Genomic DNA, 72089 nt, shown 5'->3' on the forward strand with positions numbered 1-72089 from the left:
AATCCCGAAGCAATTTCTGTGTTTCATCAACACTCTGATAGGCCACACATTATAGAATGCCCCATGATGTGCATTGGAAACTACTATTGGTCTTCCAGGGAACGATCAAAGCGTAGAGTGTTAGAGACATTACTCCCATGGAGGAAAGTGCGCATGGTGACTGTTGTATTCAATCCCGAGGCAATTTCTGTGTTTCATCAACACTTTGAAGGTCCAAGATTACAGAATGCCTCAATATGTGCATCGGAAACTACTACTGGTCTTCCAGGGAACGATCAAAGCGTGGACTGTTTGAGACATTACTCCCATGGAGGAAAGTGGGCATGGTGTCTGTTGTATTCTATCCCGATGCATTTTCTGTGTTTCATCAACACCTTGGAGGTCCACAGATTACAGAATGCCTCCAGATGTGCATCGAAAACTACTACTGGTCTTCCAGGGAACGATGAATGCGTAAACTGCTTGAGACATTACTCCCATTGAGGAAAGTGCGCATGGTGACTCTTGTATTCAATCCCGATGCAATTTCTGTGTTTCATCAACACTCTGATAGTCCACAGATTACAGAATGACACCAGATGTTCACCGGAAACTACTACTGGTCTTCCAGGGAACGATCAATGCGTAAACTGTTTGACACATTACTCCCATGGAGGAAAGTGCGCATGGTGACTGTTGTATTCCATCCCGATGCAATTTCTGTGTTTCATCAACACTCTGGTAGGCCACACATTATAGAATGCCCCCAGATGTGCATCGGAAACTACTACTGGTCGTCCAGGGAACAATCAAAGCGTAAACAGAGACATTACTCCCATAGAGGAAAGTGCGCATGGTGTCTGTTGTATTCAATCCCGATGCAATTTCTGTGTTTCATCAACACTCTGATAGTCCACAGATTACAGAATGCCCCCAGATGTGCATCGAAAGCTACTACTGGTCTTCCAGGGAACGATCAATGCGTGAACTGTTTGACACATTACTCCCATGGAGGAAAGTGTGCATGGTGACTGTTGTATTCAACCCCCGATGTAATTTCTGTGTTTCATCAACACTCTGATAGTCCACAGATTACAGAATGACACCAGATGTGCATCGAAAACTACTACTGGTCTTCCAGGGAACGATCAGAGCGTAGAGTGTTTGAGACATTACTCCCATGGAGGAAAGTGCGCATTGTGATTGTTGTATTCAATCCCGATGCAATTTCTGTGTTTCATCAACACTTTGAAGGTCCACAGATTACAGAATGCCTCCAGATCAGCATCAGAAACTACTACTGGTCTTCCAGGGAACGATCAAAGCGTGGACTGTTTGAGACACTACTCCCGTGGAGGAAAGTGGGCATGGTGTCTGTTGTATTCAATCCCGATGCAACTTCTGTGTTTCATCAACACCTTGGAGGTCCACATATTACAGAATGCCTCCAGATGTGCATCGAAAAATACTACTGGTCTTCCAGGGAACGATGAATGCGTAAACTGTTTGAGACATTACTACCATTGAGGAAAGTGCGCAAGGTGACTCTTGTATTCAATCCCGATGCAATTTCTGTGTTTCATCAACACTCTGATAGTCCACAGATTACAGAATGACACCAGATGTGCATCGGAAACTACTACTGATCGTCCAGGGAACGATCAAAGCGTAGACTGTTTGAGACATTACTCCCATGGAGGAAAGTGCGCATGGTGACTGTTGTATTCAATCCCGATGCAATGTCTGTGTCTCATCAACACTCTGATAGTCCACAGATTACAGAGTGCCCCCAGATGTGCACCGGAAACTACTAGTGGTCCTCCAAGGAAAGATCAATGCGTAAACTGTTTGAGACATTACTCCCATGGAGGAATGTGCGCATGGTGACTGTTGTATTCAATCCCGAGGCAATTTCTGTGTGTCATCAACACTTTGAAGGTTCGACAGATTACAGAATGCCTCCAGATCAGCATCGGAAACTACTACTGGTCTTCCAGGGAACGATCAAAGCGTAAACAGAGACATTACTCCCATAGAGGAAAGTGCGCATGGTGTCTGTTGTATTCAATCCCGATCCAATTTCTGTGTTTCATCAACACTCTGATAGTCCACAGATTACAGAATGCCCCCAGATGTGCACCGGAAACTACTACTGGTCTTCCAGGGAACGATCAATGGGTAAACTGTTTGACACATTACTCCCATGGAGGAAAGTGTTCATGATGACTGTTGTATTCAATCCCGAAGCAATTTCTGTGTTTCATCAACACTCTGATAGGCCACACATTATAGAATGCCCCATGATGTGCATTGGAAACTACTATTGGTCTTCCAGGGAACGATCAAAGCGTAAACTGTTAGAGGCATTACTCCCATGGAGGAAAGTGCGCATGGTGCCTGTTGTATTCGATCCCGATGCAATTTCTGTGTTTCCTCAACACTCTGATCGTCCACAGATTACAGAATGACACCAGATGTGCATCGCAAACTACTACTGGTCTTCCAGGGAACGATCAAAGCGTAGACTGTTTGAGACATTACTCCCATGGAGGAAAGTGCGCATGGTGCCTGTTGTATTCAATCCCGATGCAATTTCTGTGTTTCATCAACACTGTGATAGTCCATAGATTACAGAATGCCCCCAGATGTGCACCGGAAACTACTACTGGTCTTCACGAGAACGATCGATGCGTAAACTGTTTGACACATTACTCCCATTGAGGAAAGTGCGCATGGTGACTGTTGTATTCAATCCTGATGTAATTTCTGTTTTTCATCAACACTCTGATAGGCCACACATTATAGAATGCCCCTTGGTGTGCATTGGAAACTACTATTGGTCTTCCAGGGAACGATCAAAGCGTAAACTGTTTGAGGCATTACTCCCATGGAGGAAAGTGCGCATGGTTCCTGTTGTATTCATTCCCGATGCAATTTCTGTGGTTCATCAACACTCTGATAGTCCACAGATTACAGAATGACACCAAATGTGCATCGGAAACTACTACTGGTCTTTCAGGGAACGATCAAAGCGTAAACAGAGACATTACTCCCATAGAGGAAAGTGCGCATGGTGTCTGTTGTATTCAATCCCGATGCAATTTCTGTGTTTCATCAACACTTTGAAGGTCCACAGATTACAGAATGCCTCCAGATGTGCATCGGAAACTACTACTGGTCTTCCAGGGAACGATCAAAGCGTAAACTGTTAGAGACATTACTCCCATAGAGGAAAGTGCGCATGGTGTCTGTTGTATTCAATCCCGATGCAATTTCTGTGTTTCATCAACACTCTGATAGTCCACAGATTACAGAATGCCCCCAGTTGTGCACCGGAAACTACTACTGGTCTTCCAGGGAACGATCAATGCGTAAACTGTTTGACACATTACTCCCGTGGAGGAAAGTGCGCATGGTGACAGTTGTATTCAATCCCAATGCAATTTCTGTGTTTCATCAACACTCAGATGGTCCACAGATTACAGAATGCCTCCAGATGTGCATCGGAAACTACTATTGGTCTTCCAGGGAACGATCAAAGCGTAGAGTGTTAGAGACATTACTCCCATGGAGGAAAGTTCGCATGGTGACTGTTGTATTCAATCCCGAGGCAATTTCTGTGTTTCATCAACACTTTGAAGGTCCAAGATTACAGAATGCCTCAATATGTGCATCGGAAACTACTACTGGTCTTCCAGGGAACGATCAAAGCGTGGACTGTTTGAGACACTACTCCCGTGGAGGAAAGTGGGCATGGTGTCTGTTGTATTCAATCCCGATGCAACTTCTGTGTTTCATCAACACCTTGGAGGTCCACATATTACAGAATGCCTCCAGATGTGCATCGAAAAATACTACTGGTCTTCCAGGGAACGATGAATGCGTAAACTGTTTGAGACATTACTACCATTGAGGAAAGTGCGCAAGGTGACTCTTGTATTCAATCCCGATGCAATTTCTGTGTTTCATCAACACTCTGATAGTCCACAGATTACAGAATGACACCAGATGTGCATCGGAAACTACTACTGATCGTCCAGGGAACGATCAAAGCGTAGACTGTTTGAGACATTACTCCCATGGAGGAAAGTGCGCATGGTGACTGTTGTATTCAATCCCGATGCAATGTCTGTGTCTCATCAACACTCTGATAGTCCACAGATTACAGAGTGCCCCCAGATGTGCACCGGAAACTACTAGTGGTCCTCCAAGGAAAGATCAATGCGTAAACTGTTTGAGACATTACTCCCATGGAGGAATGTGCGCATGGTGACTGTTGTATTCAATCCCGAGGCAATTTCTGTGTGTCATCAACACTTTGAAGGTTCGACAGATTACAGAATGCCTCCAGATCAGCATCGGAAACTACTACTGGTCTTCCAGGGAACGATCAAAGCGTAAACAGAGACATTACTCCCATAGAGGAAAGTGCGCATGGTGTCTGTTGTATTCAATCCCGATCCAATTTCTGTGTTTCATCAACACTCTGATAGTCCACAGATTACAGAATGCCCCCAGATGTGCACCGGAAACTACTACTGGTCTTCCAGGGAACGATCAATGGGTAAACTGTTTGACACATTACTCCCATGGAGGAAAGTGTTCATGATGACTGTTGTATTCAATCCCGAAGCAATTTCTGTGTTTCATCAACACTCTGATAGGCCACACATTATAGAATGCCCCATGATGTGCATTGGAAACTACTATTGGTCTTCCAGGGAACGATCAAAGCGTAAACTGTTAGAGGCATTACTCCCATGGAGGAAAGTGCGCATGGTGCCTGTTGTATTCGATCCCGATGCAATTTCTGTGTTTCCTCAACACTCTGATCGTCCACAGATTACAGAATGACACCAGATGTGCATCGCAAACTACTACTGGTCTTCCAGGGAACGATCAAAGCGTAGACTGTTTGAGACATTACTCCCATGGAGGAAAGTGCGCATGGTGCCTGTTGTATTCAATCCCGATGCAATTTCTGTGTTTCATCAACACTGTGATAGTCCATAGATTACAGAATGCCCCCAGATGTGCACCGGAAACTACTACTGGTCTTCACGAGAACGATCGATGCGTAAACTGTTTGACACATTACTCCCATTGAGGAAAGTGCGCATGGTGACTGTTGTATTCAATCCTGATGTAATTTCTGTTTTTCATCAACACTCTGATAGGCCACACATTATAGAATGCCCCTTGGTGTGCATTGGAAACTACTATTGGTCTTCCAGGGAACGATCAAAGCGTAAACTGTTTGAGGCATTACTCCCATGGAGGAAAGTGCGCATGGTTCCTGTTGTATTCATTCCCGATGCAATTTCTGTGGTTCATCAACACTCTGATAGTCCACAGATTACAGAATGACACCAAATGTGCATCGGAAACTACTACTGGTCTTTCAGGGAACGATCAAAGCGTAAACAGAGACATTACTCCCATAGAGGAAAGTGCGCATGGTGTCTGTTGTATTCAATCCCGATGCAATTTCTGTGTTTCATCAACACTTTGAAGGTCCACAGATTACAGAATGCCTCCAGATGTGCATCGGAAACTACTACTGGTCTTCCAGGGAACGATCAAAGCGTAAACTGTTAGAGACATTACTCCCATAGAGGAAAGTGCGCATGGTGTCTGTTGTATTCAATCCCGATGCAATTTCTGTGTTTCATCAACACTCTGATAGTCCACAGATTACAGAATGCCCCCAGTTGTGCACCGGAAACTACTACTGGTCTTCCAGGGAACGATCAATGCGTAAACTGTTTGACACATTACTCCCATGGAGGAAAGTGCGCATGGTGACAGTTGTATTCAATCCCAATGCAATTTCTGTGTTTCATCAACACTCTGGTAGGCCACACATTATAGAATGCCCCCAGATGTGCATCGGAAACTACTACTGGTCTTTCAGGGAACGATCAAAGCGTAAACAGAGACATTACTCCCATGGTGGAAAGTGCACATGGTGACTGTTGTATTCAATCCCGATGCAATTTCTGTGTTTCATCAACACTCCGATAGTCCACAGATTACAGAATGAAGCCAGATGTGCACCGGAAACTACTACTGGTCTTCCAGGGAACGATCAATGCGTAAACTGTTTGAGACATTACTCGCATGGCGGAAAGTGCGCATGGTGACTGTTGTATTCAATCCCGATGCAATTTCTGTGTTCCATCAGCACTCTGATAGACCACTGATTACAGAATGACACCAAATGTGCATCGGAAACTACTACTTGTCTTCCAGGGAACGATCAAAGCGTAGAGTGTTTGAGACATTACTCCCATGGATAAAGATCGCATGGTGACTGTTGTATTCAATCCCAATGCAATTTCTGTGTTTCATCAACACTCTGATAGGCCACACAATATAGAATGCCCCCTGATGTGCATTGGAAACTTCTATTGGTCTTCCAGGGAACGATCAAAGCGTAAACTGTTAGAGGCATTACTCCCATGGAGGAATGTGCGCATGGTGACTGTTGTATTCAATCCCGATGCAATTTCTGTGTTTCATCAACACTTTGAAGGACCACAGATTACAGAATGCCTCCAGATGTGCATCGGAAGCTACTACTGGTCGTCCAGGGAACAATCAAAGCCTAGACTGTTTGAGACATTACTGGCATGGAGGAAAGTGCGCATGGTGACTGTTGTATTCAATCCCGAGGCAATTTCTATGTTTCATCAACACTTTGAAGGTCCACAGATTACAGAATGCCTCCAGATGTGCATCGGAAACTACTATTGGCCTTGCAAGGCACGATCAAATCGTAGACTGTTTGAGACATTACTCCCATGGAGGAAAGTGCGCATGGTGTCTGTTGTATTCAATCTAGATGCAATTTCTGTGTTTCATCAACACACTGATAGTCCACACATTGCAGAATGCCCCCAGATGTGCATCGGAAACTACTACTGCTCTTGCAAGGAACGATCAAAGCGTAAACTGTTTGAGACCTTACTCCCATGGAGGAAAGTGAGCATGGTGTCTGTTGTATTCAATCCCGATGCAACTTCTGTGTTTCATCAACACTCTGATTGTCCATAGATTACAGAATGCCCCCAGATGTGCACCGGAAACTACTACTGGTCTTCCAGGGAACGATCAATGCGTAAACTGTTTGACACATTATTCCAATGGAGGAAATTGCGCATCGTGACTGTTGTATTGAATCCCGATGCAATTTCTGTGTTTCATCAACACTTTGAAGGTCCACAGATTACAGAATGAATCCAGATCTGCATCGGAAACTACTACTGGTGTTCCAGGGAACGATCAAATCTTTGACTGTTTGAGCCATTACTCCCATGGAGGAAAGTGCGCATGGTGACTGTTGTATTCAATCCCGATGCAATTTCTGTGTTTCATCAACACTCGGATAGGCCACACATTATAGGATGCACCCAGATGTGCATCGGAAACTACTACTGGTCTTCCAGGGAATGATCAAAGAGTAGACTGTTTGAGACATTACACCCATGGAGGAAAGTGCGCATGTTGACTGTTGTATTCAATTCCGATGAAAAATTTGTTTTTCATCAACACTCAGACAGTCCACAGATAACAGAATGCCTCCAGATGTTCATCGGAAACTACTATTGGTCTTCCAGGGAACGATCAAAACGTAGACTGTTAGAGACATTACTCTCATGGAGGAAAGTGCGCATGGAGACTGTTGTATTCAATCCCGAAGCAATTTCTGTGTTTGAACAACGCTCGGATAGTCTAGAGATTACAGAATGCCTCCAGATGTGCATCGGAAACTACTACTGGTCTTCCAGGGAACGATCAAAGCGTTGACTGTTTGAGACATTACTCTCCAGGAGGGAAGTGCGCATGGTGACTGTTGTATTCAATCCCGAAGCAATTTCTGTGTTTCATCAACACTCTGATAGGCCACACATTATAGAATGCCCCCAGATGTGCATCGGAAACTACTACTGGTCTTTCAGGGAACGATCAATGCGTAAACTGTTTGAGACATTACTCCCATGGAGGAAAGTGCGCATGGTGACTGTTGTATTCAATCCCGATGCAATTTCTGTGTTTCATCAACACTCTGATAGTCCACAGATTACAGAATGACACCAGATGTGCATCGGAAACTACTACTGGTCTTCCAGGGAACGATCAAAGCGTAGACTGTTTGAGACATTAGTCCCATGGATTAAAGTGCGCATGGTGACTGTTGTATTGAATCCCGATGCAATTTCTGCGTTTCATCAACACTTTGAAGGTCCACAGATTAGAGAATGCCTCCAGATGTGCAGCGAAAACTACTACTGGTCCTCCAGGAAATGATCAAATCTTAGACTCGTTGAGACATTACTCCCATTGAGGAAAGTGCGCATGGTGACTGTTGTATTCAATCCCAATGCAATTTCTGTGTTTCATCAACACTCTGATAGTCCACAGATTTCCGAATGCCACCAGATGTGCATCGGAACCTACTACAGTTTTTCCGGGAACGATCAAAGTGTAAACTATTTGAGACATTACTCCCACAGAGGAAAGTGCGCATGGTGTCTGTTGTATTCAATCCCGATGCAATTTCTGTGTTTCATGAAAACTCTGATAGTCCAAACATTACAGAATGCCCCAAGATGTGCATCGGAAACTACTACTGGTCTTCCAGGAAACGATCAAAGCGTAGACTGTTTGAGACATTACTCCCATGGAGGAAAGTGCGCATGGTGACTGTTGTATTCAATCCCGAAGCAATTTCTGTGTTTCATCAACACTTTGAAGGTCAGCAGATTACAGGTTGCCTCCAGATCTGCATCGGAAACTACTACTTGTCTTGCAGGGAACGATCAAAGCGTAGACTGTTTGAGACATTACTCCCATGGAGGAAAGTGTACATGGTGATTGTTGTATTCAATCCCGATGCAATTTCTGTGTTTCATCAACACTCAGACAGTCCACAGATTACAGAATGCCTCCAGATGTTCATCGGAAACTACTATTGGTCTTCCAGGGAACGATCAAAACGTAGAGTGTTAGAGACATTACTCCCATGGAGGAAAGTGCGCATGGAGACTGTTGTATACAATCCCGATGCAATTTCTGTGTTTGAACAACGCTCGGATAGTCTACAGATTACAGAGTGCCTCCCGATGTGCATCGGAAACTACTACTGATCTTCCAGGGAACGATCAAAGCGCTGACTGTTTGAGACATTACTAACCTGGAGGAAAGTGCGCATGGTGACTGTTGTATTTAATCCCGACGCAATTTCTGTGTTTCATCAACACTCTGATAGGCCACACATTATAGAATGACCCCAGATGTGCATCGGAAACTACTACTGGTCTTCCAGGGAACGATCAAAGAGTAAACTGTTAGAGACATTACTCCCATAGAGGAAAGTGCGCATGGTGTCTGTTGTATTCAATCCCGATGCAATATCTGTGTTTCATCAAAACTCTGATAGTCCACACATTACAGAATGCCCCAAGATGTTCATCGGAAACTACTATTGGTCTTCCCGGGAACGATCAAAGCGTAAACTGTTTGAGACATTACTCCCATGGCGGAAAGTGCACATCGTGACTGTTGTATTCAATCTCGAAGCAATTTCTGTGTTTCATCAACACTCTGATAGGCCACACATTATAGAATGCCCCCAGATGTGCATCGGAAACTACTACTGGTCTTCCAGGGAACGATCAATGCGTAAACTGTTTGAGACATAACTCCCATGGAGGAAAGTGTGCATGGTGACTGTTGTATTCAATCCCGATGCAATATCTGTGATTCATCATCACTCTGATAGTCCACAGATTACAGAATGACACCAGATGTGCATCGGAAACTACTACTGGTCTTCCAGGGAACGATCAAAGCGTAGACTGTTTGAGACATTAGTCCCATGGATTAAAGTGCGCATGGTGACTGTTGTATTGAATCCCGATGCAATTTCTGCGTTTCATCAACACTTTGAAGGTCCACAGATTAGAGAATGCCTCCAGATGTGCATCGAAAACTACTACTGGTCCTCCAGGAAACGATCTAATCTTAGACTGTTGGAGACATTACTCCCATTGAGGGAAGTGCGCATGGTGACTTTTGTATTCAATCCCAATGCAATTTCTGTGTTTCATCAACACTCTGATAGTCCACAGATTACAGAATGCCACCAGATGTGCATCGGAAACTACTACAGTTTTTCCTGGGAACGATCAAAGCGTAAACTATTTGAGACATTACTCCCATAGACGAAAGTGCGCATGGTGTCTGTTGTATTCAATCCCGATGCAATTTCTGTGTTTCATCAAAACTCTGATAGTCCACACATTACAGAATGCCCCAAGATGTGCATCGGAAACAACTACTTGTCTTCCAGGAAACGATCAAAGCGTAGACTGTTTGAGACATTACTCCCATGGAGGAAAGTGCGCATGGTGACTGTTGTATTCAATCCCGAGGCAATTTCTGAGTTTCATCAACACTTTGAAGGTCCACAGATTACAGAATACCTCCAGATGTGAATCGGAAACAACTACTGGTCTTCCAGGGAATGATCAAAGAGTAGACTGTTTGAGACATTACACCCATGGAGGAAAGTGCGCATGTTGACTGTTGTATTCAATTCCGATGAAAAATCTGTGTTTCATCAACACTCAGACAGTCCACAGATAACAAAATGCCTCCAGATGTTCATCGGAAACTACTATTGGTCTTCCAGGGAACGATCAAAACGTAGACTGTTAGAGACATTACTCCCATGGAGGAAAGTGCGCATGGAGACTGTTGTATTCAATCCCGAAGCAATTTCTGTGTTTGAACAACGCTCGGATAGTCTAGAGATTACAGAATGCCTCCAGATGTGCATCGGAAACTACTACTGGTCTTCCAGGGAACGATCAAAGCGTTGACTGTTTGAGACATTACTCTCCAGGAGGGAAGTGCGCATGGTGACTGTTGTATTCAATCCCGATGCAATTTCTGAGTTTCATCAACACTCTGATAGGCCACACATTATAGAATGCCCCCAGATGTGCATCGGAAACTACTACTGGTCTTCCAGGGAACAATCAAAGCGTAAACTGTTAGAGACATTACTCCCATAGAGTAAATGCGCATGGTGTCTGTTGTATTCAATCTCGATGCAATATCTGTGTTTCATCAAAACTCTGATAGTCCACACATTACAGAATGCCCCAAGATGTGCATCGGGAACTACTATTGGTCTTCCAGGGAACGATCAAAGCGTAAACTGTTTGAGACATTACTCCCATGGAGGAATGTGCACATGGTGACTGTTTTATTCAATCCCGAAGCAATTTCTGTGTTTCATCGACACTCTGATAGGCCACACATTATAGAATGCCCCCAGATGTGCATCGGAAACTACTACTGGTCTTTCAGGGAACGATCAATGCGTAAACTGTTTGAGACATTACTCCCATGGAGGAAAGTGCACATGGTGACTGTTTTATTCAATCCCGAAGCAATTTCTGTGTTTCATCGACACTCTGATAGGCCACACATTATAGAATGCCCCCAGATGTGCATCGGAAACTACTACTGGTCTTCCAGGGAACGATCAAAGCGTAGACTGTTTGAGACATTAGTCCCATGGATTAAAGTGCGCATGGTGACTGTTGTATTGAATCCCGATGCAATTTCTGCGTTTCATCAACACTTTGAAGGTCCACAGATTAGAGAATGCCTCCAGATGTGCAGCGAAAACTACTACTGGTCCTCCAGGAAATGATCAAATCTTAGACTCTTTGAGACATTACTCCCATTGAGGAAAGTGCGCATGGTGACTGTTGTATTCAATCCCAATGCAATTTCTGTGTTTCATCAACACTCTGATAGTCCACAGATTACAGAATGCCACCAGATGTGCATCGGAAACTACTACAATTTTTCCGGGAACGATCAAAGTGTAAACTATTTGAGACATTACTCCCATAGAGGAAAGTGCGCATGGTGTCTGTTGTATTCAATCCCGATGCAATTTCTGTGTTTCATCAAAACTCTGATAGTCCAAACATTACAGAATGCCCCAAGATGTGCATCGGAAACTACTACTGGTCTTCCAGGAAACGATCAAAGCGTAGACTGTTTGAGACATTACTCCCATGGAGGAAAGTGCGCATGGTGACTGTTGTATTCAATCCCGAGGCAATTTCTGTGTTTCATCAACACTTTGAAGGTCCACAGATTACAGAATACCTCCAGATGTGAATCGGAAACAACAACTGGTCTTCCAGGGAATGATCAAAGAGTAGACTGTTTGAGACATTACACCCATGGAGGAAAGTGCGCATGTTGACTGTTGTATTCAATTCCGATGAAAAATCTGTGTTTCATCAACACTCAGACAGTCCACAGGTAACAAAATGCCTCCAGATGTTCATCGGAAACTACTATTGGTCTTCCAGGGAACGATCAAAACGTAGAGTGTTAGAGACATTACTCCCATGGAGGAAAGTGCGCATGGAGGCTGTTGTACACAATCCCGATGCAATTTCTGTGTTTGAACAACGCTCGGATAGTCTACAGATTACAGAGTGCCTCCCGATGTGCATCGGAAACTACTACTGATCTTCCAGGGAACGATCAAAGCGCTGACTGTTTGAGACATTACTAACCTGGAGGAAAGTGCGCATGGTGACTGTTGTATTTAATCCCGACGCAATTTCTGTGTTTCATCAACACTCTGATAGGCCACACATTATAGAATGACCCCAGATGTGCATCGGAAACTACTACTGGTCTTCCAGGGAACGATCAAACAGTAAACTGTTAGAGACATTACTCCCATAGAGGAAAGTGCGCATGGTGTCTGTTGTATTCAATCCCGATGCAATATCTGTGTTTCATCAAAACTCTGATAGTCCACACATTACAGAATGCCCCAAGATGTTCATCGGAAACTACTATTGGTCTTCCCGGGAACGATCAAAGCGTAAACTGTTAGAGACATTACTCCCATAGAGGAAAGTGCGCATGGTGTCTGTTGTATTCAATCCCGATGTAATTTCTGTGTTTCATCAACACTCTGATAGTCCACAGATTACAGAATGACACCAGATGTGCATCGAAAACTACTACTGGTCTGCCAGGGAACGATCAAAGCGTAGAGTGTTTGAGACATTACTCCCATGGAGGAAAGTGTACATGGTGATTATTGTATTCAATCCCGATGCAATTTCTGTGTTTCATCAACACTTTGAAGGTCCACAGATTACAGAATGCTTCCAGATGCGCATCGAAAACTACTACTGGCCTTTCAGGTAACGATGAATGCGTAAACTTTTTGAGACATTACTCCCATGGAGGAAAGTGCACATTGTGACTGTTGTATTCAATCCCGAAGCAATTTCTATGTTTCATCAACACTCTGATAGGCCACACATTATAGAATGCCTCCAGATGTTCATTGGTAACTACTACTGGTCTTTCAGGAAACGATCAAAGCGTAGACTGGTTGATACATTACTCCCATGAAGGAAAGTGCGAATGGTGACTGTTGTATTCAATCCCGATGTAATTTCTGTGTTTCATCAACACTCTGATAGTCCACAGATTACAGAATGACACCAGATGTGCATCGAAAACTACTACTGGTCTTCCAGGGAACGATCAATGCGTAGAGTGTTTGAGACATTAATCCCATGGAGGAAAGTGCACATGGTGATTGTTGTCTTCAATCCCGATGCAATTTCTGTGTTTCATCAACACTATGAAGGTCCACAGAATACAATATGCCTTCAGATGTGCATCAAAAACTACTACTGGCCATCCAGGTAACGATGAATGCGTAAACTGTTTGAGACATTACTCCCATGGAGGAAAGTGCGCATGGTGACTCTTGTATTGAATCCCGATGCAATTTCTGTCTTTCATCAACACTCTGATAGTCCACAGATTACAGAATGACACCAGATGTGCATCGGAAACTACTACTGATCTTCCAGGGAACGATCAAAGCGTAGACTGTTTGAGACATTACTCCTATGGAGGAAAGTGCGCATGGTGACTGTTGTATTCAATCCCGATGCAATATCTGTGTTTCATCAACACTCTGATAGTCCACAAAATACAGAATGCACCCAGATGTGCTTCGGAAACTACTACTGGTCTTCCAGGGACCGATCAAATCGTAGACTGTTTCAGACATTACTTCCATATAGGAGAGTGCGCATGGTGACTGTTGTATTCAATACCGATGCAATTTCTGTGTTTCATCAGAACTTTTAAGGTCCACAGAATACAGAATGCCTCCAGATGTTAATCGGAAACTACTACTGGTCTTCCAGGAAACGATCAAAACGTAGACTGTTTGAGACATTACTCCCATGGAGGAAAGTGCGCATGGTGACTGTTGTATTCAATCCCGATGGAATTTCGGTTTTTCATCAACACTTTGAAGGTCCACAGATTACAGAATGCCTCCAGATGTGCATCGGAAACTACTACTGGTCTTCCAGGAAACGATCAAATCGTAGACTGTTTCAGACATTACTTCCATATAGGAGAGTGCGCATGGTGACTGTTGTATTCAATACCGATGCAATTTCTGTGTTTCATCAGAACTTTTAAGGTCCACAGAATACAGAATGCCTCCAGATGTTAATCGGAAACTACTACTGGTCTTCCAGGAAACGATCAAATCGTAGACTGTTTCAGACATTACTTCCATATAGGAGAGTGCGCATGGTGACTGTTGTATTCAATACCGATGCAATTTCTGTGTTTCATCAGAACTTTTAAGGTCCACAGAATACAGAATGCCTCCAGATGTTAATCGGAAACTACTACTGGTCTTCCAGGAAACGATCAAAACGTAGACTGTTTGAGACTTTACTCCCATGGGGGAAAGTGAGCATGTTGACTGTCGTATTCAATTCCGACGCAAAATCTGTGTTTCATCAACACTCAGACAGTCCACAGATTACAGAATGCCTCCAGATGTTCATCGGAAACTACTATTGGTCTTCCAGGGAACGATCAAAACGTAGAGTGATAGAGACATTACTCCCATGGAGGAAAGTGCGCATGGAGACTGTTGTATTCAAAACCGATGCAATTTCTGTGTTTGAACAACGCTCGGATAGTCCACAGATTACAGAATGCCACCAGATGTGCATCGGAAACTACTACTGTTCTTCCAGGGAACGATCAAATCGTAGACTGTTTGAGATATTACTCCCATGGAGGAAAGTGCGCATGGTGACTGTTGTGTTCAATCCCGATGCAATTTCTGTGTTTCATCAAAACTTTTAAGGTCCACAGAATACAGAATGCCTCCAGATGTTCATCGGAAACTACTACTGGTCTTCCAGGAAACGATCAAAGAGTAGACTGTTTGAGATATTACTCCCATGAAGGAAAGTGCGCATGGTGACTGTTGTATTCAATCCCGATGCAATTTCTGTGTTTCATCAAAACTTTGAAGGACCACAGAATACAGAATGCCTCCAGATGTTCATCGGAAACTACTACTGGTCTTCCAGGAAACGATCAAAGAGTAGACTGTTTGAAACATTACTCCCATGGGGGAAAGTGAGCATGTTGACTGTTGTATTCAATTCCGATGCAAAATCTGTGTTTCAAATACACTCAGACAGTCCACAGATTACAGAATGCCTCCAGATGTGCATCGGAAACTGTTATTTTTCTTCCAGGAAACGATCAAAGCGTAGACTGTTTGAGACATTACTCCAATGGAGGAAAGTGCGCATGGTGAATGTTTTATTCAATCCCGAGGCAATTTCTTTGTTTCATCAACACTTTGAAGGTCCACAGAATACGGAATGCCTCCAGATGTTCATCGGTAACTACTACTGGTCTTCCAGGAAACGATCAAAGCGTAGAGTGTTTGATACATTACTCCCATGGAGGAAAGTGCGAATGGTGACTGTTGTATTCAATCCCGAGGCAATTTCTGTGTTTCATGAACACTTTGAAGGTCCACAGATCACAGAATGCCTCCAGATGTGCATCGGAAACTGTTATTGGTCTTCCAGGAAACGATCAAAGCGTAGACTGTTTAAGACATTACTCCCATGGAGGAAAGTGCGCATGGTGAATGTTTTATTCAATCCCGATGCAATTTCTGTGTTTCATCTACACTCCGATAGTCCACAGCTTACAGAATGCCCCCAGACGTGCACAGGTAACTACTACAGGTCTTCCAGGGAACGATCAATGCGTAAACTGTTTGAGACATTACCCCCATTGAGGAAAGTGCGCATTGTGACTGTTGTATTCAATCCTTATTGCAATTTCGGTGTTTCATCAACACTTTGAAGGTCCACAGATTACAGAATGCCTCCAGATGTGCATCGGAATCTACTACTGGTCTTCCAGGAAACGATCAAATCGTAGACTGTTTCAGACATTACTTCCATATTGGATCGAGCGCATGGTGACTGTTGTATTCAATCCCGATGCAATTTCTGTGTTTCAACAACACTCTGATAGTCCACAGATTACAGAATGCCTCCAGATGTGCATCGGAAACTACTAATGGTCTTCCAGGGAACGATCAAAGCGTAAACTGTTCGAGACATTACTCCCATGGAGGAAAGTGCACATGGTGACTGTTGTATTCAATCCCGAAGCAATTTCTATGTTTCATCAACACTCTGATAGGCCACACATTATAGGATGCCCCCAGATGTGCATCGGACACTACTACTGGTCTTCAAGGGAACGATCAATGCGTAAACTGTTTGAGACATTACTCCCATGGAGGAAAGTGCGCATGGTGACTGTTGTACTCAATACCGATGCAATTTCTGTGTTTCATCAACACTCTGATAGTAGACAGATTACAGAATGACACCAGATGTGCATCGGAAACTACTACTGGTCATGCAGGGAAAGATCATAGCGTAGACTGTTTGAGACATTACTCCCATGGAAGAAAGTTCGCATGGTGACTGTTGTATTCAATCCCGATGCAATTTCTGTGTTTCATCAACACTCTGATAGTCCACAGATTACAGAATGCCCCCAGATGTGCACCGGAAACTACTACTGGTCTTCCAGGGAACGATCAATGCGTAAAATGTTTGAGACATTACTCCCATTGAGGAAAGTGCGCATGGTGACTGTTGTATTCAATCCCAATGCAATTTCTGTGTTTCATCAATACTCCGATAGTCCACAGATTACAGAATGCCACCAGATGTGCATCGGAAACTACTACTGTTCTTCCAGGGAACGATCAAATCGTAGACTGTTTGAGATATTACTCCCATGGAGGAAAGTGCGCATGGTGACTGTTGTATTCAATCCCGTTGCAATTTCTGTGTTTCATCTAAACTTTTAAGGTCCACAGAATACAGAATGCCTCCAGATGTTCATCGGAAACTACTACTGGTCTTCCAGGAAACGATCAAAGCCTAGACTGTTTGATACATTACTCCCATGGAGGAAAGTGCGAATGGTGATTGTTGTATTCAATCCCGAGGCAATTGCTGTGTTTCATCAACACTTTGAAGGTCCACAGATTACAGAATGCCTCCAGATGTGCATCGGAAACTACTACTGGTCTTCCAGGAAACGATCGAATCGTAGACTGTTTCAGACATTACTTCCATATAGGATAGTGCGCATGGTGACTGTTGTATTCAATCCCAATGCAATTTATGTGTTTCAACAACACTCTGATAGACCACAGATTACAGAATGCCTCCAGATGTGCATCGGAAACTACTAATGGTCTTCCAGGTAATGATAAAAGCGTAAACTGTTTGAGACATTACTCCCATGGAGGAAAGTGCACATGGTGACTGTTGTATTCAATCCCGAAGCAATTTCTATGTTTCATCAACACTCTGATAGGCCACACATTATAGAATGCCCCCAGATGTGCATCGGACACTACTACTGGTCTTCAAGGGAACGATCAATGCGTAAACTGTTTGAGACATTACTCCCATGGATGAAAGTGCGCATGGTGACTGTTGTACTCAATCCCGATGCAATTTCTGTGTTTCATCAACACTCTGATAGTAGACAGATTACAGAATGACACCAGATGTGCATCGGAAACTACTACTGGTCATGCAGGGAAAGATCATAGCGTAGACTGTTTGAGACATTACTCCCATGGAGGAAAGTTCGCATGGTGACTGTTGTATTCAATCCCAATGCAATTTCTGTGTTTCATCAACACTCTGATGGTCCACAGATTACAGAATGCCCCCAGACGTGCACCGGAAACTACTACTGGTCTTCCAGGGAACGATCAATGCGTAAAATGTTTGAGACATTACTCCCATTGAGGAAATTATCTTCCAGGGAACGATCAAAGCGTAGACTGTTTGAGACATTACTCCCATGGAGGAAAGTACGCATGGTGACTGTCGTATTCAATCCCGATGCAATATCTGTGTTTCATCAACACTTTGAAGGTCCACAGATTACAGAATACCTCCAGATGTGCATCGGAAACTACTACATGTCTTCCAGGGTACGATCAAAGAGTAGACTGTTTGAGACATTACTCCCATGGAGGAAGGTGCGCATGTTGACCGTTGTATTCAATTCCGATGCAAAATCTGTGTTTCATCAACACTCAGACAGTCCACAGAATACAGAATGCCTCCAGATGTTCATCGGAAACTACTATTGGTCTTCCAGGGAACGATCAAAATGTAGAGTGTTAGAGACATTACTCCCATGGAGGAAAGTGCGCATGGAGACTGTTGTATTCAATCCCGATGCAATTTCTGTGTTTCATCAACACTCTGATAGTCCACAGATTACAGAATGCCCCCAGATGTGCACCAGAAACTACTACTGGTCTTCCATGGAACGATCAGTGCGTAAACTGTTTGACACATTACTCCCATGGAGTAAAGTGCGCATGGTGACTGTTGTATTCAATCCCGATGCAATATCTGTGTTTCATCAACACTCTGATAGTCCACACAATACAGAATGCACCCAGATGTGCTTCGGAAACTACCTTTAACCTTCCAGGGAACGATAAAAGCGTAGACTGTTTGAGACATTACTCCCATGGAAGAAAGTGCACATGGTGACTGTTGTATTCAATCCCGAGGCAATTTCTGTGTTTCATCAACACTTTTAAGATCCACAGATTACAGAATGCCCCCAGATGTGCATCGGAAACTACTACTGGCCTTGCAAGGCACGATCAAATCGTAGACTGTTTGAGCCATTACTCCCATGGAGGAAAGTGCGTATGGTGTCTGTTGTATTCAATCCCGATGCAATTTCTGTGTTTCATCAACACTCTGATAGTCCACACATTGCAGAATGCCCCCAGATGTGCATCGGAAACTACTACTGACCTTGCAAGGAACGATCAATGCGTATACTGTTTGAGACATTACTCCCATGGGGCAAAGTGCCCATGGTGACTGTTGTATTCAATCCCGATGCAATTTCTGTGCTTCATCAACACTCTGATAGTCCACAGATTACAGAGTGACACCAGATGTGCATCGGAAATTACTACTGGTCTTCCAGGGAACGATCAAAGCGAGGACTGTTTGAGACATTTCTCGCATGGAGGAAAGTGCGCATGGTGACTGTCGTATTCAATCCCGATGCAATTTCCGTGTTTCATCAAAACTTTGAAGATCCACAGATTACAGAGTGACACCAGATGTGCATCGGAAATTACTACTGGTCTTCCAGGGAACGATCAAAGCGAGGACTGTTTGAGACATTTCTCGCATGGAGGAAAGTGCGCATGGTGACTGTCGTATTCAATCCCGATGCAATTTCCGTGTTTCATCAAAACTTTGAAGATCCACAGATTACAGAATGCCTCCAGATGTGCATCGGAAACTTTTACTGGTCTTCCAGGAAACGATCAAATGTTGACTGTTTGAGATATTACTTCCATGGAGGAAAGTGCGCATGGTGTCTCTTGTATTCAATCCCGATGCAATTTCTGTGTTTCATCAACACTCTGATAGTCCACAGATTACAGAATGACACCAGATGTGCATCGGAAACTACTACTGGTCTAACAGGAAACGATCAAAGCGTAGACTTTTTGATACATTACTCCCATAGAGGAAAGTGCGAATGGTGACTGTTGTATTCAATCCCGAGATAATTTCTGTGTTTCATCAACACTTTGAAGGTCCACAGATTTCAGAATGCCTCAAGATCTGCATCGGAAACTGTGTTTCATCAACACTCTGATAGTCCACACAATACAGAATGCACCCAGATGTGCTTCGGAAACTACTACTGGTCTTCCAGGGAACGATCAAAGCGTAGACTGTTTGAGACATTACTCCCATGGAGGAAAGTGCGCATGGTGACTGTTGTATTCAATCCCGATTGAATTTCGGTTTCTCATCAACACTTTGAAGGTCCACAGATTACAGAATGCCTCCAGATGTGCATCGGAAACTACTACTGGTCTTCCAGGAAACGATCAAATCGTAGACTGTTTCAGACATTACTTCCATATAGGAAAGTGCGCATGGTGACTGTTGTATTCAATACCGATGCAATTCCTGTGTTTCATCAGAACTTTTAAGGTCCACAGAATACAGAATGCCTCCTGATGTTCATCGGAAACTACTACTGGTCTTCCAGGAAACGATCAAAACGTAGACTGTTTGAGACATTACTCCCATGGGGGAAAGTGAGCATGTTGACTGTTGTATTCAATTCCGACGCAAAATCTGTGTTTCATCAACACTCAGACAGTCCACAGATTACAGAATGCCTCCAGATGTTCATCGGAAACTACTATTGGTCTTCCAGGGAACGATCAAAACGTAGAGTGATAGAGATATTACTCCCATGGAGGAAAGTGCGCATGGAGACTGTTGTATTCAATACCGATGCAATTTCTGTGTTTGAACAACGCTCGGATAGTCCACAGATTACAGAATGCCACCAGAAGTGCATCGGAAACTATTACTGTTCTTCCAGGGAACGATCAAATCGTAGACTGTTTGAGAAATTACTCCCATGGAGGAAAGTGCGCATGGTGACTGTTGTGTTCAATCCCGATGCAATTTCTGTGTTTCATCAAAACTTTTAAGGTCCACAGAATACAGAATGCCTCCAGATGTTCATCGGAAACTACTACTGGTCTTCCAGGAAACGATCAAAGAGTAGACTGTTTGAGACATTACTCCCATGGGGGAAAGTGAGCATGTTGACTGTTGGTTTCAATTCCGATGCAAAATCTGTGATTCATCAACACTCAGACAGTCCACAGATTACAGAATGCCTCCAGATGTGCATCGGAAACTGTTATTTTTCTTCCAGGAAACGATCAAAGCGTAGACTGTTTGAGACATTACTCCAATGGAGGAAAGTGCGCATGGTGAATGTTTTATTCAATCCCGAGGCAATTTCTTTGTTTCATCAACACTTTGAAGGTCCACAGAATACAGAATGCCTCCAGATGTTCATCGGTAACTACTACTGGTCTTCCAGGAAACGATCAAAGCGTAGACTGTTTGATACATTACTCCCATGGAGGAAAGTGCGAATGGTGACTGTTGTATTCAATCCCGAGGCAATTTCTGTGTTTCATGAACACTTTGAAGGTCCACAGATCACAGAATGCCTCCAGATGTGCATCGGAAACTGTTATTGGTCTTCCAGGAAACGATCAAAGCGTAGACTGTTTAAGACATTACTCCCATGGAGGAAAGTGCGCATGGTGAATGTTTTATTCAATCCCGATGCAATTTCTGTGTTTCATCAACACTCCGATAGTCCACAGATTACAGAATGCCCCCAGACGTGCACAGGAAACTACTACAGGTCTTCCAGGGAACGATCAATGCGTAAACTGTTTGAGACATTACCCCCATTGAGGAAAGTGCGCATGGTGACTGTTGTATTCAATCCTTATTGCAATTTCGGTGTTTCATCAACACTTTGAAGGTCCACAGATTACAGAATGCCTCCAGATGTGCATCGGAATCTACTACTGGTCTTCCAGGAAACGATCAAATCGTAGACTGTTTCAGACATTACTTCCATATAGGATCGAGCGCATGGTGACTGTTGTATTCAATCCCGATGCAATTTCTGTGTTTCAACAACACTCTGATAGTCCACAGATTACAGAATGCCTCCAGATGTGCATCGGAAACTACTAATGGTCTTCCAGGGAACGATCAAAGCGTAAACTGTTTGAGACATTACTCCCATGGAGGAAAGTTGTATTCAATCCCGAAGCAATTTCTATGTTTCATCAACACTCTGATAGGCCACACATTATAGGATGCCCCCAGATGTGCATCGGACACTACTACTGGTCTTCAAGGGAACGATCAATGCGTAAACTGTTAGAGACATTACTCCCATGGAGGAAAGTGCGCATGGTGACTGTTGTACTCAATACCGATGCAATTTCTGTGTTTCATCAACACTCTGATAGTAGACAGATTACAGAATGACACCAGATGTGCATTGGAAACTACTACTGGTCATGCAGGGAAAGATCATAGCGTAGACTGTTTGAGACATTACTCCCATGGAAGAAAGTGCGCATGGTGACTGTTGTATTCAATCCCGATGCAATTTCTGTGTTTCATCAACACTCTGATAGTCCACAGATTACAGAATGCCCCCAGATGTGCACCGGAAACTACTACTGGTCTTCCAGGGAACGATCAATGCGTAAAATGTTTGAGACATTACTCCCATTGAGGAAAGTGCGCATGGTGACTGTTGTATTCAATCCCAATGCAATTTCTGTGTTTCATCAATACTCTGATAGTCCACAGATTACAGAATGCCACCAGATGTGCATCGGAAACTACTACTGTTCTTCCAGGGATCTATCAAATCGTAGACTGTTTGAGATATTACTCCCATGGAGGAAAGTGCGCATGGTGACTGTTGTATTCAATCCCGTTGCAATTTCTGTGTTTCATCTAAACTTTTAAGGTCCACAGAATACAGAATGCCTCCAGATGTTCATCGGAAACTACTACTGGTCTTCCAGGAAACGATCAAAGCGTAGACTGTTTGATACATTACTCCCATGGAGGAAAGTGCGAATGGTGACTGTTGTATTCAATCCCGAGGCAATTGCTGTGTTTCATCAACACTTTGAAGGTCCACAGATTACAGAATGCCTCCAGATGTGCATCGGAAACTACTACTGGTCTTCCAGGAAACGATCAAATCGTAGACTGTTTCAGACATTACTTCCATATAGGATAGTGCGCATGGTGACTGTTGTATTCAATCCCGATGCAATTTCTGTGTTTCAACAACACTCTGATAGTCCACAGATTACAGAATGCCTCCAGATGTGCATCGGAAACTACTAATGGTCTTCCAGGGAACGATCAAAGCGTAAACTGTTTGAGACATTACTCCCATGGAGGAAAGTGCACATGGTGACTGTTGTATTCAATCCCGAAGTAATTTCTATGTTTCATCAACACTCTGATAGGCCACACATTATAGAATGCCCCCAGATGTGCATCGGACACTACTACTGGTCTTCAAGGGAACGATCAATGCGTAAACTGTTTGAGACATTACTCCCATGGATGAAAGTGCGCATGGTGACTGTTGTACTCAAACCCGATGCAATTTCTGTGTTTCATTAACACTCTAATAGTAGACAGATTACAGAATGACACCAGATGTGCATCGGAAACTACTACTGGTCATGCAGGGAAAGATCATAGCGTAGACTGTTTGAGACATTACTCCCATGGAGGAAAGTTCGCATGGTGACTGTTGTATTCAATCCCAATGCAATTTCTGTGTTTCATCAACACTCTGATGGTCCACAGGTTACAGAATTCCCCCAGATGTGCACCGGAAACTACTACTGGTCTTCCAGGGAACGATCAATGCGTAAAATGTTTGAGACATTACTCCCATTGAGTAAAGTGCGCAAGGTGACTGTTGTATTCAATCCCAATGCAATTTCTGTGTTTCATCAATACTCTGATAGTCCACAGATTACAGAATGCCACCAGATGTGCATCGGAAACTACTACTGTTCTTCCAGGGAACGATCAAATCGTAGACTGTTTGAGAAATTACTGCCATGGAGGGAAGTGCGCATGGTGACTGTTGTATTCAATCCCGTTGCAATTTCTGTGTTTCATCAAAACTTTTAAGGTCCACAGAATACAGAATGCCCCCAGATGTTCATCGGAAACTACTACTGGTCTTCCAGGAAACGATCAAAGCGTAGACAGTTTGATACATTACTCCCATGGAGGAAAGTGCGAATGGTGACTGTTGTATTCAATCCCGCGGCAATTTCTGTGTTTCATCTACACTTTGAAGGTCCACAGATTACAGAATGCCTCCAGATCTGCATCGGAAACTACTACTGGTCTTCCATTGAACGATCAAAGCGTTGACTGTTTGAGACATTACTAACCTGGAGGAAAGTGCGCATGGTGACTGTTGTACTCAATCCCGATGCAATTTATGTGTTTCATCAACACTCTGATAGGTAACACACTATAGAATGCGCCCAGATGTGCATCGGAAACTACTACTGGTCTTCCAGGTAATGATAAAAGCGTAAACTGTTAGAGACATTACTCCCATAGATGAAAGTGCGCATGGTGTCTGTTGTATTCAATCCCGATGCAATTTCTGTGTTTCATCAAAATTCTGATAGTCCACACATTACAGAATGACATAAGATGTGCATCGGAAACTACTATTGGTGTTCCAGGGAACGATCAAAACGTAAACTGTTTGAGACATTACTCCCATGGTGGAAAGTGCACATGGTGACTGTTGTATGCAATCCCGAAGCAATTTCTGTGTTTCATCAACACTCTGATAGTCCACAGATTACAGAATGCCCCCAGATGTGCACCGGAAACTACTACTGGTCTTCCAGGGAACGATCAATGCATAACTGTTTGAGACATTACTCCCATTGAGGAAATTGCGCATGGTGACTGTTGTATTCAATCCCAATGCAATTTCTGTGTTTCATCAACACTCTGATAGTCCACAGATTACAGAATGCCACCAGATGTGCATCGGAAACTACTACTGTTCTTCCAGGTAACGATGAATGCGTAGACTGTTTGAGATATTACTCCCATGGAGGAAAGTGCGCATGGTGACTGTTGTATTCAATCCCGATGCAATTCCTGTGTTTCGTCAAATCTTTTAAGGTCCACAGAATACAGAATGCCTCCAGATGTTCATCGGAAACTACTACTGGTCTTCCAGGAAAGGATCAAAGCGTAGACTGTTTGATGCATTACTCCCATAGAGGAAAGTGCGTATGGTGACTGTTGTATTCAATCCCGAGGCAATTTCAGTGTTTCATCAACACTGTGAAGGTCCACAGATTACAGAATGCCTCCAGATCTGCATCGGAAACTACTAATGATCTTCCAGGGAACGATCAAAGCGTAGACAGTTTGAGACATTACTCCCATGGAGGAAAGTACGCATGGTGACTGTCGTATTCAATCCCGATGCAATTTCTGTGTTTCATCAACACTTTGAAGGTCCACAGATTACAGAATGCCTCCAGATGTGCATCGGAAACTGTTACTGGTCTTCCAGGAAACGATCAAAGCGTAGACTGTTTGAGACATTACTCCAATGGAGGAAAGTGCGCATGGTGACTGTTATATTCAATCCCGAGGCAATTTCTGTGTTTCATCAACACTTTAAAGGTCCACAGATTACAGGATACCTCCAGATGTGCATCGGAAACTACTACTTGTCTTCCAGGGTACGATCAAAGAGTAGACTGTTTGAGACATTACTCCCATGGAGGAAGGTGCGCATGTTGACTGTTGTATTCAATTCCGATGCAAAATCTGTGTTTCATCAACACTCAGACAGTCCACAGAATACAGAATGCCTCCAGATGTTCATCGGAAACTACTATTGGTCTTCCAGGGAACGATCAAAATGTAGAGTGTTAGAGACATTACTCCCATGGAGGAAAGTGAGCATGGAGACTGTTGTATTCAATCCCGATGCAATTTCTGTGTTTCATCAACACTCTGATAGTCCACAGATTACAGAATGCCCCCAGATGTGCACCGGAAACTACTACTGGTCTTCCATGGAACGATCAATGCGTAAACTGTTTGACACATTACTCCCATGGAGTAAAGTGCGCATGGTGACTGTTGTATTCAATCCCGATGCAATATCTGTGTTTCACCAACACTCTGATAGTCCACACAATACAGAATGCACCCAGATGTGCTTCGGAAACTACCTTTAACCTTCCAGGGAACGATCAAAGCGTAGACTGTTTGAGACATTACTCCCATTGAAGAAAGTGCACATGGTGACTGTTGTATTCAATCCCGAGGCAATTTCTGTGTTTCATCAACACTTTGAAGATCCACAGATTACAGAATGGCCCCAGATGTGCATCGGAAACTACTACTGGCCTTGCAAGGCACGATCAAATCGTAGACTGTTTGAGCCATTACTCCCATGGAGGAAAGTGCGTATGGTGTCTGTTGTATTCAATCCCGATGCAATTTCGGTGTTTCATCAACACTCTGATAGTCCACACATTGCAGAATGCCCCCAGATGTGCATCGGAAACTACTACTGACCTTGCAAGGAACGATCAATGCGTAAACTGTTTGAGACATTACTCCCATGGAACAAAGTGCCCATGGTGACTGTTGTATTCAATCCCGATGCAATTTCTGTGCTTCATCAACACTCTGATAGTCCACAGATTACAGAGTGACACCAGATGTGCATCGGAAATTACTACTGGTCTTCCAGGGAACGATCAAAGCGAGGACTGTTTGATACATTTCTCGCATGGAGGAAAGTGCGCATGGTGACTGTCGTATTCAATCCCGATGCAATTTCCGTGTTTCATCAAAACTTTGAAGATCCACAGATTACAGAATGCCTCCAGATGTGCATCGGAAACTTTTACTGGTCTTCCAGGAAACGATCAAACGTTGACTGTTTGAGATATTACTTCCATAGAGGAAAGTGCGCATGGTGTCTCTTGTATTCAATCCCGATGCAATTTCTGTGTTTCATCAACACTCTGATAGTCCACAGATTACAGAATGACACCAGATGTGCATCGGAAACTACTACTGGTCTTCCAGGAAACGATCAAAGCGTAGACTGTTTGTTACATTACTCCCAAAGAGGAAAGTGCGAATGGTGACTGTTGTATTCAATCCCGAGATAATTTCTGTGTTTCATCAACACTTTGAAGGTCCACAGATTTCAGAATGCCTCAAGATCTGCATCGGAAACTACTACTGGTCTTCCAGGGAACGATCAAAGCGTAGACTGTTTGAGACATTACTCCCATGGAGGAAAGTGCGCATGGTGACTGTCGTATTCAATACCGATGCAATTTCTGTATTCTATCAATACTTTGAAGGTCTACAGATTACAGAATGCCTCCAGATGTGCATCGGAAACTGATACTGGTCTTCCAGGAAACGATCAAAACGTAGACTGTTTGTGACATTACTCCAATGTAGGAAAGTGCGCATGGTTACTGTTTTATTCAATCCCGAGGCAATTTCTGTGTTTCATCAACACTTTGAAGGTCCACAGATTACATAATGCCTCCAGATGTGCATCGGAAACTACTACTGGCATTGCAATCACGATCAAATCGTAGACTGTTTGAGACATTACTCCCATGGAGGAAAGTGCGCATGGTGTCTGTTGTATTCAATCCCGATGCAATTTCTGTGTTTCATCAACACTTTGAAGGTCCACCGATTACAGAATGCCTGCAATGTGCATCGAAAACTACTACTGGTCTTCCAGGGAAAGATGAATGCGTAAACTGTTTGAGACATTACTCCCATGGAGGAAAGTGCGCAGGATGACTCTTGTATTCAATCCCGATGCAATTTCTGTGTTTCACCAACACTCTGATAGTCCACATATTACATAATGACACCAGATGTGCATCGGAAACTACTACTGATCTTCCAGGGAACGATCAAAGCGTAGACTGTTTGAGACATTACTCCCATGGAGGAAAGTGCGCATGGTGACTGTTGTATTCAATCACGATGCAATTTCTGTGTTTCATCAACACTCTGATAGTCCACACATTACAGAATGCCCCCAGATGTGCATCGGTAACTACTACTGGTCTTCCAGGGAACGATCAAAGCGTAGACTGTTTGAGACATTACTCACATGGAGGAAAGTGCGCATGGTGACTGTCGTATTCAATCCCGATGCAATTTCCGTGATTCATCAACATTTTGAAGATCCACAGATTACAGAATGCCCCCAGATGTGCACCGGAAACTACTAGTGGTCTTCCAGGGAACGATCAATGCGTAAACTGTTTGAGACATTACTCCCATGGCGGAAAGTGCGCATGGTGATTGTTGTATTCAATCCCGATGCAATTTCTGTGTTTCATCAGCTCTCTGATAGTCCACAGATTACAGAATGACACCAGATGTGCATCGGAAACTACTACTGGTCTTCCAGGGAACGATCAAAGCGTAGACTGCTTGAGACATTACTCCCATGGAGGAAACTGCGCATGGTGACTGTTTTATTCAATCCCGAGGCAATATCTGTGTTTCATCAACACTTTGAAGGTCCACAGATTACAGAATGCCTCCAGATCTGCATCGGAAACTACTACTGGTCTTGCAGGGAACGATCAAAGCGTAGACTGTTTGAGACATTACTCCCATGGAGGAAAGTGCGCATGGTTACTGTTGTATTCAATCCCGAGGCAATTTCTGAGTTTCATCAACACTTTGAAGGTAGACAGATTACAGAATACCTACAGATGTGCATCGGGAACTACTATTGGTCTTCCAGGGATCGATCAAAGAGTAGACTGTTTGAGACATTACTCCCATGGAGGAAAGCGCGCATGTTGACTGTTGTATTCAATTCCGATGCAATATCTGTGTTTCATCAACACTCACATAGTTCACAGATTACAGTATGCCTCCAGATGTGCACCGGAAACTACTATTGGTCTTCCAGGGAACGATCAAAGCGTAGAGTGTTAGAGACATTACTCCCATGGAGGAAAGTGCGCATGGAGACTGTTGTATTCAATACCGATGCAATTTCTGTGTTTGAACAACGCTCGGATAGTCTACAGATTACAGAATGCCTCCAGATGTGCATCGGACACTACTACTGGTCTTCCAGGAAACGATCAAAGCCTAGACTGTTTGAGACAATACTGCCACCGAGGAAAGTGCGCATGGTGTCTGTTGTATTCAATCCCCAATGCAATTTCTGTGTTTCATCAAAACTTTGAAGATCCACAGATTGCAGAATGCCTCCAGATGTGCATCGGAAACTTTTTCTGGTCTTCCAGGAGACGATCAAACGTTGACTGTTTGAGACATTACTCCCATGGAGGAAAGTGCGCATGGTGACTCTTGTATTCAATCCCGATGCAATTTCTGTGTTTCATCGACACTCTGATAGTCCACAGATTACAGAATGACACCAGATGTGCATCGGATACTACTACTGGCCTTCCAGGAAACGATCAAAGCGTAGACTGTTTGATACATTACTCCCATGGAGGAAAGTGCGAATGGTGACTGTTGTATTCAATCCCGAGATAATTTCTGTGTTTCAACAACACTTTGAAGGTCCACAGATTTCAGAATGCCTCCAGATCTGCATCGGAAACTACTACTGGTCTTCCAGGGAACGATCAAAGCGTAGACTGTTTGAGACATTACTCACATGGAGGAAAGTGCGCATGGTGACTGTCGTATTCAATCCCGATTCAATTTCCGTGTTTCATCAACACTTTGAAGATACACAGATTACAGAATGCCTCCAGATGTGCAACGGAAACTTTTACTGGTCTTCCAGGAAACGATCAAAGCGGTGACTGTTTGAGACATTAATCCCATGGAGGAAAGTGCGCATGCTGACTGTTGTATTCAATCCCGATGCAATTTCTGTGTTTCATCAACACTCTGATAGGCCACACATTATAGATTGCCGCCAGATGTGCATCGGAAACTACTACTGGTCATCCAGGGAACGATCAAAGCGTAAACTGTTAGAGACATTACTCCCATGGAGTAAAGTGCGCATGGTGTGTGTTGTATTCAATCCCGATGCAATTTCTGTGTTTCATCAACACTTTGAAGGTCCACAGATTACAGAATGCCTCCAGATGTGCATCGAAAACTACTACTGGTCTTCCAGGGAAAGATGAATGCGTAAACTGTTTGAGACATTACTCCCATGGAGGAAAGTGCGCATGGTGACTCTTGTATTAAATCCCGATGGAATTTCTGTGTTTCACCAACACTCTGATAGTTCACAGATTACAGAATGACACCAGATGTGCATCGGAAACTACTACTGATCTTCCAGGTAACGATCAAATCGTAGACTGTTTGAGACATTACTCCGATGGAGGAAAGTGCGCCTGGTGACTGTTGTATTCAATCCCGATGCAATTTCTGTGTTTCATCAACACTCTGATAGTCCACAGATTACAGAATGACACCAGATGTGCATCGGAAACTACTACTTGTCTTCCAGGGTACGATCAAAGAGTAGACTGTTTGAGACATTACTCCCATGGAGGAAGGTGCGCATGTTGACTGTTGTATTCAATTCCGATGCAAAATCTGTGTTTCATCAACACTCAGACAGTCCACAGAATACAGAATGCCTCCAGATGTTCATCGGAAACTACTATTGGTCTTCCAGGGAACGATCAAAATGTAGAGTGTTAGAGACATTACTCCCATGGAGGAAAGTGCGCATGGAGACTGTTGTATTCAATCCCGATGCAATTTCTGTGTTTCATCAACACTCTGATAGTCCACAGATTACAGAATGCCCCCAGATGTGCACCGGAAACTACTACTGGTCTTCCATGGAACGATCAATGCGTAAACTGTTTGACACATTACTCCCATGGAGTAAAGTGCGCATGGTGACTGTTGTATTCAATCCCGATGCAATATCTGTGTTTCATCAACACTCTGATAGTCCACACAATACAGAATGCACCCAGATGTGCTTCGGAAACTACCTTTAACCTTCCAGGGAACGATCAAAGCGTAGACTGTTTGAGACATTACTCCCATTGAAGAAAGTGCACATGGTGACTGTTGTATTCAATCCCGAGGCAATTTCTGTGTTTCATCAACACTTTGAAGATCCACAGATTACAGAATGCCCCCAGATGTGCATCGGAAACTACTACTGGCCTTGCAAGGCACGATCAAATCGTAGACTGTTTGAGCCATTACTCCCATGGAGGAAAGTGCGTATGGTGTCTGTTGTATTCAATCCCGATGCAATTTCTGTGTTTCATCAACACTCTGATAGTCCACACATTGCAGAATGCCCCCAGATGTGCATCGGAAACTACTACTGACCTTGCAAGGAACGATCAATGCGTAAACTGTTTGAGACATTACTCCCATGGAACAAAGTGCCCATGGTGACTGTTGTATTCAATCCCGATGCAATTTCTGTGCTTCATCAACACTCTGATAGTCCACAGATTACAGAGTGACACCAGATGTGCATCGGAAATTACTACTGGTCTTCCAGGGAACGATCAAAGCGAGGACTGTTTGATACATTTCTCGCATGGAGGAAAGTGCGCATGGTGACTGTCGTATTCAATCCCGATGCAATTTCCGTGTTTCATCAAAACTTTGAAGATCCACAGATTACAGAATGCCTCCAGATGTGCATCGGAAACTTTTACTGGTCTTCCAGGAAACGATCAAACGTTGACTGTTTGAGATATTACTTCCATAGAGGAAAGTGCGCATGGTGTCTCTTGTATTCAATCCCGATGCAATTTCTGTGTTTCATCAACACTCTGATAGTCCACAGATTACAGAATGACACCAGATGTGCATCGGAAACTACTACTGGTCTTCCAGGAAACGATCAAAGCGTAGACTGTTTGTTACATTACTCCCAAAGAGGAAAGTGCGAATGGTGACTGTTGTATTCAATCCCGAGATAATTTCTGTGTTTCATCAACACTTTGAAGGTCCACAGATTTCAGAATGCCTCAAGATCTGCATCGGAAACTACTACTGGTCTTCCAGGGAACGATCAAAGCGTAGACTGTTTGAGACATTACTCCCATGGAGGAAAGTGCGCATGGTGACTGTCGTATTCAATACCGATGCAATTTCTGTATTCTATCAATACTTTGAAGGTCTACAGATTACAGAATGCTTCCAGATGTGCATCGGAAACTGATACTGGTCTTCCAGGAAACGATCAAAACGTAGACTGTTTGTGACATTACTCCAATGTAGGAAAGTGCGCATGGTTACTGTTTTATTCAATCCCGAGGCAATTTCTGTGTTTCATCAACACTTTGAAGGTCCACAGATTACATAATGCCTCCAGATGTGCATCGGAAACTACTACTGGCATTGCAATCACGATCAAATCGTAGACTGTTTGAGACATTACTCCCATGGAGGAAAGTGCGCATGGTGTCTGTTGTATTCAATCCCGATGCAATTTCTGTGTTTCATCAACACTTTGAAGGTCCACCGATTACAGAATGCCTGCAATGTGCATCGAAAACTACTACTGGTCTTCCAGGGAAAGATGAATGCGTAAACTGTTTGAGACATTACTCCCATGGAGGAAAGTGCGCAGGATGACTCTTGTATTCAATCCCGATGCAATTTCTGTGTTTCACCAACACTCTGATAGTCCACATATTACATAATGACACCAGATGTGCATCGGAAACTACTACTGATCTTCCAGGGAACGATCAAAGCGTAGACTGTTTGAGACATTACTCCCATGGAGGAAAGTGCGCATGGTGACTGTTGTATTCAATCACGATGCAATTTCTGTGTTTCATCAACACTCTGATAGTCCACACATTACAGAATGCCCCCAGATGTGCATCGGTAACTACTACTGGTCTTCCAGGGAACGATCAAAGCGTAGACTGTTTGAGACATTACTCACATGGAGGAAAGTGCGCATGGTGACTGTCGTATTCAATCCCGATGCAATTTCCGTGATTCATCAACATTTTGAAGATCCACAGATTACAGAATGCCCCCAGATGTGCACCGGAAACTACTAGTGGTCTTCCAGGGAACGATCAATGCGTAAACTGTTTGAGACATTACTCCCATGGCGGAAAGTGCGCATGGTGATTGTTGTATTCAATCCCGATGCAATTTCTGTGTTTCATCAGCTCTCTGATAGTCCACAGATTACAGAATGACACCAGATGTGCATCGGAAACTACTACTGGTCTTCCAGGGAACGATCAAAGCGTAGACTGCTTGAGACATTACTCCCATGGAGGAAACTGCGCATGGTGACTGTTTTATTCAATCCCGAGGCAATATCTGTGTTTCATCAACACTTTGAAGGTCCACAGATTACAGAATGCCTCCAGATCTGCATCGGAAACTACTACTGGTCTTGCAGGGAACGATCAAAGCGTAGACTGTTTGAGACATTACTCCCATGGAGGAAAGTGCGCATGGTTACTGTTGTATTCAATCCCGAGGCAATTTCTGAGTTTCATCAACACTTTGAAGGTAGACAGATTACAGAATACCTACAGATGTGCATCGGGAACTACTATTGGTCTTCCAGGGATCGATCAAAGAGTAGACTGTTTGAGACATTACTCCCATGGAGGAAAGCGCGCATGTTGACTGTTGTATTCAATTCCGATGCAATATCTGTGTTTCATCAACACTCACATAGTTCACAGATTACAGTATGCCTCCAGATGTGCACCGGAAACTACTATTGGTCTTCCAGGGAACGATCAAAGCGTAGAGTGTTAGAGACATTACTCCCATGGAGGAAAGTGCGCATGGAGACTGTTGTATTCAATACCGATGCAATTTCTGTGTTTGAACAACGCTCGGATAGTCTACAGATTACAGAATGCCTCCAGATGTGCATCGGACACTACTACTGGTCTTCCAGGAAACGATCAAAGCCTAGACTGTTTGAGACAATACTGCCACCGAGGAAAGTGCGCATGGTGTCTGTTGTATTCAATCCCCAATGCAATTTCTGTGTTTCATCAAAACTTTGAAGATCCACAGATTGCAGAATGCCTCCAGATGTGCATCGGAAACTTTTTCTGGTCTTCCAGGAGACGATCAAACGTTGACTGTTTGAGACATTACTCCCATGGAGGAAAGTGCGCATGGTGACTCTTGTATTCAATCCCGATGCAATTTCTGTGTTTCATCGACACTCTGATAGTCCACAGATTACAGAATGACACCAGATGTGCATCGGATACTACTACTGGCCTTCCAGGAAACGATCAAAGCGTAGACTGTTTGATACATTACTCCCATGGAGGAAAGTGCGAATGGTGACTGTTGTATTCAATCCCGAGATAATTTCTGTGTTTCAACAACACTTTGAAGGTCCACAGATTTCAGAATGCCTCCAGATCTGCATCGGAAACTACTACTGGTCTTCCAGGGAACGATCAAAGCGTAGACTGTTTGAGACATTACTCACATGGAGGAAAGTGCGCATGGTGACTGTCGTATTCAATCCCGATTCAATTTCCGTGTTTCATCAACACTTTGAAGATACACAGATTACAGAATGCCTCCAGATGTGCAACGGAAACTTTTACTGGTCTTCCAGGAAACGATCAAAGCGGTGACTGTTTGAGACATTAATCCCATGGAGGAAAGTGCGCATGCTGACTGTTGTATTCAATCCCGATGCAATTTCTGTGTTTCATCAACACTCTGATAGGCCACACATTATAGATTGCCGCCAGATGTGCATCGGAAACTACTACTGGTCATCCAGGGAACGATCAAAGCGTAAACTGTTAGAGACATTACTCCCATGGAGTAAAGTGCGCATGGTGTGTGTTGTATTCAATCCCGATGCAATTTCTGTGTTTCATCAACACTTTGAAGGTCCACAGATTACAGAATGCCTCCAGATGTGCATCGAAAACTACTACTGGTCTTCCAGGGAAAGATGAATGCGTAAACTGTTTGAGACATTACTCCCATGGAGGAAAGTGCGCATGGTGACTCTTGTATTAAATCCCGATGGAATTTCTGTGTTTCACCAACACTCTGATAGTCCACAGATTACAGAATGACACCAGATGTGCATCGGAAACTACTACTGATCTTCCAGGTAACGATCAAATCGTAGACTGTTTGAGACATTACTCCGATGGAGGAAAGTGCGCCTGGTGACTGTTGTATTCAATCCCGATGCAATTTCTGTGTTTCATCAACACTCTGATAGTCCACAGATTACAGAATGACACCAGATGTGCATCGGAAACTACTACTGGTCTTCCAGGGAACGATCAAAGCGTAGACTGTTTGAGACATTACTCCCATGGAGGAAAGTGCGCATGGTGACTGTTGTATTCAATCCCGAGGCAATTTCTCAGTTTCATCAACACTTTGAAGGTAGACAGATTACAGAATACCTACAGATGTGCATCGGAAACTACTACTGGTCTTCCAGGAACGATCAAAGCGTAGACTGTTTGGGACATTACTCCCATGGAGGAAAATGCGCATGATGACTGTTGTATTCAATCCCGAGGCAATTTCTGTGTTTCATCAACACTCTGATAGTCCACACGTTACAGAATGCCCCCAGATGTGCATCGGTAACTACTACTGGTCTTCCAGGGAACGATCAAAGCGTAGACTGTTTGAGACATTACTCACATGGAGGAAAGTGTGCATGGTGACTGTCGTATTCAATCCCGACGCAATTTCCGTGTTTCATCAACACTTTGAAGAATCAAAGATTACAGAATGCCCCCAGATGTGCACCGGAAACTACTAGTGGTCTTCCAGGGAACGATCAATGCGTAAACTGTATGAGACATTACTCCCATGGCGGAAAGTGCGCATGGTGATTGTTGTATTCAATCCCGATGCAATTTCTGTGCTTCATCAACTCTCTGATAGTCCACAGATTACAGAATGACACCAGATGTGCATCGGAAACTACTACTGGTCTTCCAGGGAACGATCAAAGCGTAGACTGCTTGAGACATTACTCCCATGGAGGAAACTGCGCATGGTGACAGTTTTATTCAATCCCGAGGCAATTTCTGTGTTTCATCATCACTTTGAAGGTCCACAGATTACAGAATGCCTCCAGATCTGCATCGGAAACTACTACTGGTCTTGCAGGGAACGATCAAAGCGTAGACTGTTTGAGACATTACTCCCATGGAGGAAAGTGCGCATGGTGACTGTTGTATTCAATCCCGAGGCAATTTCTGAGTTTCATCAACACTTTGAAGGTAGACAGATTACAGAATACCTACAGATGTGCATCGGAAACTACTATTGGTCTTCCAGGGAACGAGCAAAGAGTAGACTGTTTGAGACATTACTCCCATGGAGGAAAGCGCGCATGTTGACTGTTGTATTCAATTCCGATGCAATATCTGTGTTTCATCAACACTCAGATAGTTCACAGATTACAGTATGCCTCCAGATGTGCACCGGAAACTACTATTGGTCTTCCAGGGAACGATCAAAGCGTAGAGTGTTAGAGACATTACTCCCATGGAGGAAAGTGCGCATGGAGACTGTTGTATTCAATACCGATGCAATTTCTGTGTTTGAACAACGCTCGGATAGTCTACAGATTACAGAATGCCTCCAGATGTGCATCGGAAACTACTACTGGCCTTGCAAGGCACGATCAAATCGTAGACTGTTTGAGCCATTACTCCCATGGAGGAAAGTGCGTATGGTGTCTGTTGTATTCAATCCCCAATGCAATTTCTGTGTTTCATCAACACTCTGATAGTCCACACATTGCAGAATGCCCCCAGATGTGCATCGGAAACTACTACTGACCTTGCAAGGAACGATCAAAGCGTAAACTGTTTGAGACATTACTCCCATGGAGCAAAGTGCCCATGGTGACTGTTGTATTCAATCCCGATGCAATTTCTGTATTTCATCAACACTTTGAAGGTCCACAGATTACAGAATGATTCGAGATGTGCAATGGAAACTACTACTGGTCTTGCAGGGAACGATCAAAACGTAGACTGTTTGAGACCTTACTCCCATGGAGGAAAGTGCGCATGGTGACTGTTGTATTCAATCCCGATGCAATTTCTGTGTTTCATCAACACTTTGAAGGTCCACAGATTACAGAATGCCTCCAGATCTGCATCGGAAACTACTACTGGTCTTTCAGGGAACGATCAAAGCGTAGACTGTTTGAAACTCTATTCCTATGGAGGATAGTGTTCATGATGTCTGTTGTATTCAATCCCGATGCAATTCCTGTGTTTCATCAACACTTTGAAGGTCCTCAGATTACAGAATACCTCCATATGTGCATCGGAAATTAAAACTGGTCTTCCAGGGAACGATCAAAGCGTAGACTGTTTGAGACATTACTCCCATAGAGGAAAGTGCGCATGGTGACTGTTGTATTCAATCCCGATGCAATTTCTGTGTTTCATCATCACTCTGATAGTCCACAGATTACAGAATGACACCAGATGTGCATCGGAAACTACTACTGGTCTTCCAGGAAACGATCAAAGCGTAGACTGTTTGAGACATTACTCCCACAAAGGAAAGTGCGCATGGTAACTGTTGTATTCAATCCCGATGCAATTTCTGTGTTTCAACAACACTCTGATAGTCCACAGATTACAGAATGACACCAGATGTGCATCGGAAACTACTACTGGTCTTCCAGGGAACGATCAAAGCGCAGAATGTTTGAGACATTACTCACATGGAGGAATGTGCGCAGGGTGACTGTTGTATTCAATCCCGATGCAATTTCTGTTTTTCATCAAACCTCTGATAGTCCACAGATTACAGAATGACACCAGATGTGCATCGGAAACTACTACTGGTCTTCCAGGGAACGATCAAAGCGTAGACTGTTTGAGACATTACTCCCATGGAGGAAAGTGCGCATGGTGACTGTTGTATTCAATCCCGAGGCAATTTCTGTGTTTCATCAACACTTTGAAGGTCCACAGATTGCAGAATGACACCAGATGTGCATCGGAAACTACTACTGATCTTCCAGGGAACGATCAAAGCGTAGACTGTTTGAGACATTACTCCCTTGGAGGAAAGTGTATATGGTGACTGTTGTATTCAATCCCGATGCGATTTCTGTGTTTGAACAACGCTCGGATAAACTACAGATTACAGAATGCCTCCAGATGTGCATCGGAAACTACTACTGGTCTTCCAGGGAACGATCAAAGCGTAGACTGTTTGGGACATTACTCCCATGGAGGAAAATGTTCATGATGACTGTTGTATTCAATCCCGAGGCAATTTCTGTGTGTCATCAACACTTTGAAAGTCCACAGATTACAGAATGCCTCCAGATGTGCAACGGGATCTACTACTGGTCTTGCAGGGAACGATCAATGCGTAAACTGTTCGAGACATTTCTCCCATGGCGGAAAGTGCGCATGGTGATTGTTGTATTCAATCCCGATGCAATTTCTGTGTTTCATCAACACTCTGATAGTCCACAGATAACAGAATGACACGAGATGTGCATCGGAAACAACTACTGGTCTACCAGGGAACGATCAAAGCGTAGACTGTTTGAGACATTACTCCCATGGAGGAAAGTGCCATGGTGACTGTTGTATTCATTCCCGAGGCGATTTCTGTGTTTCATCAACACTTTGAAGGTCCACAGATTACAGAATGACACCAGATGTGCATCGGAAACTACTACTGATCTTCCAGGGAACGATCAAAGCGTAGACTGTTTGAAACATTACTCCCTTGGAGGAAAGTGGATATGGTGACTGTTGTATTCAATTCCGATGCAATTTCTGTGTTTGAACAACGCTCGGATAGTCTACAGATACAGAATGCCTCCAGATGTGCATCGGAAACTACTACTGGTCTTCCAGGAAACGATCAAAGCGTAGACTGTTTGGGGCATTACTCCCATGGAGGAAAATGTTCATGATGATTGTTGTATTCAATCCCGAGGCAATTTCTGTGTGTCATCAACACTTTGAAGGTCCACAGATTACAGAATGCCTTCAAATGTGCAACGGGATCTACTACTGGTCTTGCAGGGAACGATCAAAACGTAGACTGTTTGAGACTCTACTCCCATGGAGGATAGTGCGCATGGCGTCTGTTGTATTCAATCCCGATGCAATTTCTGTGTTTCATCAACACTTTGAAGGTCCTCAGATTACAGAATACCTCCAGATGTGCATCGGAAACTAATACTGGTCTTCCAGGGAACGATCAAAGCGGAGACTGTTTGAGACATTACTCCTATGGAGGAAAGTTCGCATGGTGACAGTTGTATTAAATCCCGATGCAATTTCTGTCTTTCATCAACACTCTGGTAGTCCACAGATAACAGAATGCCCCCAGCTGTGCACCGGAAACTACTACTGGTCTTCCAGGGAACGATCAATGCGTAACCTGTTTGAGACATTTCTCCCATGGCGGAAAGTGAGCATGGTGACTGTTGTATTCAATCCCGATGCAATTTCTGTGTTTCATCAACACTCTGATAGTCCACAGATTACAGAATGACACCAGATGTGCATCGGAAACTACTACTGGTCTTCCAGGGATCGATCAAAGCGTAGACTGTTTGAGTCATTACTCCCATGGAGGAATGTGCGCATGGTGACTGTTGTATTCAATCCCGAGGCGATTTCTGTTTTTCATCAACACTTTGAAGGTCCACAGATTACAGAATGACACCAGATGTGCATCGGAAACTACTACTGATCTTCCAGGGAACGATCAAAGCGTAGACTGTTTGAAACATAACTCCCTTGGAGGAAAGTGTATATGGTGACTGTTGTATCCAATCCCGATGCAATTTCTGTGTTTGAACAACGCTCGGATAAGTACAGATTACAGAATGCCTCCAGATGTGCATCGGAAACTACTACTGGTCTTCCAGGGAACGATCAAAGCGTAGACTGTTTGGGGCATTACTCCCATGGTGGAAAATGTTCATGATGATTGTTGTATTCAATCCCGAGGCAATTTCTGTGTGTCATCAACACTTTGAAGGTCCACAGATTACAGAATGCCTCCAGATGTGCAACGGGACCTACAACTGGTCTTGCAGGGAACGATCAAAATGTAGACTGTTTGAGACCTTACTCCCATGGAGGAAAGTGCACATGGTGACTGTTGTATTGAATCCCGATGCAATTTCTGTGTTTCATCAACACTTTGAAGGTCCACAGGTTACGGAATGCCTCCAGATCTGCATCGGAAACTACTACTGTTCTTGCAGGGAACGATCAAAGCGTAGACTGTTTGAGACTCTACTCCCATGGAGGATAGTGCGCATGGTGTCTGTTGTATTCAATCCCGATGCAATTTCTGTGTTTCATCAACACTTTGAAGGTCCTCAGATTACAGAATACCTCCAGATGTGCATCGGAAACTAATACTGGTCTTCCAGGGAACGATCAAAACGTAGACTGATTGAGACATTACTCCCATGGAGGAAAGTGCGCATGGTGACTGTTGTATTCAATCCCGATGCAATTTCTGTGTTTCATCAACACTCAGAGAGTCCACAGATTACAGGATGCCTCCAGTTGAGCAACGGAAACTACTATTAGTCTTACAGGGAACGATCTAAGCATAGAGTGTTAGAGACTTTCCTCCCTTGGAGGAAAGTGTGCATGGTGTCTGTTGTATTCAATCCCGAGGCAATTTCTCAGTTTCATCAACACTTTGAAGGTACACAGATTACAGAAAACCTCCAGATGTGCATCGGAAACTACTACTGATCTTCCAGGGAACGATTAAAGCGTAGACTGTTTGAGACATTACTCCCATGGAGGAAAGTGAGCATGGTGACTGTTGTATTCAATTCCGAAGCAATTTCTGCGTTTCATCAACACTCAGATGGTCCACCGATTACAAAATGCCCCCAGATGTGCATAGGAAACTACTACTGGACTTCCAGGGAACGATCAAAGCGTAGACAGTTTGAGACATTACTCCCATGGAGGAAAGTGTGCGTGGTGAATGTCGTATTCAATCCCGATGCAATTTCCGTGTTTCATCAACACTTTGAAGGTCCACAGATTACAGAATGCCTCCAGATGTGCATCGGAAACTTTTACTGGTCTTCCAGGAAACGATCAAAGCGTTGACTGTTTTAGACATTACTCCCATGGAGGAAAGTGTGCATGGTGTCTGTTGTATTCAACCCCGATGCAATTTATGTGTTTCATCAACACTCTGATAGTCCACAGATTACAGAATGCATCCAGATGTGCACCGGAAACTACTACTGGTCTTACAGGGAACGATCAATGCGTAAACTGTTTGACACTTTACTCCCATGGAGGAAAGTGCGCATGGTGACTGTTGTAATCAATCCCGATGCAAATTCTGTGTTTCATCAACACTCTGATAGTCCACAGATTACAGAATGACACCAGATGTGCATCGGAAATTACTACTGGTCTTGCAGGGAACGATCAAAGCGTAGACTGTTTGAGACATTACTCCCATGCAGGAAAGTGCACATGGTGATTGTTGTATTCAATCCCGATGCAATATCTGTGTTTCATCAACATTTTGAAGGTCCACAGGTTACAGAATGCCTCCAGATGTGCATCGAAAACTACTACTGGTCTTCCAGGGAACGATGAATGCGTAAACTGTTTGAGACATTATTCCCATTTAGGAAAGTGCGCATGGTGACTCTTGTATCCAATCACGATGCAATTTCTGTGTTTCATCAACACTCTGATAGTCCACAGATTACAGAATGACACCAGATGTGCATCGGAAACTACTACTGATCTTCCAGGGAACGATCAAAGCGTAGACTGTTTGAGACATTACTCCCAAGGAGGAAAGTGCGCATGGTTACTTTTGTATTCAATCCCGATGCAATTTCTGTGTTTCATTAACACTCTGATTGTCCACAGATTACAGAATGCCCCCAGGTGTGCACCGGAAACTACTACTGGTCTTCCAGGGAACGATCAATGCGTAAACTGTTTGAGACATTACTCCCATGGCGGAAAGTGCGCATGGTGACTGTTGTATTCAATCCCGATGCAATTTCTGTGTTTCATCAACACTCTGATAGTCCACAGATTACAGAATGCCTCCAGATGTGCAACGGGATCTACTACTGGTCTTGCAGGGAACGATCAAAACGTAGACTGTTTGAGACCTTACTCCTATGGAGGAAAGTGCTAAAGGTGACTGTTGTATTCAATCCCGATGCAATTTCTGTGTTTCATCAACACTTTTAAGGTCCACAGATTACAAAATGCCTCCAGATCTGCATCGGAAACTACTACTGGTCTTATAGGGAACGATCAAAGCGTAGACTGTTTGAGACTCTACTACCATGGAGGATAGTGCGCATGGTGCCTGTTGTATCCAATCCCGATGCAGTTTCTGTGTTTCATCAACACTCAGATACTCCACAGATTACAGGATGCCTCCAGATGAGCATCGGAAACTACTATTGGTCTTCCAGGGAACGATCAAAGCGTAGAGTGTTAGAGACATTCCTCCCATGGAGGAAAGTGTGCATGGTGACTGTTGTTTTCAATCCCGATGCAATTTCTGTGTTTGAACAACACTCTGATAGTTTACAGATTACAGAATGCCTCCAGATGTGCATCGGAAACTACTACTGGTCTTCCAGGGAACGATCCAAGCGTAGACTGTTTGAGACATTACTCCCATGGAGGAAAGTGCGCTTGGTGACTGTTGTATTCAATCCCGATGCAATTTCTGTGTTTCATCGACACTCTGATAGTCCATACATTACAGAAAGCCCCCAGATGTGCATCTGGAACTAGTACTGGTCTTCCAGGGAACGATCAAAGCGTAAACTGTTTGAGACATTACTCCCATGGAGGAAAGTGAGCATGGTGACTGTTGTATTCATTCCCGATGCAATTTCTGTGTCTCATCAACACTCAGATAGTCCACAGATTACAGAATGACACCAGATGTGCAACGGAAACTACTACTGGTCTTCCAGGGAACGATCAAAGCGTAGACTGTTTGAGACATAACTCCCATGGAGGAAAGTGCGCATGGTGACTGTCGCATTCAATCCCGATGCAATTTTCGTGTTTCATCAACACTTTGAAGGTTCACAGATTACAGAATGCCTCCAGATGTGCATCGAAAACTACTACTGGTCTTCCAGGGAACGATGAATGCGTAAACTATTTGAGACATTACTCCCATGGAGGAAAGTGCACATGGTGACTCTTGTATTAATTTCCGATGCAATTTCTGTGCTTCATCAACACTCTGATAGTCCACAGATTACAGAGTGACACCAGATGTGCATCGGAGACTACTACTGGTCTTCCAGGGAACGATCAAAGCGTAAACTGTTTGAGACATTACTCCCATGGAGGAAAGTGAGCATGGTGACTGTTGTATTCATTCCCGATGCAATTTCTGTGTCTCATCAACACTCTGATAGTCCACAGATTACAGAATGACACCAGATGTGCAACGGAAACTATTACTGGTCTTCCAGGGAACGATCAAAGCGTAGACTGTTTGACACATTACTCCCATGGAGGAAAGTGCGCATGGTGACTGTTGTATTCAATCCCGATGCAATATCTGTGTTTCATCAACATTCTGATAGTCCACACATTACAGAATGCACCCAGATGTGCTTCGAAAGCTACTACTGGTCTTGCAGGGAACGATCAAAGCATAGACTGTTTAAGACATTACTCCCATGGAGGAAAGTGCGCATGGTGTCTGTAGTATTCAATCCCGAGGCAATTTCTGAGTTTCATCAACACTTTGAAGGTACACAGATTACAGAATACCTCCAGATGTGCATCGGAAACTACTACTGGTCTTCCAAGGAACGATCAAAGCGTAGACTGTTTGAGAGATTACTCCCATGGAGGAAAGTGCGCATGGTGACTGTTGTATTCAATTCCGATGCAATTTCTGTGTTTCATCAACACTCAGATGGTCCACAGATTACAAAATGCCTCCAGATGTGCATCGGAAACTACTATTGGTCTTCCAGGGAACGATCAAAGCGTAGAATGTTAGAGACATTACTCCCATGGGGGAAAGTGCGCGTGGAGACTGTTGTATTCAATCCCGATGCAATTTCTGTGTTTCATCGACACACTGATGGTTTACACATTACAGAATGCCCCCCGATGTGCATCGAAAACTACTACTGGTCTTCCAGGGAACGATCAATGCGTAAACTGTTTGAGACATTACTCCCATGGCGGAAGGTGCGCATGGTGACTGTTGTATTCAATCCCGATGCAATTTCTGTGTTTCATCAACACTCTGATAGTCCACAGATTACAGAATGCCTCCAGATGTGCATCGGAAACTTTTACTGGTCTTCCAGGAAACGATCAAAGCGTTGACTGTTTGAGACATTACTCCCATGGGGGAAAGTGCGCATGGTGACTGTTGTATTCAATCCCGATGCAATTTTTGTGTTTCATCAACACTCTGATAGGCCACACATTATAGAATGCCGCCAGATGTGCATCGGAAACTAGTACTGGTCTTCCAGGGAACGATCAAAGCGTAATCTGTTAGAGACATTACTCCCATGGAGGAAAGTGCGCATGGAGACTGTTGTATTCAATCCCGATGCAATTTCTGTGTTTCATCGACACTCTGATGGTTTACACATTATAGAATGCGCCCAGATGTGCATCGGAAACTATTACTGGTCTTCCAGGGAACGATCAAAGCGTAGACTGTTTGAGACATTACTCCCATGGAGGAAAGTGCGCATGGTGACTGTCGTATTCAATCCCGATGCAATTTCGGTGTTTCATCAACACTTTGAAGGTCCACAGATTACAGAATGCCTCCAGATGTGCATCGGAAACTTTTACTGGTCTTCCAGGAAACTATCAAAGCGTTGACTGTTCGAGACATTACTCCCACGGGGGAAAGTGCGCATGGTGACTGTTGTATTCAATCCCGATGCAATTTTTGTGTTTCATCAACACTCTGATAGGCCACGCATTATAGAATGCCGCCGGATGTGCATCGGAAACTACTACTGGTCTTCCAGGGAACGATCAAAGCGTAATCTGTTAGAGACATTACTCCCATGGAGGAAAGTGCGCATGGTGTCTGTTGTATTCAATCCCGATGCAATTAATGTGTTTCATCAACACTCTGATAGTCCACAGATTACAGAATGCCCCCAGATGTGCACCGGAAACTACTAGTGGTCTTCCAGGGAACGATCAATGCGTAAACTGTTTGAGACATTACTCCCATGGAGGAAAGTGCGCATGGTGTCTGTTGTATTCAATCCCGATGCAATTTCTGTGTTTCATCAACACTCTGATAGTCCACATATTGCAGAATGAACCCAGATGTGCATCGGAAACCACTACTGCTCTTGCACGGAACGATCAAAGCGTAAACTGTTTAAGACATTACTCCCAAGGAGGAAAGTGCACATGGTGACTGTTGTATTCAATCCCGATGCAATTTCTCTGCTTCATCAACACTCTGATAGTCCACACATTACAGAATGCACCCAGATGTGCTTCGAAAGCTACTACTGGTCTTGCAGGGAACGATCAAACATAGACTGTTTGAGGCATTACTCCCATGGAGGAAAGTGCGCATGGTGTCTGTTGTATTCAATCCCGAGGCAATTTCTGAGTTTTATCAACACTTTGAAGGTACACAGATTACAGAATACCTCCAGATGTGCATCGAAAACTACTACTGGTCTTCCAGGGAACGATCAAAGCGTAGACTGTTTGAGACATTACTCCCGTGGTGTAAAGTGCGCATGGTGACTGTTGTATTCAATCCCGATGCAATTTCTGTTTTTGAACAACCCTCTGGTAGTCCACACATTACAGAATGCCCCCAGATGTGCATCGGAAACTACTACTGGTCTTCCAGGGAACGATCAAAGCGTAGACTGTTTGAGACATTACTCCCATGGAGGCAAGTGCGCATGTTGACTGTCGTATTCAATCCCGATGCAATTTCCGTGTTTCATCAACACTTTGAAGGTCCACAGATTACAGAATGCCTCCAGATGTGCATCGGAAACTTTTACTGGTCTTCCAGGAAACGATCAAAGCGTTGACTGTTTGAGACAATACTCCCATGGAGGAATGTGCGCATGGTGACTGCTGTATTCAATCCCGATGCAATTTCTGTGTTTCATCAACACTCTGATAGGCCACACATTATAGAATGCGGCCAGATGTGCAGAGGAAACTACTACTGGTCATCCAGGGAACGATCAAAGCGTAATCTGTTAGAGACATTACTCCCATGGAGGAAAGTGCGCATGGTGTCTGTTGTATTCAATCCCGATGCAATATCTGTGTTTCATCAACATTCTGATAGTCCACACATTACAGAATGCACCCAGATGTGCTTCGAAAGCTACTACTGGTCTTGCAGGGAACGATCAAAGCATAGACTGTTTAAGACATTACTCCCATGGAGGAAAGTGCGCATGGTGTCTGTAGTATTCAATCCCGAGGCAATTTCTGAGTTTCATCAACACTTTGAAGGTACACAGATTACAGAATACCTCCAGATGTGCATCGGAAACTACTACTGGTCTTCCAAGGAACGATCAAAGCGTAGACTGTTTGAGAGATTACTCCCATGGAGGAAAGTGCGCATGGTGACTGTTGTATTCAATTCCGATGCAATTTCTGTGTTTCATCAACACTCAGATGGTCCACAGATTACAAAATGCCTCCAGATGTGCATCGGAAACTACTATTGGTCTTCCAGGGAACGATCAAAGCGTAGAATGTTAGAGACATTACTCCCATGGGGGAAAGTGCGCGTGGAGACTGTTGTATTCAATCCCGATGCAATTTCTGTGTTTCATCGACACACTGATGGTTTACACATTACAGAATGCCCCCCGATGTGCATCGAAAACTACTACTGGTCTTCCAGGGAACGATCAATGCGTAAACTGTTTGAGACATTACTCCCATGGCGGAAGGTGCGCATGGTGACTGTTGTATTCAATCCCGATGCAATTTCTGTGTTTCATCAACACTCTGATAGTCCACAGATTACAGAATGCCTCCAGATGTGCATCGGAAACTTTTACTGGTCTTCCAGGAAACGATCAAAGCGTTGACTGTTTGAGACATTACTCCCATGGGGGAAAGTGCGCATGGTGACTGTTGTATTCAATCCCGATGCAATTTTTGTGTTTCATCAACACTCTGATAGGCCACACATTATAGAATGCCGCCAGATGTGCATCGGAAACTAGTACTGGTCTTCCAGGGAACGATCAAAGCGTAATCTGTTAGAGACATTACTCCCATGGAGGAAAGTGCGCATGGAGACTGTTGTATTCAATCCCGATGCAATTTCTGTGTTTCATCGACACTCTGATGGTTTACACATTATAGAATGCGCCCAGATGTGCATCGGAAACTACTACTGGTCTTCCAGGGAACGATCAAAGCGTAGACTGTTTGAGACATTACTCCCATGGAGGAAAGTGCGCATGGTGACTGTCGTATTCAATCCCGATGCAATTTCGGTGTTTCATCAACACTTTGAAGGTCCACAGATTACAGAATGCCTCCAGATGTGCATCGGAAACTTTTACTGGTCTTCCAGGAAACTATCAAAGCGTTGACTGTTCGAGACATTACTCCCACGGGGGAAAGTGCGCATGGTGACTGTTGTATTCAATCCCGATGCAATTTTTGTGTTTCATCAACACTCTGATAGGCCACGCATTATAGAATGCCGCCGGATGTGCATCGGAAACTACTACTGGTCTTCCAGGGAACGATCAAAGCGTAATCTGTTAGAGACATTACTCCCATGGAGGAAAGTGCGCATGGTGTCTGTTGTATTCAATCCCGATGCAATTAATGTGTTTCATCAACACTCTGATAGTCCACAGATTACAGAATGCCCCCAGATGTGCACCGGAAACTACTAGTGGTCTTCCAGGGAACGATCAATGCGTAAACTGTTTGAGACATTACTCCCATGGAGGAAAGTGCGCATGGTGTCTGTTGTATTCAATCCCGATGCAATTTCTGTGTTTCATCAACACTCTGATAGTCCACATATTGCAGAATAAACCCAGATGTGCATCGGAAACCACTACTGCTCTTGCACGGAACGATCAAAGCGTAAACTGTTTAAGACATTACTCCCAAGGAGGAAAGTGCACATGGTGACTGTTGTATTCAATCCCGATGCAATTTCTCTGCTTCATCAACACTCTGATAGTCCACACATTACAGAATGCACCCAGATGTGCTTCGAAAGCTACTACTGGTCTTGCAGGGAACGATCAAACATAGACTGTTTGAGGCATTACTCCCATGGAGGAAAGTGCGCATGGTGTCTGTTGTATTCAATCCCGAGGCAATTTCTGAGTTTTATCAACACTTTGAAGGTACACAGATTACAGAATACCTCCAGATGTGCATCGAAAACTACTACTGGTCTTCCAGGGAACGATCAAAGCGTAGACTGTTTGAGACATTACTCCCGTGGTGTAAAGTGCGCATGGTGACTGTTGTATTCAATCCCGATGCAATTTCTGTTTTTGAACAACCCTCTGGTAGTCCACACATTACAGAATGCCCCCAGATGTGCATCGGAAACTACTACTGGTCTTCCAAGGAACGATCAAAGCGTAGACTGTTTGAGACATTACTCCCATGGAGGCAAGTGCGCATGTTGACTGTCGTATTCAATCCCGATGCAATTTCCGTGTTTCATCAACACTTTGAAGGTCCACAGATTACAGAATGCCTCCAGATGTGCATCGGAAACTTTTACTGGTCTTCCAGGAAACGATCAAAGCGTTGACTGTTAGAGACAATACTCCCATGGAGGAATGTGCGCATGGTGACTGCTGTATTCAATCCCGATGCAATTTCTGTGTTTCATCAACACTCTGATAGGCCACACATTATAGAATGCGGCCAGATGTGCAGAGGAAACTACTACTGGTCATCCAGGGAACGATCAAAGCGTAATCTGTTAGAGACATTACTCCCATGGAGGAAAGTGCGCATGGTGTCTGTTGTATTCAATCCCGATGCAATATCTGTGTTTCATCAACATTCTGATAGTCCACACATTACAGAATGCACCCAGATGTGCTTCGAAAGCTACTACTGGTCTTGCAGGGAACGATCAGAGCATAGACTGTTTAAGACATTACTCCCATGGATGAAAGTGCGCATGGTGTCTGTTGTATTCAATCCCGAGGCAATTTCTGAGTTTCATCAACACTTTGAAGGTTCACAGATTACAGAATACCTCCAGATGTGCATCGGAAACTACTACTGGTCTTCCAAGGAACGATCAAAGCGTAGACTGTTTGAGACATTACTCCCATGGAGGAAAGTGCGCATGGAGACTGTTGTATTCAATTCCGATGCAATTTCTGTATTTCATCAACACTCAGATGGTCCACAGATTACAAAATGCCTCCAGATGTGCATCGGAAACTACTATTGGGCTTCCAGGGAACGATCAAAGCGTAGAATGTTAGAGACATTACTCCCATGGGGGAAAGTGCGCATGGAGACTGTTGTATTCAATCCCTATGCAATTTCTGTGTTTCATCGACACTCTGATGGTTTACACATTATAGAATGCGCCCAGATGTGCATCGGAAACTACTACTGGTCTTCCAGGGAACGATCAAAGCGTAGACTGTTTGAGACATTACTCCCATGGAGGAAAGTGCGCATGGTGACTGTCGTATTCAATCCCGATGCAACTTCGGTGTTTGATCAACACTTTGAAGGTCCACAGATTACAGAATGCCTCCAGATGTGCATCGGAAACTTTTACTGGTCTTCCAGGAAACTATCAAAGCGTTGACTGTTTGAGACATTACTCCCACGGGGGAAAGTGCGCATGGTGACTGTTGTATTCAATCCCGATGCAATTATTGTGTTTCATCAACACTCTGATAGGCCACGCATTATAGAATGCCGCCGGATGTGCATCGGAAACTACTACTGGTCTTCCAGGGAACGATCAAAGCGTAATCTGTTAGAGACATTACTCCCATGGAGGAAAGTGCGCATGGTGTCTGTTGTATTCAATCCCGATGCAATTAATGTGTTTCATCAACACTCTGATAGTCCACAGATTACAGAATGCCCCCAGATGTGCACCGGAAACTACTAGTGGTCTTCCAGGGAACGATCAATGCGTATACTGTTTGAGACATTACTCCCATGGAGGAAAGTGCGCATGGTGTCTGTTGTATTCAATCCCGATGCAATTTCTGTGTTTCATCAACACTCTGATAGTCCACATATTGCAGAATGAACCCAGATGTGCATAGGAAACCACTACTGCTCTTGCACGGAACGATCAAAGCGTAAACTGTTTAAGACATTACTCCCAAGGAGGAAAGTGCACATGGTGACTGTTGTATTCAATCCCGATGCAATTTCTGTGCTTCATCAACACTCTGATAGTCCACACATACAGAATGCACCCAGATGTGCTTCGAAAGCTACTACTGGTCTTGCAGGGAACGATCAAACATAGACTGTTTGAGACATTACTCCCATGGAGGAAAGTGCGCATGGTGTCTGTTGTATTCAATCCCGAGGCAATTTCTGAGTTTCATCAACACTTTGAAGGTACACAGATTACAGAATACCTCCAGATGTGCATCGAAAACTACTACTGGTCTTCCAGGGAACGATCAAAGCGTAGACTGTTTGAGACATTACTCCCGTGGTGTAAAGTGCGCATGGTGACTGTTGTATTCAATCCCGATGCAATTTCTGTTTTTGAACAACCCTCTGGTAGTCCACACATTACAGAATGCCCCCAGATGTGCATCGGAAACTACTACTGGTCTTCCAGGGAACGATCAAAGCGTAGACTGTTTGAGACATTACTCCCATGGAGGCAAGTGCGCATGTTGACTGTCGTATTCAATCCCGATGCAATTTCCGTGTTTCATCAACGCTTTGAAGGTCCACAGATTACAGAATGCCTCCAGATGTGCATCGGAAACTTTTACTGGTCTTCCAGGAAACGATCAAAGCGTTGCCTGTTTGAGACAATACTCCCATGGAGGAATGTGCGCATGGTGACTGCTGTATTCAATCCCGATGCAATTTCTGTGTTTCATCAACACTCTGATAGGCCACACATTATAGAATGCGGCCAGATGTGCAGAGGAAACTACTACTGGTCTTCCAGGGAACGATCAAAGCGTAATCTGTTTGAGACATTACTCCCATGGTGGAAAGTGCGCATGGTGTGTGTTGTATTCAATCCCGATGCAATTTCTGTGTTTCATCAACACTCCGGTAGTCCACACATTGCAGAATGCCCCAAGATGTGCATCGGAAACTACTACTGCTCTTGCACGGGACGATCAAAGCGTAAACTGTTTGAAACATTACTCCAATGGAGGAAAGTGCACATGGTGACTGTTATATTCAATCCCGATGCAATTTCTGTGTTTCATCAACACTCTGATAGTCCACAGATTACAGAATGCCTCCAGATGTGCAACGGGATCTACTACTGGTCTTGCAGGGAACGATCAAAACGTAGACTGTGTGAGACCTTACTCCCATGGAGGAAAGTGCAAAAGGTGACTGTTGTATTCAATCCCGATGCAATTTCTGTGTTTCATCAACACTTTGAAGGTCCACAGATTACAGAATGCCTCCAGATGAGCATCGGAAACTTTTACTGGTCTTCCAGGAAACGATCAAAGCGTTGACTGTTTGACACATTACTCCCATGGAGGAAAGTGCGCATGGTGACTGTTGTATTCAATCCCGATGCAATTTCTGTGTTTTATCAACACTTCGATAGTCCACAGATTACAGAATGACACCAGATGTGCATCGGAAATTACTACTGGTCTTGCAGAGAACGATTAAAGCGTAGGCTGTTTGAGACATTACTCCCATGCAGGAAAGTGCGCATGGTGATTGTTGTATTCAATCCCGATGCAATTTCTGTATTTCATCAACACTTTGAAGGTCCACAGATTACAGAATGCATCCAGATGTGCATCGAAAACTACTACTGGTCTTCCAGGGAACGATAACTGCGTAAACTGTTTGAGACATTACTCCCATTTAGGAAAGTCCGCATGGTGTCTGTTGTATTCCACCCCGATGCAATTCCTGTGTTTCATCAACACTCTGATAGTCCACATATTGCAGAATGAACCCAGATGTGCATCGGAAACTACTACTGGACTTCCAGGGAACGATCAAAACGTAGACAGTTTGAGACATTACTCCCATGGAGGAAAGTGCGCATGGTAACTGTCGTATTCAATCCCGATGCAATTTCCGTGTTTCATCAACACTCTGATAGTCCACACATTACAGAATGCACCCAGATGTGCTTCGAAAGCTACTACTGGTCTGGCAGGGAACGATCAAAGCATAGACTGTTTAAGACATTACTCCCATGGAGGAAAGTGCGCATGGTGTCTGTAGTATTCAATCCCGAGGCAATTTCTGAGTTTCATCAACACTTTGAAGGTCCACAGATTACAGAATGCCTCCAGATGTGCACCGGAAACTACTACTGGTCTTCCAGGGAACGATCAATGCGTAAACTGTTTAACACATTACTCCCATGGAGGAAAGTGAGCATGGTGACTGTTGTAATCAATCCCGATGCAATTTCTGTGTTTCATCAACACTCTGATAGTCCACAGATTACAGAATGACACCAGATGTGCATCGGAAATTACTACTGGTCTTGCAGGGAACGATCAAAGCGTAGACTGTTTGAGACATTACTCCCATGCAGGAAAGTGCACATGGTGATTGTTGTATTCAATCCCGATGCAATTTCTGTGTTTCATCAACATTTTGAAGGTCCACAGATTACAGAATGCCTCCAGATGTGCATCGAAAACTACTACTGGTCTTCCAGGGAACGATGAATGCGTAAACTGTTTGAGACATTATTGCCATGAAGGAAAGTGCGCATGGTGACTCTTGTATCCAATCACGATGCAATTTCTGTGTTTCATCAACACTCTGATAGTCCACAGATTACAGAATGACACCAGATGTGCATCGGAAACTACTACTGATCTTACAGGGAACGATCAAAGCGTAGACTGTTTGAGACATTACTCCCAAGGAGGAAAGTGCAAATGGTTACTGTTGTATTCAATCCCGATGCAATTTCTGTGTTTCATTAACACTCTGATTGTCCACAGATTACAGAATGCCCCCAGATGTGCACCGGAAACTACTACTGGTCTTCCAGGAACGATCAATGCGTAAACTGTTTGAGACATTACTCCCATGGCGGAAAGTGCGCATGGTGACTGTAGTATTCAATCTTGATGCAATTTCTGTGTTTCATCAACACTGTGATAGTCCACAGATTACAGAATGCCTCCAGATGTGCAACGGGATCTACTACTGGTCTTGCAGGGAACGTTCAAAACGTAGACTGTTTGAGACCTTACTCCCACGGAGGAAAGTGCTCAAGGTGACTGTTGTATTCAATCCCGATGCAATTTCTGTGTTTCATCAACACTTTGAAGGTCCACAGATTACAGAATGCCTCCAGATCTGCATCGGAAACTACTACTGGTCTTGCAGGGAACGATCAAGGCGTAGACTGTTTGAGACTCTACTCCCATGGAGGATAGTGCGCATGGTGCCTGTTGTATTCAATCCCGATGCAGTTTCTGTGTTTCATCAACACTCAGATAGTCCACAGATTACAGGATGCCTCCAGATGAGCATCGGAAACTACTATTGGTCTACCAGGGAACGATCAAAGCGTAGAGTGTTAGAGACATTCCTCCCATGGCGGAAAGTGTGCATGGTGACTGTTGTATTCAATCCCGATGCAATTTCTGTGTTTGAACAACACTCTGATAGTTTACAGATTACAGAATGCCTCCAGATGTGCATCGGAAACTACTACTGGTCTTCCAGGGAACGATCAAAGCGTAGACTGAGACATAACTCCCATGGAGGAAAATGCGCATGATGACTGTTGCATTCAATCCCGAGGCATTTTCTGTGTTTCATCAACACTTTGAAGGTCCACAGATTACAGAATGCCTCCAGATGTGCATCGGAAACTAATACTGGTCTTCCAGGGAACGATCAAAGCGTAGACTGTTTGAGACATTACTCCCATGGCGGAAAGTGCGCATGGTGACTGTCGCATTCAATCCCGAAGCAATTTTCGTGTTTCATCAACACTTTGAAGGTCCACAGATTACAGAATGCCTCCAGATGTGCATCGAAAACTACTACTGGTCTTCCAGGGAACGATGAAATCGTAAACTATTTGAGACATTACTCCCATGGAGGAAAGTGCACATGGTGACTTTTGTATTCAATTCCGATGCAATTTCTGTGCTTCATCAACACTCTGATAGTCCACAGATTACAGAGTGACACCAGATGTGCATCGGAGACTACTACTGGTCTTCCAGGGAACGATCAAAGCGTAGACTGTTTGAGACATTACTCCCATGGAGGAAATTGCGCATGGTGACTGTTGTATTCAATCCCGATGCAATATCTGTGTTTCATCAACATTCTGATAGTCCACACATTACAGAATGCACCCAGATGTGCTTCGAAAGCTACTACTGGTCTTGCAGGGAACGATCAGAGCATAGACTGTTTAAGACATTACTCCCATGGATGAAAGTGCGCATGGTGTCTGTTGTATTCAATCCCGAGGCAATTTCTGTATTTCATCAACACTCAGATGGTCCACAGATTACAAAATGCCTCCAGATGTGCATCGGAAACTACTATTGGTCTTCCAGGGAACGATCAAAACGTAGAATGTTAGAGACATTACTCCCAATTTGGGAAAGTGCGCATGGAGACTGTTGTATTCAATCCCGATGCAATTTCTGTGTTTCATCGACACTCTGATGGTTTACACATTATAGAATGCGCCCAGATGTGCATCGGAAACTACTACTGGTCTTCCAGGGAACGATCAAAGCGTAGACTGTTTGAGGCATTACTCCCATGGAGGAAAGTGCGCATGGTGACTGTCGTATTCAATCCCGATGCAATTTCGTTGTTTGATCAACACTTTGAAGGTCCACAGATTACAGAATGCCTCCAGATGTGCATCGGAAACTTTTACTGGTCTTCCAGGAAACTATCAAAGCGTTGACTGTTTGAGACATTACTCCCACGTGGGAAAGTGCGCATGGTGACTGTTGTATTCAATCCCGATGCAATTTTTGTGTTTCATCAACACTCTGATAGGCCACGCATTATAGAATTACGCCGGATGTGCATCGGAAACTACTACTGGTCTTCCAGGGAACGATCAAAGCGTAATCTGTTAGAGACATTACTCCCATGGAGGAAAGTGCGCATGGTGTCTGTTGTATTCAATCCCGATGCAATTAATGTGTTTCATCAACACTCTGATAGTCCACAGATTACAGAATGCCCCCAGATGTGCACCGGAAACTACTAGTGGTCTTCCAGGGAACGATGAATGCGTAAACTGTTTGAGACATTACTCCCATGGAGGAAAGTGCGCATGGTGTCTGTTGTATTCAATCCCGATGCAATTTCTGTGTTTCATCAACACTCTGATAGTCCACATATTGCAGAATGAACCCAGATGTGCATCGGAAACCACTACAGCTCTTGCACGGAACGATCAAAGCGTAAACTGTTTAAGACATTACTCCCAAGGAGGAAAGTGCACATGGTGACTGTTGTATTCAATCCCGATGCAATTTCTCTGCTTCATCAACACTCTGATAGTCCACACATTACAGAATGCACCCAGATGTGCTTCGAAAGCTACTACTGGTCTTGCAGGGAACGATCAAACATAGACTGTTTGAGACATTGCTCCCATGGAGGAAAGTGCGCATGGTGTCTGTTGTATTCAATCCCGAGGCAATTTCTAAGTTTTATCAACACTTTGAAGGTACACAGATTACAGAATACCTCCAGATGTGCATCGAAAACTACTACTGGTCTTCCAGGGAACGATCAAAGCGTAGACTGTTTGAGACATTACTCCCGTGCTGTAAAGTGCGCATGGTGACTGTTGTATTCAATCCCGATGCAATTTCTGTTTTTGAACAACCCTCTGGTAGTCCACACATTACAGAATGCCCCCAGATGTGCATCGGAAACTACTACTGGTCTTCCAGGGAACGATCAAAGCGTAGACTGTTTGAGACATTACTCCCATGGAGGCAAGTGCGCATGTTGACTGTCGTATTCAATCCCGATGCAATTTCCGTGTTTCATCAACACTTTGAAGGTCCACAGATTACAGAAAGCCTCCAGATGTGCATCGGAAACTTTTACTGGTCTTCCAGGAAACGATCAAAGCGTTGACTGTTTGAGACAATACTCCCATGGAGGAATGTGCGCATGGTGACTGCTGTATTCAATCCCGATGCAATTTCTGTGTTTCATCAACACTCTGATAGGCCACACATTATAGAATGCGGCCAGATGTGCAGAGGAAACTACTACTGGTCATCCAGGGAACGATCAAAGCGTAATCTGTTAGAGACATTACTCCCATGGAGGAAAGTGCGCATGGTGTCTGTTGTATTCAATCCCGATGCAATATCTGTGTTTCATCAACAATCTGATAGTCCACACATTACAGAATGCACCCAGATGTGCTTCGAAAGCTACTACTGGTCTTGCAGGGAACGATCAGAGCATAGACTGTTTAAGGCATTACTCCCATGGATGAAAGTGCGCATGGTGTCTGTTGTATTCAATCCCGAGACAATTTCTGAGTTTCATCAACACTTTGAAGGTACACAGATTACAGAATACCTCCAGATGTGCATCGGAAACTACTACAGGTCTTCCAAGGAACGATCAAAGCGTAGACTGTTTGAGACATTACTCCCATGGAGGAAAGTGCGCATGGAGACTGTTGTATTCAATTCCGATGCAATTTCTGTATTTCATCAACACTCAGATGGTCCACAGATTACAAAATGCCTCCAGATGTGCATCGGAAACTACTATTGGTCTTCCAGGGAACGATCAAAGCGTAGAATGTTAGAGACATTACTCCCATGGGGGAAAGTGCGCATGGAGACTGTTGTATTCAATCCCGATGCAATTTCTGTGTTTCATCGACACTCTGATGGTTTACACATTATAGAATGCGCCCAGATGTGCATCGGAAACTGCTACTGGTCTTCCAGGGAACGATCAAAGCGTAGACTGTTTGAGACAATACTCCCATGGAGGAAAGTGCGCATGGTGACTGTCGTATTCAATCCCGATGCAATTTCGGTGTTTGATCAACACTTTGAAGGTCCACAGATTACAGAATGCCTCCAGATGTGCATCGGACACTTTTACTGGTCTTCCAGGAAACTATCAAAGCGTTGACTGTTTGAGACATTACTCCCACGGGGGAAAGTGCGCATGGTGACTGTTGTATTCAATCCCGATGCAATTTTTGTGTTTCATCAACACTCTGATAGGCCACGCATTACAGAATGCCGCCGGATGTGCATCGGAAACTACTACTGTTCTTCCAGGGAACGATCAAAGCGTAATCTGTTAGAGACATTACTCCCATGGAGGAAAGGGCGCATGGTGTCTGTTGTATTCAATCCCGATGCAATTAATGTGTTTCATTAACACTCTGATAGTCCACAGATTACAGAATGCCCCCAGATATGCACCGGAAACTACTAGTGGTCTTCCAGGGAACGATCAATGCGTAAACTGTTTGAGACATTACTCCCATGGAGGAAAGTGCGCATGGTGTCTGTTGTATTCAATCCCGATGCAATTTCTGTGTTTCATCAACACTCTGATAGTCCACATATTGCAGAATGAACCCAGATGTGCATCGGAAACCACTACTGCTCTTGCACGGAACGATCAAAGCGTAAACTGTTTAAGACATTACTCCCAAGGAGGAAAGTGCACATGGTGACTGTTGTATTCAATCCCGATGCAATTTCTGTGCTTCATCAACACTCTGATAGTCCACACATTACAGAATGCACCCAGATGTGCTTCGAAAGCTACTACTGGTCTTGCAGGGAACGATCAAACATAGACTGTTTGAGACATTACTCCCATGGAGGAAAGTGCGCATGGTGTCTGTTGTATTCAATCCCGAGGCAATTTCTGAGTTTTATCAACACTTTGAAGGTACACAGATTACAGAATACCTCCAGATGTGCATCGAAAACTACTACTGGTCTTCCAGGGAACGATCAAAGCGTAGACTGTTTGAGACATTACTCCCGTGGTGTAAAGTGCGCATGGTGACTGTTGTATTCAATCCCGATGCAATTTCTGTTTTTGAACAACCCTCTGGTAGTCCACACATTACAGAATGCCCCCAGATGTGCATCGGAAACTACTACTGGTCTTCCAGGGAACGATCAAAGCGTAGACTGTTTGAGACATTACTCCCATGGAGGCAAGTGCGCATGTTGACTGTCGTATTCAATCCCGATGCAATTTCCGTGTTTCATCAACACTTTGAAGGTCCACAGATTACAGAAAGCCTCCAGATGTGCGTCGGAAACTTTTACTGGTCTTCCAGGAAACGATCAAAGCGTTGACTGTTTGAGACAATACTCCCATGGAGGAATGTGCGCATGGTGACTGCTGTATTCAATCCCGATGCAATTTCTGTGTTTCATCAACACTCTGATAGGCCACACATTATAGAATGCGGCCAGATGTGCAGAGGAAACTACTACTGGTCTTCCAGGGAACGATCAAAGCGTAATCTGTTAGAGACATTACTCCCATGGAGGAAAGTGCGCATGGTGTCTGTTGTATTCAATCCCGATGCAATTTCTGTGTTTCATCAACACTCCGATAGTCCACACATTGCAGAATGCCTCAAGATGTGCATCGGAAACTACTACTGCTCTTGCACGGAACGATCAAAGCGTAAACTGTTTGAGACATTACTCCAATGGAGGAAAGTGCACATGGTGACTGTTATATTCAATCCCGATGCAATTTCTGTGCTTCATCAACACTCTTAGTCCACAGATTACAGAATGCCCCCAGATGTGCACCGGAAACTACTACTGGTCTTCCAGGGAACGATCAATGCGTAACTGTTTGACACATTACTCCCATGGAGGAAAGTGCGCATGGTGACTGTTGTATTCAATCCCGATGCAATTTCTGTGTTTCATCAACACTCTGATAGTCCACAGATTACAGAATGACACCAGATGTGCACCGGAAATTACTACTGGTCTTGCAGAGAACGATCAAAGCGTAGACTGTTTGAGACATTACTCCCATGCAGGTAAGTGCGCATCGTGATTGTTGTATTCAATCCCGATGCAATTTCTGTATTTCATCAACACTTTGAAGGTCCACAGATTACTGAATGCATCCAGATGTCCATCGAAAACTACTACTGGTCTTCCAGGGAACGATGAATGCGTAAACTGTTTGAGACATTACTCCCATGGAAGAAAGTGCGCATGGTGTCTGTTGTATTGAATCCCGATGCAATTTCTGTGTTTCATCAACACTCTGATAGTCCACATATTGCAGAATGAAACCAGATGTGCATCGGAAACTACTACTGCTCTTGCACGGAACGATCAAAGCGTAAACTATTTATGACATTACTCCCATGGAGGAAAGTGCACATGGTGACTGTTGTATTCAATCCCGATGCAATTTCTGTGCTTCATCAACACTCTGATAGTCCACAGATTACAGAGTGACACCAGATGTGCATCGGAAACTACTACTGGTCATCCAGGGAACGATCAAAGCGTAGACTGTTTGAGACATTACTCCCATGGAGGAAATTGCGCATGGTGATTGTTGTATTCAATCCCGATGCAATATCTGTGTTTCATCAACATTCTGATAGTCCACACATTACAGAATGCACCCAGATGTGCATCGGAAACTACTACTGGTCTTCCAGGGAACGATCAAAGCGTAGACTGTTTGAGACATTACTCCCATGGAGGAAAGTGCGCATGGTGACTGTCGTATTCAATCCCGATGCAATTTCCGTGTTTCATCAACACTCTGATGGTCCACACATTACAGAATGCCCCCAGATGTGCATCGGAAACTACTACTGGTCTTCCAGGGAACGATCAAAGCGTAGACTGTTTGAGACATTACTCCCATGGGGGAATGTGCGCATGGAGACTGTTGTATTCAATCCCGATGCAATTTATATGTTTCATCAACACTCTGATAGTTCACAGCTTACAGAATGCCCCCAGATGTGCACCGGAAACTACTACTGGTCTTCCCGGGAACGATCTATGCGTAAACTGTTTGACACATTACTCCCATGGAGGAAAGTGCGCATGGTGACTGTTGTATTCAATCCCGATGCAATTTCTGTGTTTCATCAACACTCTGATAGTCCACAGATTACAGAATGACACTAGATGTGCATCGGAAATTACTATTGGTCTTGCAGAGTACGATCAAAGCGTAGTCTGTTTGAGACATTACTCCCATGCAGGAAAGTGCGCATGGTGATTGATGTATTCAATCCCGATGCAATTTCTGTATTTCATCAACACTTTGAAGGTCCACAGATTACAGAATGCATCCAGATGTGCATCGAAAGCTACTACTGGTCTTCCAGGGAACGATGAATGCGTAAACTGTTTGAGACATTACTCCCATGGAGGAAAGTGCGCATGGTGTCTGTTGTATTCTATCCCGATGCAATTTCTGTGTTTCATCAACACTCTGATAGTCCACATATTGCAGAATGAACCCAGATGTGCATCGGAAAGTACTACTGCTCTTGCACGGAACGATCAAAACGTAAACTGTTTAAGACATTACTCCCATGGAGGAAAGTGCACATGGTGACTGTTGTATTCAATCCCGATGCAATTTCTGTGTTTCATCAACACTCTGATAGTCCACAGATTACAGAGTGACACCAGATGTGCATCGGAAACTACTACTGGTCATCCAGGGAACGATCAAAGCGTAGACTGTTTGAGACATTACTCCCATGGTGTAAAGTGCGCATGGTGACTGTTGTATTCAATCCCGATGCAATTTCTGTTTTTGAACAACACTCTGGTAGTCCACACATTACAGAATGCCCCCAGATGTGCATCGGAAACTACTACTGGTCTTCCAGGGAACGATCAAAGCGTAGACTGTTTGAGACATTACTCCCATGGAGGAAAGTGCGCATGGTAACTGTCGTATTCAATCCCGATGCAATTTCCGTGTTTCATCAACACTTTGAAGGTCCACAGATTACAGAATGCCTCCAGATGTGCATCGGAAACTTTTACTGGTCTTCCAGGAAACGATCAAAGCGTTGGCTGTTTGAGACATTACTCCCATGGAGGAAAGTGCGCATGGTGACTGTAGTATTCAATCCCGATGCAATTTCTGTGTTTCATCAACACTCTGATAGTCCACAGATTACAGAATGACACCAGATGTGCATCGGAAATTACTACTGGTCTTGCAGAGAACGATCAAAGCGTAGACTGTTTGAGACATTACTCCCATGCAGGAAAGTGCGCATGGTGATTGTTGTATTCAATCTAGATGCAATTTCTGTGTTTCATCAACACTCTGAAGGGCCACAGATTACAGAATGCCTCCAGATGTGCATCGAAAACTACTACTGGTCTTCCAGGGAACGATGAACGCGTAAACTATTTGAGACATTACTCCCATGGAGGAAAGTGCGCATGGTGACTCTTGTATTCAATCCCGATGCAATTTCTGTGTTTCATCAACACTCTGACAGTCCACAGATTACAGAATGACACCAGAAGTGCATCGGAAATTACTACTGGTCTTGCAGAGAACGATCAAGGCGTAGACTGTTTGAGACATTACTCCCATGCAGGAAAGTGCGCATGGTGATTGTTGTATTCAATCCCGATGCTATTTCTTTGTTTCATCAACACTTTGAAGGTCCACAGATTACAGAATGCCTCCAGATGTGCATCGAAAACTACTACTGATCTTCCAGGGAACGATGAATGCGTAAACTTTTTGAGACATTACTCCCATGGAGGAAAGTGTACATGGGGTCTGTTGTATTCAATCCCGATGCAATTTCTGTGCTTCATCAACACTCTGATAGTCCACACATTGCAGAATGCCCCAAGATGTGCATCGGAAACTACTGCTGCTCTTGCACAGAACGATCAAAGCCTAAACTGTTTGAGACATTACTCCCATGGAGGAAAGTGCACATGGTGACTGTTGTATTCAATCCCGATGCAATTTCTGTGCTTCATCAACACTCTGATAGTCCACAGATTACAGAGTGACACCAGATGTGCATCGGAAACTACTACTGGTCATCCAGGGAACGATCAAAGCGTAGACTGTTTGAGACATTACTCCCATGGAGGAAATTGCGCATGGTGACTGTTGTATTCAATCCCGATGCAATATCTGTGTTTCATCAACATTCTGATAGTCCACACATTACAGAATGCACCCAGATGTGCTTCGAAAGCTACTACTGGTCTTGCAGGGAACGATCAAACCATAGACTGTTTGAGACATTACTCCCATGGAGGAAAGTGCGCATGGTGTCTGTTGTATTCAATCCCGAGGCAATTTCTTAGTTTCATCAACACTTTGAAGGTACACAGATTACAGAATATCTCCAGATGTGCATCGGAAACTACTACTTGTCTTCCAGGGAACGATGAATGCGTAAACTGTTTGAGACATTACTCCCATGGAGGAAAGTGCGCATGGTGACTCTTGTATTCAATCCCGATGGAATATCTGTGTTGCATCAACACTCTGATAGTCCACAGATTACAGAATGACACCAGATGTCCATCGGAAATTACTACTGATCATCCAGGGAACGATCAAATCGTAGACTGTTTGAGACATTACTCCCACGGAGGAAAGTGGGTATGGTGACTGTTGTATTCAATCCCGATGCAATTTCTGTGTTTCATCAACACTCTGATAGTCCACAGATTACAGAATGCCTCCAGATGTGCACCGGAAACTACTACTGGTCTTCCAGGGAACGATCAATGCGTAAACTGTTTGAGAAATTACTCCCATGGCGGAAAGTGCGCATGGTGACTGTTGTATTCAATCCCGAGGCAATTTCTGTGTTTCATCAACACTTTCAAGGTCCACAGATTACAGAATGACACCAGATGTGCATCGGAAACTACTACTGATCTTCCAGGGAACGATCAAAGCATAGACTGTTTGAGACATTACTCCCATGGAGGAAAGTGGGTATGGTGTCTGTTGTATTCAATCCTGATGCAATTTCTGTGTTTCATCAACACTCTGATAGTCCACAGACTACAGAATTACACCAGATGTGCATCGGAAACTACTACTGGTCTTCCAGGGAACGATCAAAGCGTAGACTGTTTGAGACATTACTCCCATGGAGGAAAATGCGCATGATGACTGTTGTATTCAATCCCGAGGCAATTTCTGTGTGTCATCAACACTATGAAGGTCCACAGATTACAGAATGCCTCCAGATGTGCAACGGAATCTACTACTGGTCTTGCAGGAAACGATCAAATCGTAGACTGTTTGAGACCTTACTCCCATGGAGGGAAGTGCGCATGGTGACTGTTGTGTTCAATCCCGATGCAATTTCTGTGTTTCATCAACACTTTGAAGGTCCACTGATTACAGAATGCCTCCAGATCTGCATCGGAAACTACTACTGGTCTTGCAGGGAACGACCATGCGTTGACTGATTGAGACTCCACTCCCATGGAGGATAGTGCGCATGGTGTCTGTTGTATTCAATCCCGTTGCAATTTCTGTGTTTCATCAACACTTTGAAGGTCCTCAGATTACAGAATACCTCCAGATGTGCATCGGAATCTACTACTGGTGTTCCAGGGAACGATCAAAGCGTAGACTGTTTCAGACATTACTCCCATGGAGGAAAGTGCGCATGGTGACTCTTGTATTCAATCCCGAGGCAATTTCTGTCTTTCATCAACACTCTGATAGTCCACACATTGCAGAATGCCCTAGATGTGCATCGGAAACTACTACTGCTCTTGCACGGAACGATCAAAGCGTAAAGTGTTTGAGACATTACTCCCATGGAGGAAAGTGCACATGGTGACTGTTGTATTCAATCCCGATGGAAATTCTGTGCTTCATCAACACTCTGATAGTCCACAGATTACAGAGTGACGCCTGATGTGCGTCGGAAACTACTACTGGTCTTCCAGGGAACGATCAAAGCGTAAACTGTTAGAGACATTACTTCCATGGAGGAAAGTGCGCATGGTGTCTGTTGTATTGAATCCCGATGCAATTTATGTGTTTCATCAACACTCTGATAGTCCACAGATTACAGAATGCCCCCAGATGTGCAACGGAAACTACTACTGGTCTTCCAGGGAACGATCAATGCGTAAACTGTTTGACACATTACACCCATGGAGGAAAGTGCGCATGGTGACTGTTGTATTCAGTCCCGATGCAATTTCTGTGTTTCATCAACACTCTCATAGTCCACAGATTACAGAATGACACCAGATGAGCATCGGGAAATACTACTGGTCTTGCAGGGAACGATCAAAGCGTAGACCGTATGAGACATTACTCCCATGCAGGGAAGTGCGCATGGTGACTGTTGTATTCAATCCCGAGGCAATTTCTGTGTTTCATCAACACTTTGAAGGTCAACAGATTACAGAATGCCTCCAGATGTGCATCGAAAACTACTACTGGTCTTCCAGGGAACGATGAATGCGTAAACTGTTTGAGACCTTACTCCCTTGGAGGAAAGTGCGAATGGTGACTCTTGTATTCAATCCCGATGCAATTTATGAGTTTCATCAACACTCTGATTGTCCACAGATTACAGAATGCCCCCAGATGTGCACCGGAAACTACTACTGGTCTTCCAGGGAACGATCAATGCGTGAACTGTTTGACACATTACTCCCATGGAGGAAAGTGCGCATGGTGACTGTTGTATTCAATCCCGATTCAATTTCTGTGTTTCATCAACACTCTGATAGTCCACACATTGCAGAATGCCCCAAGATGTGCATCGGAAACTACTACTGCTCTTGCACAGAACTATCAAAGCGTAAACTGTTTGAGACATTACTCCCATGCAGGAAAGTGCGCATGTTGAATGTTGTATTCAATCCCGATGCAATTTCTGTGTTTCATCAACACTCTGATAGTCCACAGATTGCAGAATGCCTCCAGATGTGCATCGGAAACTACTACAGGTCTTCCAGGGAACGATCAAAGCGTAGACTCTTTGAGACATTACTCCCATGGAGGAAAGTGCGCATGGTGACTTTTGTATTCAATCCCGATGCAATTTCTGTGTTTCTCCTACACTGTGATAGTCCGCAGATTACAGAATGACACTAGATGTGCATCGGAAACTACTACTTGTCTTCCAGGTAACGATCAAAGCGTAGTCTGTTTGAGACATTACACCAATGGAGGAAGGTGCGCATGGTGACTTTTGTATTCAATTCCGATGCAATTTCTGTGTTTCATCAACACTCAGATGGTCCACAGATTACAAAATGCCTCCAGATGTGCATCGGAAACTACTATTGGTCTTCCAGGGAACGATCAAAGCGTAGAATGTTAGAGACATTACTCCCATGGGGGAAAGTGCGCATGGAGACTGTTGTATTCAATCCCCATGCAATATCTGTGTTTTATCGACACTCTCATAGTCCACACATTACAGAATGCCCCCAGATGTGCATCGGAAACTACTACTGGTCTTCCAGGGAACGATCAAAGCGTAGACTGTTTGAGACATTACTCCCATGGAGGAAAGTGCGCATGGTGACTGTCGTATTCAATCCCGATGCAATTTCCTTGTTTCATCAACACATTGCTGGTCCACAGATTACAGAATGCCTCCAGATGTGCATCGGAAACTTTTACTGGTCTTCCAGGAAACGATCAAAGCGTTGACTGTTTGAGACATTACTCCCATGGAGGAAAGTGCGCATGGTGGCTGTTGTATTCAATCCCGATGCAATTCCTGTGTTTCATTAACACTCTGATAGGACACACATTATAGAATGAAGCCAGATGTGCATCAGAAACTACTACTGGTCTTCCAGGGAACGATCAAAGCGTAATCTGTTAGAGACATTACTCCCATGGAGGAAAGTGCGTATGGTGTCTGTTGTATTCATTCCCGATGCAATTTATGTGTTTCATCAACACTCTGATAGTCCACAGATTACAGAATGCCCCCAGATGTGCACCGGAAACTACTACTGGTCTTCCAGGGAACGATCAATGCGTAAACTGTTTGACACATTACTCCCATGGAGGAAAGTGCGCATGGTGACTGTTGTATTCAATCCCGATGCAATTTCTGTGTTTCATCAACACTCTGATAGTCCACAGATTACAGAATTACACCAGATGTGCATCGGAAATTACTACTGGTCTTGCAGAGAATGATCAAAGCGTAGACTGTTTGAGACATTACTCCCATGCAGGAAAGTGCGCATGTTGATTGTTGTATTCAATCCCGATGCAATTTCTGTGTTTCATCAACACTTTGAAGGTCCACAGGTTACAGAATGCCTCCAGATGTGCATCAAAAATTACTACTGGTCTTCCAGGGAACGATGAATGTGTAAACTGTTTGAGACATTACTCCCATGGAGGAAAGTGCGCATGGTGACCCTTGTATTCAATCCCAATGCAATTTCTGTGTTGCATCAACACTCTGATAGTCCACAGATTACAGAATGACATCAGATTTGCATCGGAAACTACTACTGATCTTCCAGGGAACGATCAAAGCGTAGACTGTTTGAGACATTACTCCCACGGAGGAAAGTGGGTATGGTGACTGTTGTATTCAATCCCGATGCAATTTCTGTGTTTCATCAACACTCTGATAGTCCACAGATTACAGAATGCCTCCAGATGTGCACCGGAAACTACTACTGGTCTTCCAGGGAACGATCAATGCGTAAACTGTTTGAGAAATTACTCCCATCTAGGAAAGTGCGCATGGTGACTGTTGTATTCAATCCCGATGCAATTTCTGTGTTTCATCAAGACTCTGATAGTCCACAGATTACAGATTGACACCAGATGTGCATCGGAAACTACTACTGGTCTTCCAGGGAACGATCAAAGCGTAGACTGTTTGAGACATTACTCCCATGGAGGAAAGTGCGCATGGTGACTGTCGTATTCAATCCCGTTGCAATTTCTATGTTTCATCAACACTTTGAAGGTCCACAGATTACAGAATGCCTACAGATGTGCATCGAAAACTACTACAGGTCTTCCAGGGAACGATGAATGCGTAAATTGTTTGAGACATTACTCCCATGGAGGAAATTGCGTATGGTGACTCTTGTATTCAATCCCGATGCGATTTCTGTGTTTCATCAACACTTTGATAGTTTACAGATTACAGAATGACACCTGATGTGCATCGGAAACTACTACTGATCTTCCAGGGAACGATCAAAGCGTAGACTGTTTGAGACATTACTCCCATGGAGGAAAGTGCGCATGGTGACTGTTGTATTCAATCCCGAGGCAATTTCTGTGTTTCATCATCACTTTCAGGGTCCACAGATTACAGAATGACACCAGATGTGCATCGGAAACTACTACTGTTCTTCCAGGGAACGATCAAAGCGTAGACTGTTTGAGACATTACTCCCATGGAGGAAAGTGGGTATGGTGATTGTTGTATTCAATCCCGATGCAATTTCTGTGTTTGAACAAGGCTCGGATAGTCTACAGATTACAGAATGCCTCCAGATGTGCATCGGAAACTACTACTGGTCTTCCAGGGAACGATCAAAGCGTAGACTGTTTGAGACATTACTCCCATGGAGGAAACTGGGTATGGTGACTGTTGTATTCAATCCCGATGCAATTTCTGTGTTTGAACAAGGCTCGGATAGTCTACAGATTACAGAATGCCTCCAGATGTGCATCGAAAACTACTACAGGTCTTCCAGGGAACGATGAATGCGTAAACTGTTTGAGACATTACTCCCATGGAGGAAAGTGCGTATGGTGACTCTTGTATTCAATCCCGATGCAATATCTGTGTTTCATAACACTCTGATAGTCCACAGATTACAGAATGCCTCCAGATGTGCATCGAAAACTACTACAGGTCTTCCAGGGAACGATGAATGCGTAAATTGTTTGAGACATTACTCCCATGGAGGAAATTGCGTATGGTGACTCTTGTATTCAATCCCGATGCGATTTCTGTGTTTCATCAACACTTTGATAGTTTACAGATTACAGAATGACACCAGATGTGCATCGGAAACTACTACTGATCTTCCAGGGAACGATCAAAGCGTAGACTGTTTGAGACATTACTCCCATGGAGGAAAGTGCGCATGGTGACTGTTGTATTCAATCCCGAGGCAATTTCTGTGTTTCATCAACACTTTCAGGGTCCACAGATTACAGAATGACACCAGATGTGCATCGGAAACTACTACTGTTCTTCCAGGGAACGATCAAAGCGTAGACTGTTTGAGACATTACTCCCATGGAGGAAAGTGGGTATGGTGATTGTTGTATTCAATCCCGATGCAATTTCGGTGTTTGAACAAGGCTCGGATAGTCTACAGATTACAGAATGCCTCCAGATGTGCATCGGAAACTACTACTGGTCTTCCAGGGAACGATCAAAGCGTAGACTGTTTGAGACATTACTCCCATGGAGGAAAGTGGGTATGGTGACTGTTGTATTCAATCCCGATACATTTTCTGTGTTTGAACAAGGCTCGGATAGTCTACAGATTACAGAATGCCTCCAGATGTGCATCGAAAACTACTACAGGTCTTCCAGGGAACGATGAATGCGTAAACTGTTTGAGACATTACTCCCATGGAGGAAAGAGCGTATGGTGACTCTTGTATTCAATCCCGATGCAATATCTGTGTTTCATAACACTCTGATAGTCCACAGATTACAGAATGCCTCCAGATGTGCATCGAAAACTACTACAGGTCTTCCAGGGAACGATGAATGCGTAAACTGTTTGAGACATTACTCCCATGGAGGAAAATGCGCATGATGACTGTTGTATTCAATCCCCAGGCAATATCTGTGTGTCATCAACACTATGAAGGTCCACAGATTACAGAATGCCTCCAGATGTGCAACGGAATCTACTACTGGTCTTGCAGGGAACGATCAAATCGTAGACTGTTTGAGACCTTACTCCCATGGAGGAAAGTGCGCATGGTGACGGTTGTATTCAATCCCGATGCAATTTCTGTGTTTCATCAACACTTTGAAGGTCCACAGATTACAGAATGCCTCCAGATCTGCATCGGAAACTACTACTGGTCTTGCAGGGAACGACCATGCGTTGACTGTTTGAGACTCTACTCCCATGGAGGATAGTGCGCATGGTGTCTGTTGTATTCAATCCCGATGCAATTTCTGTGTTTCATCAACACTTTGAAGGACCTCAGATTACAGAATACCTCCAGATGTGCATCGGAAACTACTACTGGTGTTCCAGGGAACGATCAAAGCGTAGACTGTTTCAGACATTACTCCCATGGAGGAAAGTGCGCATGGTGACTCTTGTATTCAATTCCGATGCAATTTCTGTGTTTCATCAACACTCTGATAGTCCACACATTGCAGAATGCCCCCAAATGTGCATCGGAAACTACCACTGCTCTTGCACGGAACGATCAAAGCGTAGACTGTTTGAGACATTACTCCCATGCAGGAAAGTGCGCATGGTGACTGTTGAATTCAATCCCGAGGCAATTTCTGTGTTTCATCAACACTTTGAAGGTCCACATATTACAGAAAGCCTCCAGATGTGCATCGAAAACTGCTACTGGTCTTCCAGCGAACGATGAATGCGTAAACTGTTAGAGACATTACTCCCTTGGAGGAAAGTGCGCATGGTGACTCTTGTATTCAATCCCGATGCAATTTCTGTGTTACATCAACACCCTGAAAGTCCACAGATTACTGAATGACACCAGATGTGCATCGGAAACTACTACTGATCTTCCAGGGGACGATCAAAGCGTAGACTGTTTGAGACATTACTCCCATGGAGGAAAGTGTGTATGGTGACTGTTGTATTCAATCCCAGTGCAATTTCTGTGTTTCATCAACACTCTGATAGTCCACAGATTACAGAATGCCCCCAGATGTGCACCGGAAACTACTACTGGTCTTCCAGGGTACGATCAATGCGTAAACTGTTTGAGACATTATTCCCATGGCGGAAAGTGCGCATGGTGACTGTTGTATTCAATCCCGATGCAATTTCTGTGTTTCATCAACACTCTGATAGTCCACAGATTACAGAATGACACCAGATGTGCATCGGAAACTACTATTGGTCTTCCAGGGAACGATCAAAGCGTAGACTGTTTGAGACATTACTCCCATGGAGGAAAGTGCGCATGGTGACTGTCGTATTCAATCCAGTGGCAATTTCTATGTTTCATCAACACTCTGATAGTCCACAGATTACAGAATGACACCAGATGTGCATCGGAAACTACTACTGATCTTCCAGGGAACGATCAAAGCGTGGACTGTTTGAGACATTACTCCCATGGAGGAAAGTGGGTATGGTGACTGTTGTATTCAATCCCGATGAAATTTCTGTGTTTCATCAACACTCTGATAGTACACAGATTACAGAATGCCCCCAGATGTGCACCGGAAACTACTACTGGTCTTCCAGGGAACGATCAATGCGTAAACTGTTTGAGATATTACTCCCATGGCGGAAAGTGCGCATGGTGACTGTTGTATTCAATCCCGATGCAATTTCTGTGTTTCATCAACACTCTGATAGTCCACAGATTACAGAATGCCCCCAGATGTGCACCGGAAACTACTACTGGTCTTCAAGGGAACGATCGATGCGTAAACTGTTTGAGACATTACTCCCATGGAGGAAAGTGCACATGGTGAATGTTGTATTCAATCCCGATGCAGTTTCTGTGATTCATCAACACTCTGATAGTCCACAGATTACAGAATGACACCAGATGTGCATCGGAAACTACTACTGGTCTTCTAGGGAACGATCAAAGCGTAGACTGTTTGAGACATTACACCCATGGAGGAAAGTGCGCATGGTGATTGTTGTATTCAATCCCGAGGCAATTTCTGTGTTTTATCAACACTTTGAAGGTCCACAGATTACGGAATGCCTCCAGATGTGCATCGGAAACTACTACTGATCTTCCAGGGAACGATCATAGCGTAGACTGTTTGAGACATTACTCCCATGGAGGAAAGTGGGTATGGTGACTGTTGTATTTGATCCCGATGCAATTTCTGTGTTTCAACAACACTTTGAAAGTCCACAGATTACAGAATGCCACCAGATATGCATCGGAAACTAATACTGGTCTTCCAGGAAACGATAAATGCGTAGACTGTTTGAGACATTACTCCCATGGAGGAAAGTGCGCTTGGTGACTGTCGCATTCAATCCCGATGCAATTTTCGTGTTTCATCAACAATTTGAAGGTCAACAGATTACAGAATGCCTCCAGATGTGCATCGGAAACTACTACTGGTCCTGCAGGGAACGATCAAAGCGTAGACTGTTTGAGACATTACTCCCATGGAGGAATGTTCGAATGGTGACTGTTGTATTCAATCCCGATGCAATTTCTGTCTTTCATCAACACTCTGATAGGCCACACATTATAGAATGCCCCCAGATGTGCATCGGAAACTACTACTGTTCTTCCAGCAAACGATCAAAGCGTAGACTGTTTGAGACATTACTCCCATGGAGGAAAGTGCGCATGGTGACTGTTGTATTCAATCCCGAGGCAATTTCTGTGTTTCATCAACACGTTGAAGGTCCACAGATTACAGAATAACTCCAGATCTGCATCGGAAACTACTACTGGTCTTGCAGGGAACGATCAAAGCGTAGACTGTTTGAGACATTAGTCCCATGGAGGAAAGTGCGCATGGCGTCTATTGTATTCAATCCCGATGCAATTTCTGTGTTTCATCAACACTCTGATAGTCCACACATTGCAGAATGCCCCAGATGTGCATAGGAAACTACTACTGCTCTTGCACGGAACGTTCAAAGCGTGAACTGTTTGAGACATTACTCCCATGGAGGAAAGTGCACATGGTGACTGTTGTATTCAATCCCGATGCAATTTCTGTGCTTCAACAACACTCTGATAGTCC

Source organism: Schistocerca gregaria, chromosome 3 (genome assembly GCF_023897955.1).
Source record: "Schistocerca gregaria isolate iqSchGreg1 chromosome 3, iqSchGreg1.2, whole genome shotgun sequence".
Taxonomy (NCBI): Eukaryota; Metazoa; Arthropoda; class Insecta; order Orthoptera; family Acrididae; genus Schistocerca; species Schistocerca gregaria.